Source organism: Hibiscus syriacus, unplaced genomic scaffold, assembly GCF_006381635.1.
Source record: "Hibiscus syriacus cultivar Baekdansim isolate YM2019G1 unplaced genomic scaffold, ASM638163v2 tig00110781_pilon, whole genome shotgun sequence".
Classification (NCBI taxonomy): domain Eukaryota; kingdom Viridiplantae; phylum Streptophyta; class Magnoliopsida; order Malvales; family Malvaceae; genus Hibiscus; species Hibiscus syriacus.
Genome location: NW_024062859.1, coordinates 25,650 through 97,738, shown reverse-complemented (window position 1 = coordinate 97,738; position 72,089 = coordinate 25,650). Strand labels below are relative to the sequence as shown.

General features: G+C 33.6%; 3 protein-coding genes and 3 pseudogenes across 4 annotated transcripts in view; 5 read left to right on the top strand and 1 right to left on the bottom strand.

Moving 5' to 3' along the window:
- LOC120140078 overlaps nucleotides 1–4,498 on the top strand; it is a 9,151-nt gene extending 4,653 nt beyond the window's left edge. The window contains exons 11-12 of one of the 2 annotated variants that reach the window (XM_039155129.1): nucleotides 3,721–3,810; nucleotides 4,316–4,498. In XM_039155129.1, coding sequence (XP_039011060.1) covers nucleotides 3,721–3,763 — 43 coding nt within the window. In that variant the 3' untranslated portion in view covers nucleotides 3,764–3,810; nucleotides 4,316–4,498. The remainder of the gene's footprint in view (nucleotides 1–3,720; nucleotides 3,811–4,315) is intronic. The other variant, XM_039155130.1, reaches the window with a different exon arrangement.
- Nucleotides 4,499–6,325: 1,827 nt separating this feature from the next.
- LOC120140084 lies at nucleotides 6,326–7,850 on the top strand (annotated as a pseudogene).
- A 33,914-nt stretch (nucleotides 7,851–41,764) lies between these two features.
- Nucleotides 41,765–53,544, top strand: LOC120140070 (annotated as a pseudogene).
- A 6,192-nt stretch (nucleotides 53,545–59,736) lies between these two features.
- Nucleotides 59,737–60,414, top strand: LOC120140082 (secreted RxLR effector protein 161-like). Its single transcript, XM_039155132.1, has one exon. It carries the CDS (start codon nucleotides 59,737–59,739, stop codon nucleotides 60,412–60,414), a length of 678 nt encoding a protein of 225 aa, XP_039011063.1.
- Nucleotides 60,415–62,504: 2,090 nt separating this feature from the next.
- LOC120140081 lies at nucleotides 62,505–64,029 on the top strand (annotated as a pseudogene).
- Nucleotides 64,030–67,551: 3,522 nt separating this feature from the next.
- LOC120140100 (UPF0426 protein At1g28150, chloroplastic-like) lies at nucleotides 67,552–70,726 on the bottom strand. The gene is made up of 3 exons (XM_039155140.1): nucleotides 70,621–70,726; nucleotides 70,409–70,531; nucleotides 67,552–67,750 (listed from the first exon to the last, which is right to left on the bottom strand). The coding sequence occupies exons 1-3, from the start codon at nucleotides 70,660–70,662 to the stop codon at nucleotides 67,571–67,573; spliced, it is 345 nt and encodes a 114-aa protein (XP_039011071.1). The 5' UTR covers nucleotides 70,663–70,726; the 3' UTR covers nucleotides 67,552–67,570.
- Between the last annotated feature and the right edge of the window lie 1,363 nt (nucleotides 70,727–72,089).

Genomic DNA, 72,089 nt, shown 5'->3' with positions numbered 1-72,089 from the left:
AAGGCATGCTTCTTTATTCAGAACAGTAAACTTCAGCTTAGATGTTTGGTCAATTCTTCTCAATGCAGCTTCTGTAATCCAAGTTCTCTCTACCAGCTTCTTTATCCAACCTCTTTTCCGGAAATCGCCTACTTTGGTTTCCTCTTCTATGCCTTAAAATTTAAGTGCATCTGATTAGAAGTTGGGAATCAACGAACTTGTTTAGAAAGTGCTCATTAATGACATCATCCTTATAGAGATCTGTTTAAATTTCTTCCCTAGAAACTCTCAGATCAAAGTATCTTGCAGACCATTTATAACAGTGTTACGGAAGTTTTTACTCCCAACTTTTGATACACAATCCTATGTAATCATGTTTGTTCAAATTCATTAAATGATAACTGAAGATACTCGTTTTTTTTCATTTGATTATTATTATTATTATTATTATTATTATTGTTATTATTATTACTAAATAATATTATTTACAAACAGGCTCAATCAAAACTAGACCGGCCCAGTTACAAACAAAACGGATTGGCCCAAACCTAACAGAAACCCTAAAACCCATTTAGGGTTTAATCTCAGCTCCAGCCGCCGCTCCTCTTCTCTGCCGTTGGATCTGGCTTGATCCAACGGCTCACAGCCTTCCAAATACAAACCCTAGGGTATCATACCCTAGGGCCACATCCCAGCCACCGCCTCTGTTGTCTCCATGCCAACGTTCCATCTGTTGCTGCCCAACCGAAGTCTTCAGAAGCTCTACGCCGGCCGTCCACGTCTCTGCTATATGGTGAGTCACCACAAAGTTTGGTGACTCACCAAAGCTTCCCCTATTGACCGGTCCGACAAAAGCCTCCTCGAGGCTATATGACTACACCTGCAAAAAGAAGAAAAAGAGGAGAGGGATAGAGACCAACGGAGAGCAACCTACAAAAACCATACCCAACAAAGCAGAACAAAGGGGAGACAGATAGCAACTACCCACAGCAACCAAATATCGAAAGAAAAGAGAGGAGAGAAACTTACGGAGGTAATAGCGATCATTAGAGCCTACTCGCGCCGTCGGAAAGCCAAAGGTCGAAGGTAAAAAGACTTAGATCTACGCGTTTTAGTAGAATTTTAGGTTAAAAAACCTCTGGATTTAGCTTTAGGGGAAACCAAGCTTTAATTTGGGGTGGGTTTTGTAATTTTCGGCCACCGGATGTGGTGGCCGGCGGCGGATTTGACGGTGGTCGGTCGGAGATCGTTTCCCTCCGGTGAGGGAAACTAAGAGAGAAGGAGAGAGTTCTTCTTCTCTCATTTTAGAGAGAGAAGAAGAAGAGAAGAAATGAGAGTGTTGACCCGTAGGGCCAGCCATTTGGGGATCATATACCCCATCCAAAACGGTGTTGTTTCAGGTGGGGGTATATGCGTAATTTGCAAACATGGACAAACCTTTTTCGCAGCCATCTGAACCTTGTAACTTTTCATTTTAGTCACTGAAATCTAATTCTGATTTTTTTATTTTGGTCTTTTAATTTTACTTATTTATAATTTAGTCCTTGACATCAATTACATAATTAGGGTAAATATGTGATTTAGCCCCTTAGGTTTTGATAATATTTATTTTAATCTCAATTAATTAATTAAGATTAAATTACATTATTAATACATATATTTTTAATAAATCGAATTAGGTCTGCGAATTTTAGTATTTTACATTTAATAACTGATGTTTTATATAAATTTAATTTAGTCACTAAATTAATTAATAGGTAAAATGGCATGTTTGGCCACTATAATTTTAAATAATTATTTATCAATTAGGTATCTAATTTTAAAATATTATAATTTAGTCCCTAAGTTTAATATTTTTATTTATTTTACAAGCTTTATTATTTTATTCATTTTAATACTATAGTTTTAATTTTATTTATTTTAAACATTGTTTAATTATATTTTACTTTTATATGTTTATGTTTATATATATTTAATTATCATTACTATTATTATTATTTAGTCATGTATATATATGTATATAAATAATATTTATTTAGTCATGTAAATATATATATAATATTTATTTTGTCATGTAAATATATATAAAATAATATTTATTTATTTTCCTATTTATAAATTAACATATTATTTTTAAATCATTTTAATCATATTTTAATATATTTATCAATATTAAGAAAGGGCAGTCTTAAAACAACTGGATGTCCATTTTCTGATATTTTTAAATAAATAAATATTTTACTTTTATAAATTATATATATTAATTTCTTTTTATTATTTTTTAGATAAATGTTTTAATATTTATTTATTTTTTAATATTAAGGAAAAATCTGTCTTAAAGCACCTATAAACTCTTTTCTGATATTTCTAAATAAATAAAATATTATATATTAATAGATTTTCTTAAATTATATTAATTTGAAGTACAGAATTATAAATTAAATATATCTTTGAATTTTAAATTTCTGATAATAGAGACCATTTATAATTAATAAATTACCGATTTTGGGCGTTTTAGGGGTGCTAATCCTTCTTTAAACGTAATCGACCACGAATCCTTTTTTACTAAAATTTTTTGTTATAAGCATATCAGTTTTATCTTTTAAATAATATTTTATTCAAAACTATTTTAAAAGATTATTTTAGGTATTTGACCTACCTAACCCAAAAGAGGTCAATGGCGACTCCCAAAATATTTTTTAAATTAAAATTATTTATTTTCCCGCCAAATAAAAAAAAATAGTACCCGAGCAAAAACCGGTTACGACAATCACAAGCTAGTCAGATGATCATGTAATGGAAGTATGGAACTAAAAGCATCATTGTTAACAGTAGAGTAAGCCTCAAAGAACATATCAAAATAATCAATTCAATAGAGTTCTAGGGTGCTTCAGCATTGGTAATGTCTGGTTCTGGTTCTAGTTCATGTCTTTCAATATAGTTCTAGTTCTTTTCTCTCAGCGGGCCACATTGAATGATAGAGTTAGTTGAATTTATGCTAATTAATGGGTAAAAGCATAGTTTGAGCACCTGATTGTCAATTATTTCCTTTAATTACAAAATCCACTAACTCATAGTTTTACTACCAAATGTATTCAATTGTGGCAATGTAAACAATAAGATGTGTCCAATTTTTCCCATGTGTTGCTGTACACAGGGCAATGATGCATTCAACGTCTAATATGATATTTCCTTTATTTGAGTTTGTGAAATAGGATATTCATCAAAATCAGACATTTAATACTGGTCAACATCACTTGTTTTAAATAGGGTTCTTGACTGTTCTGTAATAATCTTGTCTACTTTGGTTACACCTTTCCTCGGTACATTTGAATGATCAATTTTGTATCGAATTACGACAAGCTATCTTCATCTTAATCATTGTTTTCTCCCCAAAATTTTCCACCTGCATTGCTATTACCGGTATAACTCTGGCTTGTTTCGAATTACGACAAGCTATCTTCATCACTTGTTTTTAATAGTATATTCATCAAAATCAGACATTTAATACTGGTCAACATCACTTGTTTTAAATAGGGTTCTTGACTGTTCTGTAATAATCTTGTCTACTTTGGGTACACCTTTCCTCGGTACATTTGAATGATCAATTTTGTATCGAATTACGACAAGCTATCTTCATCTTAATCATTGTTTTCCCCAAAATTTTCCACCTGCATTGCTATTACCGGTATAACTCTGTGGCTTGCTCTTCTTCAATCGGTTGTATCTCATGTACTGTAGGTTTTGGGGACATTTATGGCTGATGTTGTCATTCAGATGCTAGGAACCGATTATGCTAGAATTTTGCGAGCTATTTATGGATTTGCACAGGTAATTGTTGTCAGTTTATTATATGCAGGCCTAAATGTCAAACAAGCAATGAAAGTTTATATTTTACATTAAATGGGATTTAAGATGGGTGTAAGACATGTGAGTTGCTGGAAATATAGTGATGAATCTGGATTTACATTGATTGTAAGACTAATGACTTACTGTCCTAGGGCATAGACAATGTTAAACAAGCAAAGCACAAATTTACTTTCTCTACAGATATTGGGCTGGATTTTTAGCAATAACAACACTGAAAACCTAGCAGTTTAAACATGAATCAGCTAATTACTGTTAGCAGCTTCAAAAACGAATAAATGCTAAAAGAAGATCACAAAGTTCCGCCAATGTCAACGCTCTGGAACTTGTGATCTGATATTTATAAGATAATAATTGTCTGCCAAGGCCACGAGTACAATGGTTGTCTTTGTTATGAGATCTATAAGATGATTATGTCATATGCAATGTTGAATTTTGAAGTTCTAACATGCCTATGTTCTTTGATCAGATCCGTATCACCCGAACATATCGATTGTAATGCAAAGATGAATTGAGTTCTTAGCTTTTCAGGTTGTTCATCTCAAACTTGTCTAGTAGTGGCACTGGCATCCTTTCTTTGGAACTGAAGCTGTAGTGATATTGTAGGTAAATTGTCTTGCAAAATATTATGCATCTGTTCATAGAGAGAATGCCAACTTTGCATTTCTAGTTATCTGTCCAAGCGTATATATCAAATATACAAGCGAATTACATGACTCCACTTGTTCCTCCCATGCCTCTTCTAACAGATGATCTAATTTCATTTAATGTTTCTGCAACCATCATTCATTCGGAGGATGGCTAGAGAGACATACGAGTACAATGACGAAGTCAAAATACTTTTGAGCATGTGTACATATGTATTTTATAAAATAAATTTGTATAGTGTAGACATAAATAATATTTCAAGGTGGACACCTTCAGTAAATGGATAACTAACACACAAAAAAAATCAGATTCAAGATGGATACTTGCATCAGTCAGTCGATGAGTATTATCTCTAATGTTTGAACAAATCATGGTAATGCAATGACACTGTGCAAGTGCAACTATTCTTCACCATTTTATGGTCCAACCAATCATTGTACAAAGAACATTATGCATTGCAGGAAGAGTCTTGAAATATATTTAACACAATACAATTGGAAAGCATTATATATCAACCTTATATGGGTATGCACAACAATTCATCAATTCGTCTTCTACAAATAACATGGTATTTAGTTACTTATAGTTCAGTTTGGAGGTTTTCGTTTTGGATGGGTAGCTTTTCGTGGTTACTTTTGAGACGGACGGAGCTATAATCAAATATTAGAAGGACAATGATCTATTAAGTATTTAAAATTATGAGGGACATTTGACTATATTGGTTGAGTTTTGGGTTTCATTGCCGGTGTCTTGTTCAACCAACCCTCGAAACGAACCGGAGCTTTGAACGCATGCCAACTCAAAATGATCGAATGTAAATGGTAAATATTTGATTCAAACTCGAATAATTCAAATGTGAAACTACTCAGAGTGGAATGTGCACAACTGCAACTTGACATTGACAATTGCAAATATCACCAAGACCAAGTAGACCAAGGGCTGAATAATTAACATGAACAAAATGGAACAAGTCAGCAGCCCCAATCGCACACCGGTATTGATATATATATAATAATATAATATAATAATAAAAAGATCCTCAATATTTGTTACTTTTTTCAATTACGTCCCTTCACCACTCCCACCTACCCACTAATTCAGAAAAGGAATTAATTCATCATAGTCCCTTTTGGTCGATCTTCCGTTGACCATGAATTTCTATTTTATATAAAAAAACCATGGCTTTCGGAAGAAAATGTGGCAGCCTTGCGGTTTCCTAATCGGACTCGGCAATGAAATCAAATGATAAATCGATCCAAAATGAATTGTACGGTTTAATTTAATTCGAGTTTTTCATTACATTCGGTTTCAATTGAATTTTGATATAAAATTTTATGATTTTTCCCGGTTTTTATATGAAATTTTTTTGATTTAAATCAGATCAAATTAAAATAAAATAATCTAAATCAATTTGTTTTAAATTTATTATAAGATATACTTAAATAATACACATAATATATTTTTTATGAATTAATATTTGTGTTTTTACACTTTATTTAAACTTAAAGTTTGTTTTTTTCGAGTTTGAAAAATGATGAACAGTTAAAAACTACAAAACTGAACCGATTTAAATTGATTCGAAAATATCAATTTTTATATCTTTTGATTTTAATTTTAAATTTCTAAAAAAATCGTATAATACAGTTTGATTAATCTTTTATTAAAAAATTAAATAGAACTGAATGAGGAGTGGAAGTAGATGGTTGTGGAGTGGTTGAGTTCCTAATAATGAAGGTCGTACCGTGTGGTTAGCTGACTATAAAATTAGAGAACAGGAGGAGTTCCAAAACCCAGATTTTCAGAATTAAGACAGCAGCAAAGCAAAGCAAAGATGTCAACTTTGAGCGTTCCACCTGTTCTTACCTAGAGAACGATGCTATTCAGCTTTACCGTGCTTTCAAGGGTACCTTTCCTTTTACCTTTCTTATTCTAAAATTTACTTGTTCACTGTTTGTTGTTGGCTGTGACATTACTTTTCTACAGGGCTGGGATGCGATACTGCAACGGTCGTCAACATTCTTTCCCACCGTGGTGCACCACACCGTTCTTTATCCAACATGAGTATAAAGCAATGTATTCCGAAGACCTTCTCAAACGACTGGTGTCCGAGCTTAGTGGAAAATTAGAGGTACCTCTTTCTTTTATTTCCTACGCCTCCGCTGTTTTATTTTGAGATAAAATTGTATTTGACAAGATCAAAACCATAATTGATTAACAGTAGCGAGAACGTTTCTCGGTGACGTAAGATTATTATGTTATCTCTTTTGACACATGTCATGTCATGTTTATCATTTTATTTACAAATTGAATACGTTATTATTTTTTAACACATAATGTCAAATCATCACTTTCGACCTGACATATATCATATTATTAGTTTCACGTCTCAACCAATTAATGAATTAATAATTTTATCTAATTGGGAATTTCTTATCTCAAGTACAAAGTTTGTGATAACTTTACAAACATTAGGGTGAATTAGAATTCAGTTGTGCGCCTGTTTCTATATAATAGAGTGCATGCTGAGTTTTTTATCATATAATCTCAGACGGCCGTGTTGCTATGGATGCATGATCCGCGAACGTGACGCCACAGTGATCAGGCAGGCATTGTGTCAAACGTAACAAATCTTGCTGGTGCAACCGAAGTTATATTTTCTCGCACCCCATCCCAGATTCAACTAATCAAACAAATTTACCATTCAAAGTTTGGGATTTTGCTCGGGAAGATGTTGCACTAACACACCTCTGGCGATCATCAAGCGGTATATTTCGCATAACTATGTTTTGATGTGTTCCTTTTCAAATTTTATCCCTGCTTAGGATTATAAAAGAGTGAGTCAAGTTCGAGTATTGTTGAGTTTAGCTCAATTTAAAAGTCTGAGTTTAAAATTGAAAAGTTTGCTTCAAATTCAAAATCAAAAATTGAAGTTCGACTTAACTCGGTTTAAGCAACTGATATTGTTATTTGTACAGCTCTTGCTTGCATATCTGAGTACCCACCGTTTCTGAAGGGGTTGAAGTTGACAGAGATAAGGCCATGAAAATGCAAAGGATCTATTCAAAGCAGGGGAGAAGAAGCTTGGAACTGATGAGAAAACTTTTATACGCATATTCAGTGAAAGAAGTAGGGCACAGTTGGCAGCTATTACATCTGCTTATCATGACATGTATGGAGGCTCCTTGAAAAAGGTTTTAACTTTCTCATCTTCTTCATTTGAAGTCTTGTTGTGATGATTAATTGACTTCTTTTCCTGGGATTTTTCTTCAGGCAGTGAAGAGTGAAACATCTGGGAAGTTGAGCATGGTCTCTTCACCATTTTGAATGCTCACACAATCCTGCAAAGTATTTGCTAAGGTATGCTTCTGTTTCCTATATTGTATTTGTTGGAAACATAAAAGTGCTTAAGTCGTTAGCATTGACTGGAAAGCAGATAATCGAAAAAATAGAAGTTGATCATGTCGTGAAGAATTAGTCTTAAAAATAAAACCATCATGATTAGTGTAATACTTGAAATGGACGTTATCCTGTTAACATAATTCTTAATTATTTTATACAAAAATTCTGAGGAGGAACCGACAATTTCTCAAAAACTTCGAGTAAAAAAAAAAGAGAATTGTAAAAAAACCAAAAAAGAGAGAGAAGAATGGTATAGACTTACATATTAACTATTCTTGCGGTTTTATTTTGGACACTCAACTATTTATTTTTAAAAAAATCACACCTAAAATTAGTCACTCGTCGCTAAAAAATAAATAAAGCTACTGTGTGATAATTTTTTATTTTTTAATAATGATACGATACTATATAATGATAACACATTAATATCACTATTAATTTTTTAACAACGTGTGATTAAAATGTAACTTTAGATATGATTTTGAAATAGAAAAAAAATTTAAATGATTAAAAACGGAACTACGGGAGTGAACAGTTGAATGACAATTCGTAGTTTACTTAAAAGGAAATTGTGATTTGGATCGATTGAAATGAGCACGGAATCACAAACTGGACTGGCCGCTGCGGGCGGCAGCACGCATGTACGAGAGATATGTCCACTAATGTTCAAAAAAAAAAAAGAGAGAGAGAAGATAGTATATGAACAATCACCGCTCTCTTTTACTTTTTTCATGTGAGATTTAATTTTGTTTTTTTTAACACTTCTAACCGCATTTTGGTTATATCGTTGGAATATTATCAACTTACTTCTGGGAATTGTAATGCTAGCATTTTATGTTTGATGTGCTTATCGTAATTTGCATCTTTGGAAGTCTCATCACCTTTGTGCAACTATGTGTGTAGGTACTGCATGATGCAAGGGAAGGTCTGGGAACCGATGACACTGCAGTTATAAGGGTAATCGTGACTAGAACCGAGATCGATATGCACTATAAAAAGCTGAGTATCTAAGGAATATAAGAAGACGTTGAACGATGTCGTTCACTCAGAAACATCGGGACACTACCGGACTTTTTCTTTCTCTTTTGGGACCCATTAGCGTAAAATGGTGCGAGTAATGACAAGCATATAGACTTTAATCGAAGTTGAGCTGTGCCTGTCACTAACGGAACCAAAACATCATATAGGTGAATGAATGCTGTTGTTTCAGTGTCTGATTGTATTTGTCTTCCTGTCTGTTAAGTGAATTCGTCGTCTCGCCATTAGGTCTTTGAAAGAAGTTGTCGAATGGGGCTCTGACCGATCAGCTACCATGATCTTATACTTGTTCCCCATGGTTGTCTGAATCTAGACATTGGGTTCCTTGTTTCAATTTTTCACATAATCTTTCAGTAATATATCATGCATGCGTTTGGTTCATATTGATTGATCATACATGTAAATTTTCTTTAGTGAAATCTTCTCTTGTTCAGCCCCCAGTCCCTCGGTCTATCCCTGCCTTTATTGGACCCAACACAAAAAATCTAATGAAATTCGAATCTATCTAATAGTTTGTATGAACTGATAAATCATTCACAGAGAACAGAATAACCTTATGTTGTTAGGGGGAAATGAGCAGATTGTTCATAAATTGTAGAGGTGCAAAATTATTCTGTAAACCTTAATACATAAGATACAAAATTGCTGCAAAACAAGTTAGCATCCAGAACATGAATATACATACAACGTTTCAACACTTGAAGCCTCGAGTGACGAAAACACAGTTACAACTCTAAACACAGACGATGGGCCATTCTGACTCGAAAAAGGATAGACATATCGCTCCGCAATGATAAGTTGCGACTCAATGCTTACATTAAATCCATAACCAATTTTATCAATGCTTACATTAAAGCCATAACAAAAATCTAATGTTAAAATTAAAACGTTTAAAGTTTAATATTAAAATCGATACAAACCTTAAACTTCAATGACATTTGAGTCAGTTCATGAATATTTTAATTTAAATTAAAAAATAGACGTGGATGATGATTAGGTCAAAAATGATATTTATATATTAAGTTTATGATTGTTGAAGGTTGACGCGATGAGAATGAGATGGGTGTATTTAAATAAAGAGGGAAATTTGGGAGCCATGATTTTGACACTCTGCATATCCACGTGATTTCAGGCACAAAGTGAGGGCAGTGAGTGTGCACCTCTAATTTTCCCCGTTCGCCCATACTCCTTCACGGGCCTACTCTCCTGCTTCCTCGCTTCTACTTTACTTTTCCACTTCTACTCACTTCACTCACGCTCTCTCTCTCTCTTTACTTCCCCAAATATACAGAACAAACTTTTTTAAGGTAAACTATTCCCCCACCTTATATTGAATCTCTCAATTATTAAAAATTATAAAATAATCCTTCAACTATATGGTGTTACTTTGTGAACTTCTCGACTATTAAAAGTTACAAAATAGTCATCCAATTATTTATATGTTTCAAACTCGTCTTTTTTCGTTAAAAAATTTGATAATTTTCTAAGCTGGACATTGATATATTAACTAAGATATAATACTCGTTTGAGATTATGTTATCAAATTTTCTCATAATATCCCAATTAGCAGGTTAACATCCAACTCAAACTGTCGTCAGTTTTAAACGGAAAAATACGAGTTTTGAACATATGAATAGTTAGGTGACCATTTTGAAACTTTTAATAATCGAGAGATTCAACAAAGTAACACTCTATTGTCAAAAGATCATTTATGTATTTTATCTTTTTTTTATTTAACTAATTATTTATCAAAATTGACACTCTTTAATAAGTCTTAAGGAAAACGCAGGAGATTGGACGTGCTTATACATACTTGGCACCCAAATTCAAAAAAAAATGCAATTGACTAGACGCTATAGACCAAATTGAAGAAAAGAAAAATAATTAAGATATTAAACGAATTTTATTAAAAAAACATATGTGATACTTAACATGAACCAGACGACATACGTGTGTTTGAACCGTGTTTTTAATCACTCAATGAGTGTATATATTAAAATACGATACAAGTCTATGAACCTTGTTTTTATTTAAGGAGTAAAAAATGCTACAACCAATGAAGGAAGATGCGCCACATAAGCACCGAGATCACCGAACGCCATTGAAAGACAAAAAAAGAACATAGAGCCTATAAAAGAAGGAAGAACTTGGTTAACGGGATCCTAAACAAGAGACACAGAAGACCACTCACCAAACCAAATCAATAAATAACTTTATTAGCAAATAAAAAGATCATCGGCTCTATTAACCCCATCATTCAGCCATCTCTTTTCCATCCAAATAATGCAGACCTTGGACCATTTAATACATAACACCTTATTAGCAAAATAATGTTCCACGACTTCCAAGGTAATGAAACAATATAATAAGTGATTCTATCACAAAACCACAACCTATAAAATTTCATAAGCTAACAGATATATTAAGGCAATTTTAATTGCTCTTTGCTCTGCTCCAAAGAATAAATGCTTCTATTGGAGAAAACAAGAAATCTAGAGATGAAAAAGTGTAAAGTTGCTCTAAGCTCTTTTGAGTTTCTGCTAGATTCATTGTTCAATTACAAGTTTCAAAGTCAAAATATAGTTTCAGAGAACACAAACAAAAAAAATCTAAGCAAATACTTCTCTCGTTTCCTTTTATTTTTGTTTTCACTTACCCATAGCTGTTTTTCAGAGAGGACCTCTCCATTCTATAAAGATAGCGAGCCTTTCCACAAATTTTACCATTATATTACTCAAGTACATCCGGACTTATACAAGGCTAAAAATTTACATATCACCCATTCTCTTTCTTCATGTAGGATACCATCAATTTTGTTAACAAGTTGCCTTTTATTTCCCACAATTATTTTCCTTTTCTTCCTCTAGGAATTCTTTCTTTCAGGTTTGCATTCAACTATAGTTAAGGAAGCTCATCGAAGATAGACAAAGTGCAAAAGAGAAAGAAAGAGAAGAAGCAGAACTACATTCCAATCACGTTTTAAGCGGGTTTTTTTCCAAAGGAGGGGGTTGTACAATTCCCATTTTGATTTTTGACCTATCAATGGTATGCTGTATGCAACTACCCAACTTTGACCCATCCAAAGTCAGGTTCTATGTATTTTGGAAAATAAAGAGGGTAGATGGAGCAGACTGAAATTACCTTATAGCAATATTTGAATTGAAAATAAGACGGAAGAGAGGAACAGTTGAGAGGAGAAAGACTTTGAGTTGGAAAAATCTGGTAAGTCGAACATGAATGCATTTATCAAAAAAAATATATGTATCATCAATGTCACGTGGTCTCTCCAACTTGTTTATAGGACCAGAGATCCTAGCATGAGGTCTCTCCCACTATTAGTAGCAATGAGCTAGAGTCATTATTTTCTTGTGGAATTCTGAACCCATGCCACCTGAGAAACCATCCTCATGATGTCAGTGTTGCAACCTCAACAAGGACTGGTAAGAAAACGTAAGGCTGGCTTGTTCTAGACTCTAAGCACTCCATTCTTGAATCATGGAACAACCTAAAGGTCTAACTTGAAGGATAGAATACCATAATTTTTTTTAAAACCTCATAATCTCAAACCCTCTTGAACTCGAGGCTAGTAGAGGGATTCCTTTCTCAATGGCTTTTCCATCTTCACTCGACCATTAAGAATATATCGCTGTACATCTTCTTTCTCGTTTTAGCTGGTTTTTGTGCAAAGCATTCAAGAGAATAGTCATTTCTTGTCAAACATGGTCCTCAAATTACATCTTCTATCAGAAAATTCTTGTATTTTTTAATGGAACTTATGCAAAATGTTACCTAAAGTCTTACTAGATAAAACATGAGGGGTAAAAAGGAAAAATTGAGATATCTGAGGATTTTTTAAACTAAAATATGACCAATCTTTACCTTTTCAATCTAGTGAAACTTATGTAAAATGACACTAGAGACAAAAGATATTTACAATGATATGTGGCGGCAGGGTACCTTAAGCCGAACTCCCTGAGAAACCGTTTTTAGGAGATTAACAGATTTTCTTGCAGTGGCATGCCACCAGCTATCTTGCAATGATTTTGACAACAAACTTTGCTCAATAACTAATTACCGGATAAAAGAATGTCATTCCTTAAGCCATACCTCCCAACATCGTGACATATATGAACTAGTTTTGAAGAATGAGTACATGGATGATAAGGCCCAATAATTCCATATCCTATAAGGCCAACTGAATTGTTCTGGTTAAGTTAGACAAGCCCACTGTCACAGTTTTGTAGTATTGAAAAAATCTACGACATAGGTGTACAACACCAAGACTCCTCTTTCACCAGACCAGACATCATGGCAAAAAACAAATAAATAAACAGCAGAATTCTACAAGAAAGTAAAATTGCCTTCTGTGATCATTTAAAGCATAAACCATGTATATCTTCATATATAGTTTCCAAGTATAGGATCATCTGGTTTCAGAGGAACAACGAAAATGCATCTCTAAGTAGTACTAAATTGTTACAAGTTATGCAACTTTACTGACCTGGCAACTAGTCTCCCATACGCATCAATCTCTATCAGTATCAGAAGAGTCACTCAAATCAGAATCGAATTCTTCTTGATCCACAGCATCATCTAGAGGCTGTTTCCAGTCACCGCAAATCTCTCTCATCAATTCATCATCACTCTCATCATGCTTCCCTGTCAACTTCCGCTTCAGAATCCCTTCGAAGATTGAAGGTATAGCATCGTCATCTCCATCGAAGAACTTTTGTATTCGCATCTTTAGCTCTGCAAGAACGCCGTTTAGAAACTATTACTCTTCTAACATACTCTGTGAATGAAACAGAAGCTTAAGTTTGAACATTCGGTTACCTTCCTTACTAACGTCGTCGCCGTCGCCGCCGCCATTGGTGGAGTAGAACCTGGGTTGAGAGCGAATCAAAGCGGCGAGGGAGAAGTACGAGGGCTGCTTGGGAAGTGGTTTAAATACTTACATTTTGTATAAAAAAGTTTAAATATAATTTAAAAACAATAAATCCAAAAAATATTATATTTAAACTTAAATCAAAATAATTAAAATAAATATAAAATTTTAATAATATATAAAATAATTTATATGATATAAAATTAAATATGTATAATATAATATTAAAAATAATATTTAATTTATTTAAAAAATTAATATTAAAATTAATATCTATAATATAATATTAAAAAACAATATTTAATTTTAAAAAAAATTAATATTAAAATTAAAATCAAATATAATATAAAATAAAATTAAATATAAAACCTCTTTTGAAGAGGTTAGAAGATGTCTGCAGACATAAGATCAGGTCTGCGTCGCGCAGACCACGCGCAGACGTTAGAAGAACTTCTGTCTTCTAAAAATCAAACGGTCTGTGAAACTCAATGTTTGTACGTGGTCTGCGCGGCGCAGACATAAGAGCTTTGCAGACTCTACACAATTAAAACAAACACCACCTATATGTTCAGTGATGTAATAACCGAACCGATGATTAAACCGGTTAAGTCACTCATTTCTGGTGTAATGAATTCGACCGGTAACCACACAATAAGATAAAATAACTTCAGTAACCGAAAATTGCTTATAATATACGATTTTAATCAATTTTTTTTTTTGAATTTGCAAAAATAACCAACAAATTCGTAACGCGAACTCCTATTTCGCAACACAGTTTCCAAATTCGCAACTCGAACATAGAAATTTTCGCAACGTGAATTTCGTTTTCGCAACGCTAATTACCGATATAGGTAAACACAACTATTCACAACGCGAATTTCGCTAATCGAATTCGTCAATTTAGCAACTAAATTACCGATATAGGTAAAAACGTTAGAAAAAAATCTGGTAAAAAATTCGAATTCGCCAATTTGAAAACTGAGTTGCGAAATGTAAAATCTCGCCTCTTAAAGAAAAAATCATTTCGACAGTTTGTTTGTTTGGTTAAAGTTAAACGAACAAACGAACATGAACATACCTCGTTCATGTTTGTTCAATTCATTTACAGGCGTAGATTTAATTGAGTGATTCATACGTGGACTTAACAACCGGGATGTCCCAGGTTGAAAACCACTCTAGTGCATTTTATGTCCTTTAATTTTTTTCTTTAAGAGGCAAGATTTTACATTTCGCAACATGAATTTTCCAAATTTGCAACTCAGTTTTCAAATTGTCGAATTCGGATTTTTATCAGATTTTTTCTACCGTTTTTACATATATCGGTAATTTAGTTGCGAAATTGATGAATTTGATTTGCGAAATTCGTGTTGCGAAAACGAAATTCGCGTTGCGAATAGTTTTGTTTACCTATATCGGTAATTAGCGTTGTGAAAATTTCCATATTCGAGTTGCGAATTTGGAAACTGTGTTGCGAAATAGGAGTTCGCGTTGCGAATTTGTTGGTTATTTTTACAAATCTAAACAAAGTTGATTAAAATCATATATTAAAAGGCATTTTCGGTCACTGAAGTTATTTTTTCATTTAATAATAATGAGAAATTAGGTTTGATACAAAAATAAATGTCTAAAAAATATTTTAGTGTTTAAAGAATTTTTCGTTAAAAATAGGTGTCTAACGTTTTCTTCGTTATCATTTTAGATGTTCGGACGTTAATTGTCATTAAAAATCTCTGTTAAGTGACAAGTGTCACTTTTGGTAATTTTGATAATTTTTTATTTAAAATAAAAATAAAGAAATATAATTTAAAAAACTAAAAAAATTCAAATCTTAAAAAAAATAAAAAAATTTAAAACCTTAATTTTAATCCCTTTGCCACCGCCGGCCACCACCAACGCCGTTAATCAGTCGAACACCCAACGACGTGCGACTGACCAACCAACCATGACGAAAACCCCCATACTTCAACAACCGATCGAACACCAAATCCCCCCTAAATCTATAAATTCCTAAATATAAACCCTTCAAAACCCTAAAATGAAATCTTTTATTTATACCATTTTTTGGGTGTTCGATCGATCACGAAAGTATGGGGTTTTGGTCGTGTGTGGTTGGCCGGTCATACGTCATTGGGTGTTTGGTCAATTAACGGTGTTGGTGGCGGTCGACGGTGGCAACATGATTAAAATTAAAGTTTTAAAAGTTTTGGGTTTTTTAAGATTTGAAAAAAATAAGGTTTTTTAAATATATTTTTATTTTAAATAAAATTTATCAAGATGTGGCACGTGTAGTTTAACATAGATTTTTAACGGCGGTTAACGTCCGGGCACCTAAAATGATAACGGAGAAAACGTTAGACACATGTTTTTAACAAAAAATTCTTTAGACACTAAAACGTTTTTTAAGACAGAGTTTAGACACTTATTTTTGTATCAAGCCAATAAATTAATAAGAATATAAATTTGGACTAAACATAATCTAAATGCAACTTAAAAAGATAATACAAATATAGATTTCATACTGCTAGAACTATTAAATCTACTAGTTTTTGCAAGAGTATTCGAACTCACGATTTTTAAAGAGAATATCTATTATATTATCCACAGTATGTAATCCTTAAGAGTTATTATTTCATGCACTGTCAGTAAAAAATAATAATTTTTAGTATCATTTTGCATATTTAACCATCTCAAATTCTAAAATCTAATCTTTAAATCTTAAATTTAAACCATAAACACTGTAATCTGTAACCTTAAGCCTTAAATAGGACACATAGCATGGCACCATTAGTAGCTCGCTTGTGAAATAATCTTTCATATATATATAAAAGCACTTATTTTCCTAAACTCTCTCCAAATTTCAAATAATGTCGTATCATTTTTCATTGGAAGATGATGAATTTATCTTAAAACTTTGAGGATGGAAATTATAAATCTTATATTTTTTAGTTGGAATTGGGGGTTAAGATGACTAAAAATTTATTTATGGACAATTAAACTCAATTTTCTCCAGATTAGTCCCATACATTACATAACAGATCTAATCATGTCCTCACATTGGTCTGTAAACATTTCAAGACAATTCGCATATATTGACTTGTAAATTCAAATCATTACATAAAAATCTTCAGGCTAACGTATTCCAACCTCATGAACCCAAAGCTATCATTAAATTCTCTTAAAACTTACACAAACAGTGTAGATCTATCAAAAACCCTTCTACCTTTTCGGAGTTTGATCTTAGTCGTCCACTGTTAAACGGTGATACATTTAAAATATGTCATTGAAAATGATAAATTAGGACTCTAGTTGTAAGGGATTACCCTAAAATTAGGGACTCTCTTCTCCTGTTCATTTATTAAGGTCCATTTTTATAGTTCCCAACAAATCATTATAGGAAGAACAAAAATCTGAATCTTGTGTACAATATTGAATGTTCACAAAATAATAATATAATATGATATTTAATTAATTTATTAAATCAAATCAAATAATAATAAAATATATTTGTACTTAAATTTTATTCTTAATTCTAGTTTTTTTTTCTCAAAAATGTTTCTTTACTTTTTTTTCTTTTAAAGTGTCGTCTTAGGGGACAACTTAATGTCGTCATATCTTTTTTCACATATTTAACTAAGTATTGGTTATAAAATAATATCATATTCAATAATATGTTTCTTGTGTTCTAATAGTTGTGTTTATAGACAGAGATGAGTTTGACACATATGAATAATCAAGTGACCACTTTTAAACTTTTAATAATTAACGCACTAAATTAAGCAATGTCTTATAGGCATGTGATCATTTTGTAATTTTTAATAATCGAGAGACTTAATAAAGTAACTTCTTATGCCATTTGTTATTTAGCCTTTATTATTATTATTATTATTATTATTATTATTATTGTTGTTGTTGTTGTTGTTGTTGTTGTTGTCGTCGTCGTCGTTGTTGTTGTTATATACATGTCTTGTAGCTTGGGGTTTGATCGAGTTGAGTAAAAAATATCGAGTTATTCGAGTTGACGAGTCCTATTTTATAACTTAAAGTTCACTTGAATTTTTTTCTAGTCGAGTTGAATTTTTCGAGTTTCTTTTTAAATTTAATTTTAAAAAATTATAATGTTATGATATTATTTGATCCTAATTTAAATGGTTGTTACAACCATATACAATACATATATATTTTTTTCATATGTAATATACATATATCATATAAAGTTGAGGGACTCGATTCAAATTTAAAAATTAATCTACTAATTACTAAAAAAAATTGAGTTATTCTAGTTGTATTTTACAACTCAATTTGTACTTGAATTTTTTCGAGTAATATTTATGAAATTACAATTTAAAATTAATTTGATTTGAACTTTTCAAGTCGATTTTTTTTTTCAAGTGAATTCAAAATTTTACTCACCCTTACGTGTAGCTCTTCAATGAACATCAAATTATTGCCGTTGATGCCCTCTTTTATCCATTGCATTTTCTTCAATCTCCTTTGTGTGGTGTAGCCTTGTATTATTGGGGTTTTTCATCAATTGAGTGTTATTTTGATAAATTGAGATGACATTAAATTTAATTTTAAGAAAAATAAATGAAAAGAACGACAAAAAAAGAATGTGTTATAAAATCAAAAAATCTGTCAGATGATAGAAAAATTTGTCATAAAAGTAATGAAAATTAGGGTAGTTCTGCGGTGCGGCGCCTAAAAAACGGCTAATATACGGCGTGACCGGTTAAACAAGTGACCGGTTAAAATTTAGACCGGTTATGTTATATTATTTAACCGGAAATATTATAAAGTACAATAACATACTAGGTAGCGCTTATATAATGTAATAGGTAGCGCTTATATTTACCTATTTTATATGTAAACCGGTATATTTATACCGATAGCATTGCAAATTTACCTATTACATTATATTATATTGAAAGTGTCCATACTTTTTATAAAAAGGATCGATATTTCTTTTAAAGTTATGTAATTTATGTTTCAATTTTTTTTAATAGTGTTTCATGTTTTCCACCTACAATATTAATTTAATAATTTCATTTGTACAAAAAATTATTTGATTGTTTTGATATTTTATAAAATATTATTTAGAATTTTTAATTTAATAATAATATATATCGTAACGTAAAAATAAATCATTAGACGCCTATAATTACTAAATTAATATCTTAAAACTCACTCAAAAGATAACCTTAAATTAATGTTTTCCACAGTGAGCATTGCAAATTTACCTATTACATTATATTATATTGAAAGTGTCCATACTTTTTATAAAAAGGATCGATACTTCTTTTAAAGTTATGTAATTTATGTTTCAATTTTTTTAATAGTGTTTCATGTTTTCCACCTACAATATAATTTAATAATTTCATTTGCACAAAAATTATTTGATTGTTTTGATATTTTATAAAATAATATTAGAATTTTTAATTTAATAATAATATATATCGTAACGAAAAAAATAAATCATTAGACGCCTATAATTACTAAATTAATATCTTAAAACTCACTCAAAAGATAACCTTAAATTAATGTTTTTCACAGTGAAAAAGTATGGACACTTTTATAAAAAGGATAAACACTTTACAATATAACCACTACCTATTACATTATATAAACGATACCTATTACATTATATAAGCGCTACCTATTACATCATATGTTTACCTATTATATTGAAAGTGTCCATACTTTTTATAAAAATGATCGATACTTTTTTTTAAAAGTTATGTAATTTATGTTTCAATTTTTTTAACAGTGTTTCATGTTTTCCACCTACAATATTAATTTAATAATTTCATTTACACAAAAAATTATTTGATTGTTTTGATATTTTATAAAATATTATTTAGAATTTTTAATTTAATAATAAATATATTGTAACGTAAAAAATAAATCATTAGACGCCTATAATTACTAAATTAATATCTTAAAACTCACTCAAAGGATAACCTTAAGAACACTTGAAGAAGCAAGAGAACAACTATCCAAGCAATCAAAACGAGAAAATCCCAACATGATAACAACTGAACATATCATATCAATGTTCAAACTCAAGTTGTAGATTTTGATTTCCTTTTGCTTGGCATCATATGAGATTTGGATTTTGATTTCCTTTTGCTTGGCACCATATGAGCTTTGGATTTTGATGAGCATCGGAAGTATTTCAGACTTATGATTTGGGTGGTACTCAACTTATGATTTTAGTTGCTATTTGTTACATTTCTTGTATACCACCCAGATCATACGCCCGAAACGTTTCTGACGCTTTAAAGTTGACCAAAAAATAAAATGGTCGGGATTTCCCTCGCGTTTATACGTTGGAAAAAAACAATGGAAATTAGGAATAATCAATGATAACATGCATATTGGCTTGGGCTAATATTTATAGTGGAGCCGAAATATATATTGAAATTCAAACTCAAATTGAAATTTAAATTCAAACTCCAATTACATATGAAATGAATTTGAAATGCAGTGTTAAATTGAACATGAAAATTGCATAATTGATTCATACTGTTCAAGTAACATGCTTTATGAACCATCAAGCTAAAAGACAATATTGATTGAGTTCAAAGCTGAGTTGTGAGTTGATGGAGTTGTCACACTTGTCACATGGTTGGAATAAAGTACTCACATGCGAGATAGATTGTTTTGTTATACATAACCCTCTCAACTGAATGAAATATACATACAATATAATCAAACCAAAACATACTTACACAACAAATTTATATATAACAATGTTCAAATAATGTACCCACAAAAACGAAATTAATCCAATGAAAAAGAGTTATTTCTAACAAAGTCCGGAACATTATTTTCCAAATAATGTACCCATAACAATGTTCAATTAATGTACCCACAACAATGTTTAATTGATTTGTTGTTTAATTTTCAATTTGAATTTAATAATAATATATCGTAACGTAAAAAATAAATCATTAGACACCTATAATTACTAAATTAATATCTTAAAACTCACTCAAAAGATAACCTTAATTAATGTTTTCCACAGTGAAAAAGTATGGACACTTTTATAAAAAGGATAGACACTTTACAATATAACCACTACCTATTACATTATATAAACGATACCTATTACATTATATAAGGGCTACCTATTACATCATATGTTTACCTATTATATTGAAAGTGTCCATACTTTTTATAAAAAGGATCGATACTTTTTTAAAAGTTATGTAATTTATGTTTCAATTTTTTTAACAGTGTTTCATGTTTTCCACCTACAATATTAATTTAATAATTTCATTTACACAAAAAATTATTTGATTGTTTTGATATTTTATAAAATATTATTTAGAATTTTTAATTTAATAATATATATCGTAACGTAAAAAAAAATCATTAGACGCCTATAATTACTAAATTAATATCTTAAAACTCACTCAAAAGATGTATACCTAAATATGTAGTTAACAAACATACCTAATATGTAGTTATTGTACATACCTAATTTAATGATAATATACTTGTAGTTATTGTACATACCTAAATATGTACTGCGAATTTAATGTTGTACCCACCCTTTAACTACCACTACCAATGCCACATCCTATTGAAAGCAGCACGACAGAAACATGTTCAAAATGAACCTTTGTTTACATCTCCATCAACTCCTGGAGCACTGAACTTGCACAACAAAATTTTTGCCATGGATAATACTGATGTAGACAATGTTAAGCCAACCGAGGAATGCCATGAAGTACATAATGTTGATGAATCTGACAGATTGGTTGGTCAGCTCTTCTGTTCACGTGATCAAGCTTGGCACTTTTACAAGGGATTCGCACGGGAACATGGGTTTAGTGCACGTAAGGGAACAACACGGCTTGACGTGGAAGGGAATGTGAAGACACAAGAATTTTGTTGTTCCAAAGAAGGGTTTCGAGTATCAAAAGTCAATAATGTTGATCGTCAACGTGCTCATACGCCAGTCACAAGAACAGGATGTAAGGCTAGAGTCGTAGTTACAGCAACAAATACAAACGATCAGTGGGTTATAAGTAAGTCTGATCAGAAACATAATCATGCATTGTGCACATCTGCTATGACACCATTTATGCGTTCTAATAGAGCTGTAAGTAAGGCTGATATCGATGAGGCAACAACATTGAAAGAGGTCGGTGTTGGCACGTCACAAGTAATGAACTATTTAACGCAGCAGGCAGGGGGCTATCATAATGTTGGATTTACACATAAAGACCTCTACAATGCACTTCAAAGAGGTAAAGCAAAGGAAATCGTCGATGGGGATGTGAATGCGCTTATTGCCTACTTTGATTATAAGACACATGCTTCGGTGATGTAATTGCGTTCGACACAACGTACAAAGATAATTTGTATGGTCGACCAATTATGCCTATTGTTGGTGTCAATCATCACCATAACACAATTGTGTTTGCCACTGCCATAATCGCAAACAATGTTCGTGACCCTCAACGAAAACAACGCAAGCGAAAAGAAGTGCCGAAGAACAAGGTCGAGAAGAAAATTAGGCGATGTGGGTACTGCAACGGTGAGGGGCATAACAAACTAACATGTCCTCAAGTCAAGCTTAGTTTGAGTACAAGCACACAACCTACATCAACTGATTTTTTCGAAGACGGAATGGAATGACAACGATCTCCATATAATATATCGTAAGTATCAACATGACTCCTATTCTATGTACATATAAATATTTTGAATGAAGGAAGAAAAACCGCGTTACTTAAAATGACCGACACTTTTTTAAATGGTATCGACACATTTTTCTTCCAATATGGACATAAAGTACCGACACAATATTATCTATTCGCGCATAAAACCGGTTTATTTATACCGGTTATATTACAAAATTATCTATTACATTATAAATCTGGGTTCCGATGTGTAAATGTCGATACTTTTTTAAATCGTATCGACACATTTTTCTTCCAATATGGACATAAAGTACCGACACAATATTAAAAAGTGTCGATATAGGTTGTAGACCTATTCGCGCATAAAACCGGTATATTTATACCGGTTATATTATAAAATTATCTATTACATTATAATTATGGGTTCCGATGTGTAAATGTCGACACTTTTTTAAATCGTATCGACACATTTTTCTTCCAATATGGACATAAAGTACCGACACAATATTAAAAAGTGTCGATATAGGTTGTAGACCTATTCGCGCATAAAACCGGTATATTTATACCGGTTATATTACAAAATTATCTATTACATTATAATTATGGGTTCCGATGTGTAAATGTCGACACTTTTTTAAATCGTATCGACACATTTTTCTTCCAATATGGACATAAAATACCGACACAATATTAAAAAGTGTCGATATAGGTTGTAGACCTATTCGCGCATAAAACCGGTATATTTATACCGGTTATATTACAAATTATCTATTACATTATAATTATGGGTTCCGATGTGTAAATGTCGACACTTTTTTAAATCGTATCGACACATTTTTCTTCCAATATGGACATAAAGTACCGACACAATATTAAAAAGTGTCGATATAGGTTGTAGACCTATTCGCGCATAAAACCGGTATATTTATACCGGTTATATTGCAAATTTACCTATTTTATTATAATATGTTGAAAGTGTCCATACTTTTTATAAAAAGGATCGATACTTTTTTTAAATATATGTAATTTATGTTTCAATTTTTTTAACAGTGTTTCATGTTTTCCACCTACAATATTAATTTAATAATTTCATTTGCAAAAAAATTAGTTGATTGTTTGATATTTTATAAAATAATATTAAGAATTTTTAATTTAATAATAATATATACCGTAACGTAAAATAAATCATTAGACGCCTATAATTACTAAATTAATATCTTAAAACTCACTCAAAAGATAACCTTAAATTAATGTTTTCCACAGTGGAAAAAGTATAGACACTTTTATAAAAAGGATAGATACTTTACAATATATTAAAAAAGTATAGACACTCAAATGTATATACACAATATAATCACACCAAAATATAAATACACAAGAATGTTCAAATAATGTACCGACAAACAAAATTAATCCGATGAAAAAGGGTTGTTTCTAACGAAGTCCGGAACATTAGAGGCCTTCAACAATTTTCCAAATACTCTCGTATGTTTCCGCCTTTTTCTGAGGACATACATAAATAATTTCAATTATCAAACTAATGAGGTGCAATTTTACTAACAATAAATTAAATTCGCATAAGCATGAATAAATTTGTGTCATACCTAGAGCTTTGTCGTTCGAATGGGAAGCATCGTCAAAGGTATGTGGACATATGTAATTGTATTTCTATATAAACACATAAGTTGTTAAAATAATCAATGTCTGAACACCTGTTCAACTGGAAAAACATATTGCATAAATGCAACTTACCGGATTATAAATCATTTTTTCCGCTGAATCATCGACCAAAAGTGTATTTAGCTCGTTAAAATCTGGACACGCGTTCCAAACATCATTGAGATCTTTACAGTAGGTAACATAATTGTATGTTTTGCATTTTTTTTGATCCTGTTCACAAACAGTCGAACATAAATATGTAGGAATCATAGACAACGAAAAGTCAGCAAACTGTAATGACATTCATCTTACCCACACGAATAGAAAATGCTCGGAAAATACATGTAGTTTCTCAAGTACACGGTCGACGTTATGCCTGAGATTGTAATCAAGTTTGAATGTTAACATTCAAATGTATATTAACGATTTTGACTACAGTAATTCAATTGCCTCAAACATGTTCTAACCTCATCTTTGAAGACCAAAGGGCAACAACAAAATTGTCGACACAAAATTGCATAAATTCAAATAATCCTCTTCTGAGGACAACATCTACAACATGAAGAAAATGAGATTAAAGTTCTACGCTTATATGTTAAAATAATGGATAAAAGAATAGAATTAAAACCTGCCGGCAGTCTTGGGATGTAGGCAAGGACACCATTGAGATCAAAAATTAAAAGTTTTCTTGAAGGCGGCGTTGCAGACACGATATACTTGTTTGGATCATCATCTTCATCATCATCATCATCATCGTCATCATCATCGTTATCTTCATCGTCAGCTTCATCTTCTGCGACCGCTTGGTTGTCCACATCTGTTAAAAGAAAATAAAATAAAGTTCAGAACGTGTAAATGTTAAGAAACATAGATAATGAATTACCTAACTCGTTTGATGTCGTTGACGTAATTCGTTACGCAACATGGAGACTTCACGTTGCAATGATGAAATATCGGATCGCATTCCACTCACAAGGGAATCAATATGCTCCCGAAAATTGACCATGTATTCCATCACGGTCTTAATTGTGACATCCTCTGCAACTGGAGCTTCTTCCATCATTGCGTCTCCACTTGGTTGCTCTTCTTCATGGCCAACGGGGTCCATTTCCTCCCTCTCTTGATCTAATCCGACCTCCTTGACACGCTTCCAACCGAGTTTTTCAACAAAATCATATCCCGCTTTTTTAATAAATACCATGTCAATCTTGCGGGTTAATCGAACAGGGGCGTCATGCGAAAAATCAACTTCCTTCTTCTTCAACAGATGGGTGATGACACATCCATATGGTAGTGTAGTTGAAATTGTTGCTCCCTTTGTGACCATATATACAATTGTATTAAATATGAGTTTTGCAATGTTTGGAGCCGTTTTGGATTTATACTTTGCTATCCACCAATAATCGCTGTCTCGAAGCGTTGAATGTTTTCCCCCACTAGGCCGGATATACTATGTGAGCATTTTGTGAAACACTCTCGACTCTACATCGAGGTGAATTGGGCTATTTCTAGTAACCCGTTTAATTGTAGACCAATCTACACCATTTTCATCTGAATCCCCTGTATTCGCTACACCTAAACCCTCCGCAATAGTTTCTGGAGATATATACATATCCTTCCCCATGACATGTGTATTAATTCCTATTATATTAGTCTTATTAGGCTCGTGCTGTAAGGAAGCATTGTTGTAGAAGACTCTAACTAGGTTGGGATAATATCTTGGTTCTACACCAAGGAATTCAAGCCAACCCCAAGATGTAAATGTGGATTTAAAACTAAATGCATATTTATCATCAAACAAGAAACCCATGTCAATGACACGTTCGGGACGAATCTTCCTTACTTTAAAACTCGTCTGCCATCTTTGTTTCTCCATGTCGGATCTAAAGTTCAGAGTTTCGAAGGACCTGATTTCCTCAGAAGAATCGTTTGTTACAGAAGGAGGTGGTTGAGAAGAACTGGGTTGAGAAGAGCTTTGAGAAAGACCTTGCTTCTGACGCTGACGTTTTGGAGCCATTTTGGTTGGATGCTACCCCTATTACAATGGAACACAAACACATTCAGGATAAAAACTCCAATATAGAAATCAATCAAACCCATAAAATATCGATAAATTTACCTGAATATCTGATCGTCACTTATGATAACGGTAGAAGAAAGAGGAAGATCTGCCTGCTTGCCTTTATGTTTAGGGTTTCTCGATTAAGAGTACTATATATCGTAAACGGTGGAAACACTTGAAATTTAAATTAGTATCGACACAAATATTAGTGTCGACACATTTTTTAGACATATCTCTCATAAAACCAATATATTGTACCGGTTAGATTGAAAAATTACATATTACTTATACTTTTGGGTTCGATGATTTTGGGATCACTTTTTATATATGGATCGACACTTTATGGGTGCACCCTGTTTTCCATTCATTCTGGAAAACAAATATCGACACAAACTATATTAGTGTCGACACATTATTTAGACATATTCTCTCATAAAATAAGTATAATTGTACCGGTTAGATTGAAAAATTACATATTACATTATACTTTTGGGTTCGATGATTTTGGGATCGACACTTTTTATATATGGATCGACACTTTATGGGTGCACCCTGTTTTCCATTCATTCTGGAAAAAATATCGACACAAACTATATTAGTGTCGACACATTATTTAGACATATTCTCTCATAAAATAAGTAATTGTACCGGTTAGATTGAAAAATTACATATTACATTATACTTTTGGGTTTGATGATTTTGGGATCGACACTTTTTATATATGGATCGACACTTTATGGGTGCACCCTGTTTTCCATTCATTCTGGAAAACAATATCGACACAAACTATTAGTGTCGACACATTATTTAGACATATTCTCTCATAAAACCGGTATAATTGTACCGGTTAGATTGAAAAATTACATATTACATTATACTTTTGGGTTCGATGATTTTGGGATCGACACTTTTTATATATGGATCGACACTTTATGGGTGCACCCTGTTTTCCATTCATTCTGGAAAACAAATATCGACACAAACTATATTAGTGTCGACACATTATTTATACATATTCTCTCATAAAACCGGTATAATTGTACCGGTTAGATTGAAAAATTACATAATACATTATACTTTTGGGATCGACACTTTTTTATATATGGATCGACACTTTATGGGTGCACCCTGTTGGCCATTCATTCTGGAAAAACAATATCGACACAAACTATATTAGTGTCGACACATTATTTAGACATATTCTCTCATAAAATCGGTATAATTGTACCGGTTAGATTGAAAAATTACATATTACATTATACTTTTGGGTTCGATGATTTTGGGATCGACACTTTTTTATATATGGATCGACACTTTATGGGTGCACCCTGTTGGCCATTCGTTCTGGAAAAAAAAATATCGACACAAACTATATTAGTGTCGACACATTATTTAGACATATTCTCTCATAAAACCGGTATAATTGTACCGGTTAGATTGAAAAATTACATATTACATTATACTTTTGGGTTCGATGATTTTGGGATCGACACTTTGTTATATATGGATCGACACTTTATGGGTGCACCCTGTTGGCCATATTGTAAATTTGCCTTTTACTTCCAAGTATCAACATGACCCTTCATGTGTATAAGAAACATGTACAACAACATACTGCTAACTTTTCTCATCTCATTCATAATTATATTCACATACAAAAATATAAATCGTATACAAAATTATAAATCTTATACAAAATTAACCCTACATTTACATCATTGCATCATTTTGTTATTCTTATGTAATATTGCAGCTTTTGTTATCTCCTGTCTTCGTCATTTTGATTGTGGCTTACGAGATCGTTTAATACTCGCGATCGATCCCAGTCTCCAACAACCTATATTCAAATTGTCAGAACGTTAAGTATTGTCAACTACAGCATTCAATCTACGACTTTTAACAATTTTACCACAAACGATTTTTTCTATCCACTTACAAAATCACCAGTTGCCCCTGTAGAACCGATCGATTCCATCCACATCATCACATACATGCCGCAATCATATCTGTTACAAATTTGAAAACCACACATGTCAATTATGATGAATACTGCATAAATTAAGCTTTCTATTTGTGATAACATCTCATACCCATTCAATTGCTTATTCTTCTTATGCTCCACAAATTTGAAATTTTTCAAGAGATACTTTCCTAGAGATCCACAGGACTCAACCCAAATGCGTTTCTTATTATAAGAATCTAATATTTTAATCTGCATTAAAATAGAAGAAGTTATGCACCAAAAAAATTATGCATTATAATTTACATAACGTCCTTTCATAACAAACTAACATACATACCAATCTCTTAGCATCCTTCACTCTCTGTTTAGCTGCTTCAGTTGTAAACATACTATCATATATTGTTACAACATGATCTACCATATCCAACACCAACAGATACCAATGTGAATTATGGTAGTTTATTGTGATCATGATCTGCAACAAATTTCACACCCAATTTGACAAAATTCAACATTCTATATCCGAAAACATCATTTGCAATTGGTATGGTGTCTTACCTTCTCACAGTCGGTGAATTTCACATAGTTATCCAATATGACACCCCAGAAGGTAGAAATACTCTCAACACTTTCTTTGTTGTTGGCTTCCAACGCCTGTTTGTAACACCCCCAACCCGTATCCGACCCGGATACGAGTCCGAAGTGTCACATTGACTTTTCAAACCTTGACTCTTAAGAAAAATCCCGGAAAATTTAAAACTTTATTTAAAACAAAATACAGACTTTATCAGAGTGCTCATACTTAATGACTTATTACATGCCAACACTTTATACATAACCAAAAACATACTTTATCAAATATTTCTGATCTGATCTTTTGGTAAGGAAAACTGACCTGTCTTGCTCCGCATCACTCCTTACTCTTCTCGAAACCTACGTGTGAAACAATCACACGCTAAGTCGAAGACTTAGTGAGGCATAACAACTTATAATGCACTTTAAAACCTATATTGATACATGCATGTTTTGTTCTATCATGTTACAGCAAGTTCATGCATTTTTCATATCGTATAAAATCATATCAGCTTAATTGCAGTAAATACATGCATACACATAATTCATCATTAACGGTTTATCATATAATCACATACTATTTCAATCAAACACTATACACACACAACATCATATCATTTCCATAGCATTTATCATACCACTAACTTATATTTGTTCATATCTCTGGATTAGCCCATGTACATATGTGAGAACTATCGATATGTGAGTCTATAGAGGTTGTGCACTATGCTGTCACCACAGCTCGTATAAATGCACCGAAGTGCCCGTAGAATTGCACCGAAGTGCCCGTAGAATTGCACCGAAGTGCCCGTAGAATTGTCCATAAGGACCACGTAGAATTCCTTAAGAATCATATACATATACTATGGATCAAGTATGTGTCTTTCAAGACTTCACACAGGTTCCAAAGGATATACATATGTCCTAAAGAACCGAATAAACCCTCGACTCTTGGCATGCCAACTATACCCCTAGCTCTCATGACACATAACATGGGCGTTATCTTTTATTTCATTTCAAATATACACATAAACTTGTAATTCACTTTCACATATCACGTATCACATAGCTTCTTTTCATATGATCACATAGTCACATAGTTCACTTACCCGTAGATCATTTCCATATAATTCACATGTCACATATGTCATGTTTTCATATAAATTCTATCATTTCTCACCCAATCACCTTTATTCATATAAACATACTTATCATATCTTGTTCACATAAGATCATATACTTCATATAATATATTGAAACACCTAGAACACTTTCACGTAGCTTATAGTCATAAGTTTTGTCTCGTAACATATACTTGTTTTCACATCTATTTCCTATCAATTCTTATACCATCACATAATTCCTTTAACATACATAACATCATATAACATTATAATAGAAATACTTATAAGTCATATCACTTAAAGCACATATACTTATAGTCACATTGCTTATATCTTAATCGTATGCCTTCTCTTAAACATATATATTCACATGTTCAGGTAATTCACCATTTCATCACATAAATGGGGTATTCATATAACTCATTTCATTTCATTTCATATCTATCTATATATATATATATCCTCAAGATTATCCTAATATAAATCATATAGCACTCTTATATTTCGTATTCATCTAGGGCAGACTTATAAACATATCTCACTTCTATTATTTCTATATATAATCTAATCTGTTACTTAATTCAATTTCATATAGCTCTTATAATCTTCTCATATAACTTCACAAATTTCTATCATTCAACCCATGTGTTATAGTTTTATTTAAACCTATGAATCCTTCCCATCTAGCTTATCTTATACGTTCATCTTATCATTTATGTTCAAATCCCCTAGTTGGTGTACTATTTTCACTTCATCCTATAGATCAATATTATCCAGTTTATTTCACCTATCATGTAAAAAATATAATTATATTTTACTATGATCACATAGTTTATATCTCATACTTTGCTTTCTCATATTCACCTATATTATGTCATATGGCTCATATCTTTCTCATGCAGTCACATAGTTCAGTTTCACATATGTATATATATATATACCTTATATAGCACATACTTCTCATAACATTACATTCAAAAGCATATCAACACATATATTCATGCATACATACAATTCATGTCATTCATATACGTATAATCATATTCATGCATTCTAACATAGGAAATAGACTTGTCGCAAGTCTTATTTCCATTTAGCACCATCAACTAACTAATATGCACTCACCTGGCCTCACTAGCCAATTCCAATCTCTTATCTTTCCCTTGATCGATCTTACTTGCCAAACGTTCCGGAATTGCTTTATGCGTAGAATCTACATAAACGTACATTTCGAGACCATCATTAGATACCTACACCTTGTAATTGGATACTAGCAACTTAAACTAACTAATTAAACCCATATTCCCAATTTTCCTTTAGGGGGAATCGGTTCCCCCCCCATGGGGGTATCGGTTCCCCTATGACATACTGGAAATTCTTGTTCGTTTGAAGGGGTATCGGTTCCCCTTGAATGGGTACCGATTCCCCTTGCCCAGAAATCATATTTTGAGCTCGAAAATCCTTCATTTTCAGTTCAACACATCATACTTCATTCCCTTTAATATTCCTAACTTTCATACACATACTTAAACTCATTTCTACTCCATAATCACTTCTTTAAACTCAAAATTCTATCTTCCATATAAGATTCAAAAATCATACCAAATTTTCAATGTGTTCTAATTCCAATTCTAACACTTCCTACTTCTTAATTAGATTGATGACAAGTCAAATTCATCCATAAAACCTCAACAACCATACCATATCAAAATTTCATCTTAAAACTCATATGAAATTTCCTTCATAATTCCTTTATCTTATTGTTTAAATCCCATATAAGCTTTCCTTAAGCTTATTTAATACCCAAAGAATCAAAACTAAGCTTAAAACTTAAGAATTATCCAACTGAAATTAACTTACCTTTTGTAGCTAGCCCCACGTGAAGAAGAGAAAGCAAGAAGAAGAAGCTTCCAGATAGCTCTCTTCCCACGTTTTTCATTCTTATAAAAGGGGGAAGAATATCTTTTAAAGGAAAAGACCATAATACCCTTAATTTCCTTCAATAATTACCAAATAACCTTCCCTATATAAATTCAAATAATTATTGAATTATTTCATTCTTCTACTTTAGTCACCAAATTCTAAAACTTTACAATTTGGTCACTAACCCGGTATTGCGGATGTTACAAATCTCCCCTCCTTTTAAGAAAATTCGTCCTCGATTTTTTTTTTTTTTCACTGAACAACTTAGTAAGAACATATCTTCTAATGTTCTTATGTTGCTTCCCTGACTTAATCTTCTTTCTCTTAGTTCTTCAACTACCTTTTTCCTTTATACATCCTATCATGTTACTTATCATATAACCAATAGCATCAGTTCTTATCACTCAAAATCCTTAATCAATCAAATTCTTTATCAACCTTTAATTACCTTATAACCATACCAAACTTGTATTTCGTCATCATTTGACCAAAACACAACTTTAAATCTTCTTCAATGTGATTAAATCATACTTTAAGGAGTCAAACATATTTTCACATCACTTTGTACACTTGTCTTATTTCTATATCAAAATTGTCCTCGGTACTTCCATAGTCATCGTATCTGATCCTTTAAATCAATCCCTTTCATTTCTTTATTCCTTATTCCTTATACATAAATCATATATTTCCTTTCATGTTCACATACTCTTGTCTATACTTATACTCATCTTTATGTACCAATCTTCATTGCATCCTCATTACTTTAATAACCCTTTTCTTATACATAACTTCTTCTATCATTCTTATACTTGTATTTTTTTCCTGAAGATTCCATGCAATACTTATCTCAGTTTCTACATCATAGCTATCTGCTCAGAATATACAATCATATTCAAATTCACATCATATCAATTACTCAACTTACCTTTTTCCTTCCATCTTATTATTCTATCACTTTTACTCTAACCGCTAGTCATAATATATGTTCAATCTAGGGTACAGACCCTAATCCACCAAACACATACATCCGTCAAATCGAAATTATCTTAAAAATTCACTTACTCAACTTTCAATTTCACCTCTATTCTCATATATCCTGAAATTTCTTTTGCTCAAACTCAACATTCTGACTTTCTGTGTCTTATCATCTGATCATCGATATACATATTCTCAAACTCTTCTTATCAATCCTCAGCTTTATTTAAATATACAAATTCTTACTTCCTTTTCCTTTACTATACCACATTACTATGATCCAAATATGCAACTGTATCCAGATCCATTACAGATCTGGTTATCATATCCTGATATCTTATAATCTTATAATTCCCGTACATTTTATCACATACTCTAGTTAGCCAATGCTAACTCTTTCCATCTTAACCGCAAACCCTTATCATAAACATACTCTTGTTTATGCGCAATATTATCACTTCGTTCCAAACTCATAAGCTCTGACATATACACTTATACGCTTGTCACTGATGCACTTATCCTTGAGTTCTTCTATATGTAATCCTCACGTCATTAGATCTTTTTAACATTCTTATGGTGACACCCGTTCACCATATTCTATCTTATTCACATAATAGCAAAACTACTCTACATCGTTTTTCCGATTCCAAACGATGAAAATTTTCTATCATTATTCAGATATGATTTCAGCTTTCTGAAATCAACTTTTGATCCTAAGGCATTTCCTGAGGTGTCCGCTCTTCATCCTGCCTGGCCAGGGCAAGTGAATAGCTATCACAATCAGGAATATCACCTTTCACTTACTTCGAAATTATCACGATCGGATTTCTACTGTGTTAAACTATTCTTATTTTATTAGCAAGACAACGTATTCCTTACACTATCAGATCAGAAATTTTTCAATCTATGTTTGGCATGTACCCTTTTATGACCTTTTGGACTTCGGTTTATGCCGAGAATCGGCTAAACCATGGCTCTGATACCATTAAAGTAACACCCCAACCCGTATCCGACCCGATACGAGTCCGAAGTGTCACATTGACTTTTCAAACCTTGACTCTTAAGAAAAATCCCGGAAAATTTAAAACTTTATTTAAAACAAAATACAGACTTTATCAGAGTGCTCGTACTTAATGACTTATTACATGCCAACACTTTATACATAACCAAAACATACTTTATCAAATTTTCTGATCTGGTCTTTTGGTAAGGAAAACTGACCTGTCTTGCTCCGCATCACTCCTTACTCTTCTCGAAACCTACGTGTGAACAATCACACGCTAAGTCGAAGACTTAGTGAGGCATAACAACTTATAATGCACTTTAAAACTATATTGATCATGATGTTTGTTCTATCATGTTACATCAAGTTCATGCATTTTTCATATCGTATAAAATCATCAGCTTAATTGCAGTAATACATGCATACATAATTCATCATTAACGGTTTATCATATAATCCATACTATTTCAATCAAACACTATACACACCAACATCATATCATTTCCATAGCATTTATCAACACTAACTTATATTTGTTCATATCTCTGGATTAGCCCATGTACATATGTGAGAACTATCGATATGTGAGTCTATAGAGGTTGTGCACTATGCTGTCACCCACAGCTCGTATAAATGCCCCGAAGTGCCCGTAGAATTGCACCGAAGTGCCCGTAGAATTGCACCGAAGTGCCCGTAGAATTGTCCATAAGGACCACGTAGAATTCCTTAAGAATCATATACATATACTAATGGATCAGTATGTGTCTTTCAGACTTCACAGGTTCCAAAGGATATACATATGTCCTAAAGAACCGAATAACCCTCGACTCTTGGCATGCCAACTATACCCTAGCTCTCATGACACATAACATGGGCGTTATCTTTATTTCATTTCAAATATACACATAAACTTGTAATTCACTTTCACATATCACGTATCACATAGCTTCTTTTCATGATCACATAGTCACATAGTTCACTTACCCGTAGATCATTTCCATATAATTCACATGTCACATATGTCATGTTTTCATATAAATTCTATCATTTCTCACCCAATCACCTTTATTCATATACCATACTTATCATATCTTGTTCACATAAGATCATATACTTCATATAATATATTGAACACCTAGAACACTTTCACGTAGCTTATAGTCATAAGTTTGTCTCGTAACATATACTTGTTTTTCACATATCTATTTCCTATCAATTCTTATACCATCACATAATTCCTTTAACATACATAACATATCATATAACATTATAGAAATACTTATAAGTCATATCACTTAAAGCACATATACTTAGTCACATGCTTATATCTTAATCGTATGCCTTCTCTTAAACATATATATCACATGTTCAGGTAATTCACCATTTCATCACATAAATGGGGTATTCATATAACTCATTCATTCATTTCATATCTACTATATATATATATCCTCAAGATTATCCTAATATAAATCATATAGCACTCTTATATTCGTATTCATCTAGGGCAGACTTATAAACATATCTCACTTCTATTATTTCTATATATAATCTAATCTGTTACTTAATTCAATTTCATATAGCTCTTATAATCTTCTCATAACTTCACAAATTTCTATCATTCAACCCATGTGTTTAGTTTTATTTAAACCTATGAATCCTTCCCATCTAGCTTATCTTATACGTTCATCTTATCATTTATGTTCAAATCCCCTAGTTGGTGTACTATTTCACTTCATCCTATAGATCAATATTATCCAGTTTATTTCACCTATCATGTAAAAATATAATTATTTTTACTATGATCACATAGTTTATATCTCATACTTGCTTTCTCATATTCACCTATATTATGTCATATGGTCATATCTTTCTCATGCAGTCACATAGTTCAGTTTCACATATGTATATATATATACCTTATATAGCACATACTCATAACATTACATTCAAAAGCATATCAACACATATATTCATGCATACATACAATTCATGTCATTCATATACGTATAATCATATTCATGCATTCTAACATAGGAAATAGACTTGTCGCAATTCTTTTTCCATTTAGCACCATCAACTAACTAATATGCACTCACCTGGCCTCACTAGCCAATTCCAATCTCTTATTTTCCCTTGATCGATCTTACTTGCCAAACGTTCCGGAATTGCTTTGCGTAGAATCTACATAAACGTACATTTCGAGACCATCATTAGATACCTACACCTTGTAATTGGATACTAGCAACTTAAACTAACTAATTAAACCCATATTCCCAATTTTCCTTTAGGGAATCGGTTCCCCCCCATGGGGGTATCGGTTCCCCTATGACATACTGGAAATTCTTGTTCGTTTGAAGGTATCGGTTCCCCTTGAATGGGTACCGATTCCCCTTGCCCAGAAATCATATTTTGAGCTCGAAAATCCTTCATTTTCAGTTCAACACATCATACTTCATTCCCTTTAATTCCTAACTTTCATACACATACTTAACTCATTTCTACCCATAATCACTTCTTTAAAAAAAATTCTATCTTCCATATAAGATTCAAAATCATACCAAATTTTCAATGTGTTCTAATTCCAATTCTAACACTTCCTACTTCTTAATTAGATTGACAATCAAATTCATCCATAAACCTCAACAACCATACATATCAAATTTCATCTTAAAACTATTGAAATTTCCTTCATAATTCCTTTATCTTATTGTTTAAATCCATATAAGCTTTCCTTAAGCTTATTTAATACCCAAAGAATCAAAACTAAGCTTAAAACTTAAGAATTATCCAACTGAAATTAACTTACCTTTTAGCTAGCCCCACGTGAAGAGAGAAAGAGAAAAGAAGAAGCTTCCAGATAGCTCTCTCCCACGTTTTTCATTCTTAAAAAGGGGGAAGAATATCTTTTAAAGGAAAAGACCATATACCCTTAATTTCCTTCAATAATTACCAAATAACCTTCCCTATATAAATTCAAATAATTATTGAATTATTTCATTCTTCTACTTTAGTCACCAAATTCTAAAACTTTACAATTTGGTCACTAACCCGGTATTGCGGATGTTACACTGTTGCTGTAATTACGCAACAAACATTATTAATTTACCGTCTATAACACTACTTTTCAATATTTATTAACTCACCACTAAGAGGTAGGAAGGTAGCCAATCCTCCGGAGTGACTTTTGAGAATCGTAGCATATGGTCCAGGCGAGCAAATCGATAACCTAACAAAATTAATTACACAATCAGAACATATTCAATAGTTTTAACATTTTCTACTTTCTACTTACCACACCGCCAACCCATTCCGTAGGCTTCAACGTTGCAACGTCGTATACAGTAGCGAATTGATTTCCCATTGAGATTACAGAATATCTGTATGAATCATTAGGATTAATATGTTGTCATGAAATATTTAAATATCACTCACAAAACAATATTTCACTTACCCCGATTCTAACTCACTATTCCATAAATAATCACAAATTGCAGCTTCGATGTCATCAATTCCGCTTGGAATATCCGCTTTTTCAACCTACAATTTTGCATACAAATTTTTGTCACAACAACATAATAAAAATCAAATTAAGTATTCTTTTATTAAACTTACCTTCTGCTTCTTCTTCTGGGGTGCAGGACATTCCGAATCCAAAACTGCTGCTATAACACTCTCCGTGTATAATGACATCGACTTCCTTCCTCCTCATTTCTTCCATCTCTTCTTCTTCCTCCTCCCTCTTTTCTTCTTCATATTTTTTCAGTTCATCGTACTTTTTTTCTACATAGCTCTTCATCTCTTTATTTCACCTTCAATTGAGCTCCTTCATCCGAGTATTTATCAACCACCCCTTCACCCCCGTGAGTTCACTCCTCAAATCCACAACCTCCTTCACCACTCCCTCAAATTTTTCTCCCGTCACCATCTTAATATCACCCCTTAACACCCAACTTCTTTCACCACTTCACCCCTCGACACCTCTACTTCATTCACCACTCCATCTATTTTTTCCTTCCACTACCCCTTATGCCTCTCGAGTGTATCTTCGACTCTCTCGAGTTTCTCTACGACTGATCAAGTTTCTCTTCGACTCTTGATTGTCTTGCATGATTTCAAATTGGATTTTTTTGATATCAGCAATTCAGACATCAAAATGCGAAGTTACTCTGTTTTGCTTCACCGTCGTCCCACTCACCGTCATCCCCCAATACAACCATCCCTCCTTTCTTCTCCTCTGCCTCCACTGCCTCCTCTACATCCTTGCCAATAACCTTCAAAATTAAATTACAATATTAAGACATTGATTATATCTAATATATTTAATTCATTTATTACCATTTCTTGCTTCTTCCCTCTATCCAACTTCAACTTCACCATCACTCAACCACCTCTTCATTCCCCATGCACGGATGCGTGCCACTCCGGTTCTTTCATAAGCCGGCACTGCCTCACAGCCCGACCAAAAATCGAACAGTGCAACCTGCATTTATAATAAAATTTATATTTTTATGTAAAAACACAAAAAAGTGATCAACTCATTTACCTCTAAGATTGCTATGCACCCTTTGAGGTATCTCTGGCTGCCCTTTTTAAGGTGATTATTGATTCAATCAATCTCGAATGGATATATTCAGCCCAATTGAATTCACCCTTCAAGCCTTCATCGCAAATGAGCTTCATATATTCCTTGTTCGTTGACGTATCACCCGTTGGACAAAGAAATATCCCGACAAGGTACAATAGAACTCGGGCCTTCAGCTCATCCCCCAGTAAGATCCACTTTTGATATCCTCTTCAACTTCAGCATATGTCACCTTATGATTCAAACCATATTTGGAGGCAAGTGCTTTCCAGTTCTTACTCCTACAGACTTCTATAACACTTTTGCCTTTGTTTTGTACCCCCAATACGGCTGCAGCTCGATACCCCCAGAGGGAATGAATAATCACCATATTTAGCCATACATTGACTGACGTCAAATTGTGCCTCAAGGATCGACACAATCCCTCCGAATAGGTCGATCCCTTACTCCGATCAACGATCCAAAACCTATTTCTCCCAGCACATTCAACTGATCCTTCTCCTTAAGGTGTTTAATAATAAATTCACCCTTTAATGCTGCATCTTGTCGACACTTCCTACATTTTTTAACAATATAATGTTTAGTTCTTATATATTTGTATCAACGTATTTACAAGTTTAATGAATACCTTATTTTCTAGTGCTTTCCTCCGTTCTTTGTACTCTTTACTATCATTCATTGACTGTGTGATGTAAGGTTCCTTTTCAGCATCACTCATTGATTCCATTTGGACCTCACTCTTTTTTCACCTAATATTAAACATAAACGTTTCTTAATCAATTAACACTAAATACTATACTACTCAATGTCATTTCATTTTACATACCGAACCGCTCTGTGTGCCATCTCCCTTCATCCTTTTGCATTCGGCCATACTGTTAACATTTAAAATTTGTAATCAATTTAAAGTTTATCGATACTTTAATCCAATTACCATTTCAACAATAATAACAAAAGGACATTGATACTTACTAGAAGTACATATATCCACCCTTTGGTTGCTTCGAGTCTCGGCCTCAATTTCAAAGTCATCTGCTCCACCAACAATTTTCCAACCCTTGACTCCATTTTTCCTTCATATATCAGTTTACGCAAATCAAATATTTCGTTACATACACTTTATTCAATATACAAATATAGATACTACTATTGTGGTAAAACGGTTTCCTTCAAAAGAATTTGAATGGCCACACCAAAATGTCGGCACATTTATACAACCTATAATATCATTTTCTACCTAATATTTAATAAAAGTATCGACATTTATTTCCTTGAATATATATTTTTACCTGCAATCAGTCCCAAATGCTTCCTTACTCCAAAACCCCAACAACACATAAAAACCCTATCGCGATTACTGTAATAATAAAAATTAGGGTTTCGACAACATACTTTTCGATTCGACTGCAGCAACAAACAAACAAACTTCGCTTTAGAAACGCCTTCTGAAATGCAGCAACAATTACTCTTCGATTTCAAAAACTCGTCCGTTCTATCTTTTTTCAGAGGATATTTAGCTATGGCCTTTATATTTTCATCGGATATGTTATTTTGATACCGGTTTTATCATATTTTTACCTATTATATCGTTGTGGATCGATATTTTTTTTTAAAGTATCGACACATTATAGGCGCTATAACTGCTTCTCTTTTAAATTCCAAAGTGTCGATCCTATATAACGTATCGACACTTTTAAATTTACCGGTTTTATCATTTTGTTACCGGTTTTATCATATTTTTACCTGGTATATCGTTTTGGATCGATATATTTTTTAAAAGTATCGACACTTTTTAGGATTTAAAACTGCTTTTAAAGTTATGTAATTTATGTTTCAATTTATTTAATAGTGTTTCATGTTTTCCACCTACAATATTAATTTAATAATTTAATTTACACAAAATTTTATTTGATTGTTTTGATATTTTATAAAATATTATTTAGATTTTAAATTTAACAATATTAACTAAAGATAATAATAAATATATTTTCACAGTGAAATAAGTATGTACACTTTTATAAAAAGGATAGATAATTTACAATATAACAGGTAAAAATATGACAAAACCAGATTCATTATGACAAAACCGGTAAAATTTACTTGATATGTTAAAAGTATGGACACTTTTATAAAAAGGATAGATACTTACCGATAACCAAAGTTTACCGGTTACCAAATTTTTTAATAGTTTTTCATATTTTCTACCTAAAACATTATTAGTTGTCAACATAATAGGTACCGCTAAACCGAATTTATAAATACATTTTAATGTATCCGGTAATGATGTATATTAGCCGTATATTAACCCGCCTTTCCTGAGACTGAAAATTATACCATAAATGTAAAATTATTAGAAACAAAAGAAAAGTAAAGATGTGAGATAATAAAATTTAAAAAAAATAAAGAAATATTAGCGGCAACAACTAAGGCGAAGACTTGTGTCATCGTCTAACAACTAAAATTGAAAAAGAAAGGAGCAAGTTGCTTAAAAGAACGATATTATAAACCGGTCATTAAATTTAATCATTAAAATTTTAAATGTTACAAAACAATATTATAAAATGATAATTAATTTTATCGAATAGTTATAAAATAATAATTAAATTTATTTAATTTAATTATTATAATATCAAAATGATAATTTAACAATAATTTAATAAATCTAATAATTATTTTATCACTTTTAAAAGTTAAACGATGAAACTGACAGTTTAATAATTGTTTAAAAATCTATGATGTACTTCACTCTAAAAAAATATTTATTAATAAAACCAAAGTTAATTATATAAGAGATATCTAAATTATGATTTTTTTTTCTAAATTGCTCCTTAAATTTTAAAACTCTACATTAGTTTCCAAACTATAATCCTAATTTTAAATTGATCTTTGAACTTTAAAATAAGCCATATTTTATATAGTTCCTTAAATTTAAAACTCTATAGTAATTCCCAAAATATAATCTTAATTTTAAATTAGTATCTAAACTTTAAAAATATTATGTATTAATCTTCCAACTATTAATATTATTTTATTTGGATCATGTCATTAACGTTTAATTAACTCTATCATTAAAAAATATATTTTTGAAGGTTTTAAAAAGTTTAGAAGGTCAAGAGTTTAATTCCTAAGACATTAAAAAAAGTTAATTTTTTAATCAGTAGAGTTAATGATACACTGATGAAATGATTAAAATAGAATGATACTGATAGTTAAAGAACTGATAAAGAACTTTAAAATTTAGAGAAGATTAGATTTATAGTTTGAAAACTAATATAAATATTTGAAATTTAAAGATCATTTAAAATGATAGTTATAGTTTGGGGACATATTTCTGTACCATTATCTTAAAATTATCTCATAAATCAAAATATAAAATTATGAAATATAAAATATTATTATAATAATAGAAGATCAGATATGAGATCATCAGATCAGATGCAAAAAAACTCTATAATAGAATAGTTGCCAAAACCTCCGAAATAAACCAGAAAGTTTTTTCCATACTGGTTTAAGTTTGAGATCCAGATAGAAAATATACAAGGGAATTAACTGAGTTAATATGGCGGTCGTAGTCCCGAGTCGACAGCTATTCATCGATGGCGAGTGGAGAGAGCCCGTTCTCAAGAAGCGAATCCCAATTATCAACCCTTCCACTGAACAGATCATAGGTCACTCTTTATCTTTTATTTGTTTTTTTTGTGTTGGAACGATCTTTTAGGTTTAGTAATTCGTAGTTTACTCAGGTTATTCGGCGATGTTTAGCGGAAAAGGTTTTTGAAATGTTTGAAGATTTTGAGGTTTTGTATTTCCAGGTGATATTCCAGCTGCTACATCTGAGGACGTGGACCTTGCGGTTGCCGCTGCTCGGAGAGCCCTTTCCAGAAACAAAGGCAAGGACTGGGCTTCAGCTTCTGGCGCTGTTCGTGCCAAGTATTTACGTGCCATCGCTGCTAAGGTAAATTTATTTACCTTTCATTCTTTTTAAGATTTAATCATTTTACTTTGCAATTTGCAATTGCTGAGAATATGGTCCCTTAATCGGAGGGCTTAGGTGCAATATTATCAATAATTCCATATTGTGAACCCACGAAGTGAGAAAACACTTTAGTTATGTTCAACTTGCAAAATAGAAGCTACAACGAAGTTTGAAGATAATGCAAATCTAGCATCATTTAGACCCAAGCATGACATGACTCCTTGTTAACATAGTTCCCTGCTATATCTTGATACCTATGAACGGAATCTAATTGTGGATACAATAGAACATAAAATAACTAAGACTGAATTGAATGTTCTTCCATTGCTTCGATTGTTCCTTTCCTTCCTTCAGTAATAGATGTAAGTGATCCATGCTAAAAATAGAATAACTGAAATGACAGTTTTCCTCCAAGTCTTGTCTGTGCTCACTGCAACTCCCTGCAACAACATTTTATGTAGTAAAAGCTGACTGCAATACTCCCATGGTAACCTAGAATACACATATGAAACAGATATGGTATAAGGTTTCATCTACCTCATAGAAGAATAGGCAATTCACTGATTCCAAGTGTTATGTGCTGAGTCTACTTCTTTTAGGTGGCCTGTTGAACGTAGACATCCATGCCGTTGAGGCATGTCTTGTTATATGGAACTAAAACAAGAGAAACCTGTCAATCTGATTTCTGTTGCTCGTCTTTTTTCCTCCAATCCATAGGTGTCCTTGTAATGATTCCTTGGTGCTCTCTTAATTCTTGTAATGATTATATTAAATTGGTTGTATTGTTTTAATGTTTTTGAGTTTATTTGGTGGTCCAGATAACAGAGAGAAAATGAATTGGGTAAGCTTGAAGTAATGGATTGTGGGAAACCACTTGATGAAGCAGTGTGGGACATGGTATGCTCTTCACACTGATGAAGGATTTATGATTCAGCATTGGTGTATTTCTTACGAGTTTATTCATTTTATTTAGGAGGATGTTGCTGGATGTTTTGAGTACTATGCAGACCTTGCTGAAGGGTTAGATGCAAAGCAAAAGGCTCCTGTCTCTCTGCCTATGGAGACATTTAAGAGTTATGTGCTTAAGGAACCAATTGGGGTTGTTGGATTAATTACTCCATGGTACTATCTTCTTATTTTATCGTGCTTTTTGTAATTGGAGTATCTATTTCTAAATATTATCATACTGCTCTGCTCAGTGACATCAATAAAAGTATAGACTATAGTTCTTATCATTCGCCTTGCCCTTCTTGTCCAATATATCAAAGCTAATATGTATGCATTGCACTATTCTTTTTCTTTGGTGCACTGTACATATGCACGAGCATTACATCAAACCAGGCCTCTTTATTAATTTACCTTTTGAAGAAATTGCATGATGGTTTTCCTAGTTGCAACTTAAATTAGATACATTCACAGGCTTGATTGTCACATTTGATGTTATAAGGCTTCTTATCATTCATTGTACTCGTACATTGGTGGTGACTTGAAGACAATAATGGCTTTCTTCATATTGTTGTTTTATGCTGTTTTGAAGGAATTACCCACTATTGATGGCTACATGGAAGGTAGCTCCTGCCTTGCTGCAGGTTGTGCTGCAATACTGAAGCCTTCAGAGTTAGCCTCTATGTATGTTCTCGACTTAGTTGTGGTATTTTGTCAGTTTTTATGACAATTTGAGAAAATGATTTATATTTTGCATTTGGAACCAACAATGCTGCTCATTATGCATGCATTTTTATTTTTTTTACTTCCAGCACCTGTTTGGAGCTGGCTGAAGTGTGTAGGGAGATTGGTCTTCCTCCTGGTGTCTGAACATTCTGACTGGACTGGGACCTGAAGCCGGTGCTCCTTTGGCATCTCATCCCGATGTCGACAAGGTTCAGTTGTCATCATTCCATTGGAGCTTTTCTATGACTTGCTGATTTCATTTATTGACTATTGTAAATAAACATAAACAGTGACATAAATTCTAATATTTAGTTTTAAACAGATTGCCTTTACTGGAAGCACTACAACAGGGAGCAAGATAATGACAGTAGCAGCTCAAATGGTGAAGGTATGTTAAAGCTTTACAAACAAAAAGAAGTTTTTCCGCTTCTCCCATTCTTTTGTCATTACCAGTTTTGTTCTGTGCATAAAATAACTTATGTGCTTTCTTTGCCAGCCTGTTTCTTTAGAGCTTGGTGGGAAAAGCCCAATAATTGTGTTTGAGGATGTTGACCTTGACAAAGGTTGGTGTTATCTGGACTACAACTTAAGCATATATTTCCATACAGTTGGACTTGCTTTTAGAAAACAAATTGTCGAGAAATATGAGGTTTCTGAAACCTATCGTGTTAGAAAACCATACTGCTTGTTGTTATTTCCCCCCCTAACTCCATGTTTATGAAGTTTAATAAATTCTTGGTGATTTTAATAGCTGCTGAATGGACTGCATTTGGTTGCTTCTGGACAAATGGACAGATTTGCAGTGCAACATCCCGCCTTATTGTACATGTAAGTTGCTTGATGATATTGTTTCTCCTTCTTTATACATTTCTGATGTGTGTTTATAATTCCATATTTACTTTGGTTCAATACTTGGAAGAGGAGTATTTGACTATTTGTAGTAACCTGAAACGAGGTTATTATACACCATGCAGCTTAGAAGGGCTTAGGGAATCTTCTTGTGGAAATTAGATAACCATGCCAATTAACTTCCATCGAATCCCAATCTAAAATGTCAAAAACCTAATGTGTGGTCAGCGACTAGACTGGACAGGCTATTTGGGAATGTAATTGACAAATAGAAAGCATTGGCAGCAATCCATCCAGAACTATCATCCATCTAGTTATTAATTCAGAATGATTAGTAAGATCTGTCATCACAACCTTATGACCTTTCACCTCCCAACACGTTTCACTATTTATTTGCTTAAGCAAACAGTGGCCATCTGAACATACCACTTTATTGCCCACCTGCTTGGCTGTAAATTTGGTTCTGTGGGCTGAAATTTTTTCTGGTCTTTTTGTATTTCTTTTTGGAAGACATGATTTCTCATTCTTGGTGTAGTGAGCAAGAGTTGTAAGTGTAACTCTTTTGTGTTCTACAATAGAAAAAGCTAGCTTATTTTAATTGTCTTGCCAGCTGACATCTCATATAACAGATCTATTATGGTATTTTATTTTTTTTGATAGGAAAAGTAGGTCTCATAAAAACCTCCTTCTAAGTAGCCCTTACCATGAGGTCAGAACCTACTAGGGGAAGGAGGAATAGAGAACCTTAATATATTGATAATGTAAAAATTACATAAAACTAGAACCACTCCTTTAAGATACATAAAACTTAAGCACACTCTTATAACGCCTTGATTAAAAACCTCCGAACTCAGTACTAAAAAAGTGACCCACTACCCAATCCCCTCCTTTGCAAGCAAATCTGCCTCGCAATTACATCTTCTCGGAATCCACCTCACAATGACCTCATACTCAGAAACCGCATCCGCAATATCCTTGACAAAATTTAAAAGAAAAGGAGGAACTGACTCCTGATATTTCAACCACTCCACAGCTAGCTTGCAATCAGATTCAATAATAAGCCTTCCCTTCAATACCCATTCTGATGACACAAAGATGTCTATTCCTCTTTTGATAGCTTTTAACTCTGCTAAAATAATAGGAGTAGGCCCTATTTTTTCTGAAAACGACATCAATTTAATCCGATTCCAATCTCTAAGAATGCCCCCAATTCCTGCTAACAACCCAACCCTACTAACTGCTCCATCCACGTTAAACTTAAAAAAATCGACTGGAGGAGGACTCCAGTAAACCACAGGCCTGTTCGAATCAAGAGAAGCTGAAATATTATCAGCCAATGAAGGATCACCAATTAGAGAGTCCACTTGAATAGAGGATAAGGATACTTAGCTAGGAACCATTTCGCAAGCCTTAACCTGACTGTGAAAAACAATGAGGATGTGTCCAGCTTGCCTCTTTCAAAAACAATTTCGTTTCTCATCTTCCAAATCGACCATAAAACAGCCCCGGAATAAACTTCCACATATTAGAAAATGGCCTAAGAACAGACCATGAAATTATAATTGATGAAGGATCAGTAGGTAAGGCTAACTTGATACCCCAGTAGGCTATGATTCTGTTCCATAGTACCCAGGAAAACTGGCAGTAAATAAACAGATGCTGAACTGATTCCTCTGCTTGATTGCAAAAGGGGCATAGAGAGTCCTCCCCTAAGTGAACCCCCCTTTTCTTCAATTCCCCTCTAACCGCTACTTTATTAAGTGATAGTTGCCAAAGGAAAACCTCTACTCTAGGAGGAACCAGACCTTGCCAAACACATTTGTTCCACCTAAAGTTATCCTCATCCACTGAGTAGAAAGATTTCGTGCAAGCTTTAACGGAATACAAACCCTCGCCCGCACCAACCCAAAGCATGCAATCCTCCAAAGATTCATTTAATTTGATAACATTGAGCTTGTCCAATAGATCAACCAGCTGAGCCACTTCCCAATCGCATAGATTCCTCCTAGTCTTAATATTCCACTCCCAACCATTCAAATCAAAACTACCAAATTCAGCAACCTTACCCCCTTGATTTGTTGACAGAGCAAAAATCCTAGGAAAAAGAACTTTCAATGGAAAATCCCCAACATGTATCTTTCCAAAAGAAAATCGAATTGCCATTCCCAACTTGTAACCTCGCATGAGATCTAATGCATCCTCCAAAGAAATCATCCTTCATGTAGCTATTCACAATACCTCTCCAAATCCAAGAGTCCTTATGGGAGGAGACTTTATTGACATCCATAGAAAGACAACTAACACTATGTTTAGAACATAAGAACTTTTTCCACAAAGATTCTTTTTCGTTGGCAAACTTCCACACCCACTTTCCCAATAGTGCTCTATTAATAAGCTTCAAATCAACAACTCCTAGACCACCTCCACACTTCGGTTTACAAATTTTATTCCAACTCACCCAATGCATTTTCTTCTTTTCTTCTCCTCCACCCCATAAAAAATTCGCCATCAAAGAGTTTAATTTTTGACAGATTTTAGCTGGAATCTTGAAAATAGCGAGATAAAGATAGGTAAAGAGGATAAAACCGACTTAATAAGCACCAATCTACCGGCCATAGACAAAGAAGAAGCTTTCCATCCCGCCAATTTCTTATCAAAGTTAGCTAGGACTGGCTCCCCAGTTTCTCACAGTTTTTTTAGCCCCTAGCGGAAGGCCTAAATAGACTGTCGGAAATGAACCAATAGAGCAGCCAATGTCCCTAGCCCAAATTCTCAGTGTGTCCTCCTCCACATTAATACCATACAATTTACTCTTAACTAAATTAAGATGAAGCCCCGTCATAAAACTAAAAATCATCACACTCGTCTAACGTTTTTAATTTGAGTGATGGAGGCTCGACAAAAAATAATTAGGTCATCCGCAAACTGAAGATGGGTCAAATTGAAATGTTTTGCACATTTCCAAAAGAAAACCCTTGAAATAATCCTAATTCCACTTTATTTAACATCATATGAAGGAGTTCACCAACCACATTAAACAAAGAGGAGAAAGACTACATCCTTGTCGCAAACCTTTAGCAATATGAAACTCTTTTGTAGGAGACCCATTCAGTAGAATAGATATAGAAGCTGTAGAATACACTTATTTATCCAAGAACACCACCTTTCTCCGAAGCCCATCTCCTTCATAAGCCTTAACAGAATCTGCCAATCCACGGTGTCATAAGCTCTGCTAAATCCACTTTGAAAACAACCCCTGCAGCCCTTGTTTCCTCCAATAATCTATGCCTTCATTTGCTAAACAGGCGCAATCCAACAATTGCCTCCCCGGAATAAACGCAAACTGTGTAGGGCTAACAATATCTTTAACACAAGAAGAAAGTCTTTTCGAAAGAACCTTAGAGAGAATCTTATACAAGCTGCCCACAGACTAATAGGTCTATAATCTTCAATACTCTCAGGATTACCTTTCTTTGGAATCAAGGTAATAAAAGCATGATTCACTCCATGAACCCACCGCTTTCCATTGTAGAAATCTGAAAAAAACTCCATAATCTTCACCTTCAACAAATTCCAATACTTCTTGTAAAAACCCATTGTGAAACCATCCGGCCCTGGTGCTTTTGCACTATCCGAAGATGAAATTGCTTGCCACACTTCTTGCTCTGTAAACACCTCTTCTAGAGAATCACTTTGAACTTGAGACAACTGTTTAAAATCAAAATTCAAGCCCTCAACTTCCAGTGTAGTTTTTTCATTATATGCATTCTTGAAAAACTTAAACACACTGTCTTTTATCTTTTCTGGATCCGAAATAACTTTGCCTTTAAATTGATCGAATGAATAGTGTTGAATCTATTCCTTTTCAATGCACTAAGATGAAAAACCTTGTATTCCTGTCTCCATCTTTAATCCATCTGTTTCTAGATTTTTGAAACCAAATTCTCTCCTCAATCCTTAACAGTCTCCATAATTCCTTTTTAGACTCAATCAATTGTGCCCAATCCCCTGCAGACTGCTTTCCACCTTGACACTTTAAATCCAGACTGTTAATTTTAATTTCCAGCAACGAAATTGACTCTGACAGCCCTAAATGTCCACTTCCAGACCAGTTTCTGATTTCATTTTTTGCACCCTGCAGTATTCTGAAAATTCCACCACTATTGTTCTTCTTCTCTTCTACTTCCAGTGAGTCTGCAACTAAATCATCAAAACCTTGTTCTTCTAATAGAAAATTAAAGAACCTAAAAGGTTTTGGACCCCAATTTGTAGATTTATCCTCCAGCAAGACTGGATTATGGTCTGAAATAGATTTCGGTAAAATCGACTGCACAATGTTAGGGAAATCTTAAGGAATCTTGCGCAGATAAGGAACCTATCCAATTTCACCCATGTTGAAGATTCTCTATTACTGCACCAAGTGAAAGAACCTCCTGACATAGGCAAGTTAATGAGATTGGCTTTTTGTACGAATGACCTGAAAATATCCATAGTATGCCAATTTTGTGATTTGCCTATCTTTTCTTCTGAATCAAGATACGCGTGAAGTCTCCCCCTAGACACACTGGTAAATTTAGAGCTCTAACATACTTCAGCAACTCCCCATAAAAAACCTCCTTCTCAGCTTCGACTGGAGGCCCATAACATTAATAGCTACAAACTCCATAGAACCATGCTTAGATTTTCCTACTAACGCCAGAAACCTACTATGCACAAACTGATCAATGACTTGAACCACGTTCTCATTCCACAATGTAATCAATCCCCCCGATGACCCCTGTGCTGGAGAAACCAACACCCCCTTTAACAAGTTACCTCCAATCCTTCTAAAAATCGCCCCATGGCATCTTTCCAACTTAGATTCTTGAATGAAAAGAAAAACTGGTTTCGTCTTCTTGACTAACCTTGCTGCAGCTACACACTTCTCCCTCCTCCCAAGACCCTAATGTTCCACGAAATAATCTAAAATTATTCATAAAAAAGAATTACTCCCCTACACTCAGCTAAAACTGAGCAGCCTTCATCCACCCCTAACTGCATCTGTCTCTTGACCAAGACATAATAATTATCAATAAAAGCCTCCTTCCCTTCCTTAAATGAAATACCTAACATCCACACACTTCCCAAGTATCCACTGCTTCCTTCAGTAATTCCACAAAAGAGGAAGAAGAGCAGTCGAAATATTAACCAAGTCAATAGCTTCAGAAATTAAGGCTCTCCTCTTCCTTCTCTTCCTTCTCTTTTCATTTCCTTTCCCTGAAGCATTCACAGAAATAGCTTCCACCCTTTCAACACCATCATTACAAATGGTAGGGACCGTAGATGTATTCTGAAAATCGGCAGAACCATTGAAGTCCTTATCTTGTCCCTTTCCAATACTATTCGTAGGAAACTGCTGTATACTTCTAGGAACAGAATTGTTCTGCTTAAGCTTCGGAGAAGCCATGGGACAGAAGACATCATCTTCAATAGCTGGACACAACCATATTCTTCTATCTCTTGACCTTTTATAAACTCGGGCATAGCGTCCTCTTCCCCTTCTGCCAACAGGAGCACTCCTAATTGACAAACCTATCATAATATCTTCATCTTCCATATCCCCATTTTTCCTTCTTCTATTGATACACTTCTTTCTTCTGCAAAAAATTCAGACAGATTCTGCTCCTTATTCTTGTTTGCTAGCCTAGCCCAATTCAACTTCACAGCGGCCAGCTGGAATAATTTAGTAACAGGAGAATAAGCCTCCCAATTAGACTCCGAATGGGCTGAACTCTGGGCTGCAACCTCTCTCAGCCCAAGGCCTGCAAACTCCCCCCTGGTATTTAATTCAAATTCAAACTTGTCTGACACCCCATTACTATTGGGCAAGTGTCTGACTTATTTTCCAAATCCTGATCTCCACCTTCTTCTAACGTCCTCCTTTCTTGACTTTTCTGAAGCCACGTGTCAACTTTTGACCAGAAACCTTCCGCAGAGTCTCCCTGTTGTCTCCTACCTTATCTTTGTTTCTACCATCTTCCTCCTTTGACACTTCGTCATTGCAGTTGCCAAATGACACAGTCTGCCTCACGTCTCCATAAGCTTCAGAGAAAGCATTAGAGCTGGATCCCACATTAACTTTAACTTTAAACGATCTGCCATAAGACCTACAATAACAGATTCTTGTACATCGAACGGACTTGCCACCCTTAGCAGCATTCTAGCCGAAGAGAGGTCATCTCTGTTTCTTGTTCCCTCCGGGATACAAACAACCTTTCCCCACTTTCCTCCAAGCTTCTCTAGAAAAGGAATACTCCAACTAAGAAGCGGTAACCCAACCAACTCGACCAAGCAATAAGCCAAAGGGACTCCATCTTCACTCAACAATGGATCTACCCAATCAAACCAGCAGTAAAGTTTCTCTCTAAGACTCGACCACGCCTTCAGGAACTCTTCATTTGTATTGAAGATAATAATGCATGCGTTCCTAACATATCCCACTTTACTATCTTGACCTGGAACCCCTCTTTTGCCAAAGCTCGCACCACCATAACAGGCTGAATGTATCTTTAAAAATCCCTGTTAAGGAATTTTTCACCCAGCAAAAATCTTCTGAAGGGATGTGCATATCCCAGACATTTCTTACTCCTTTTGCTTTCTTCTGACCTTCCCTGTTCACCCTTCTTTGTTGATCCACACTCCTACTGTTATCCACATTCACAACCTCCTTATACGTTCTGCCATCTCTCAAACTTCTCGGTGACTCCAAGTCAACCTGCTGTCTGCCATTAGCTTCTCTACATGGCTTAATTCCTTCCAGCTGAGATCTTTTAACCTCTGCATCTCTCTTCCGGCCCCTCTTATACTTAGCCACCCCCACAGTGACTCTCTTCCCATCAATCAACGTTCCATTTACATTCATAACTGCTCTTCTGCAACCTTCCTCCACCGCATATTGCACAAAAGCAAACGTTGATGACTTATAATTCGTTTTAACCATAAAACTTGGGATAAAGACCCTCACTATTCTACCATAATGGTTGAAAATCTCTCTTAACTCACTTCTGGTAACTCTCTTACTAAGATTTCCAACAAAAACAGTCCATTCCTCACCGGAGAATGAATGACCAAACGCACCCGCTCTCTTTCTCTCTCTACTTTTCTCACTCATGGTCATACCCCACTGTACTTATTATGGTATTTTATTTGATCAGAAGTCTATCCTAGTCAATCTCCCCTGTCTTTTTGGTTCCCTCTTCTCATTGTGAAAATGCATGTTTAAATGTCTCAGGAAAACATTGCAAAAGAATTTCTGGACAGGCTTGTGAAATGGACTGAAAACATTAAAATTTCTGATCCGCTTGAAGAAGGATGCAGGCTTGGCCCCGTTGTTAGTGGTGGACAGGTAAGGGTTTTGTTTGAGCATTATGTATCATTTTCCCTTCTTCCTTTTCCTTCTATCGGAATGGGAAACAGGGCCGGTCAGAGATGTTAAATTCCTCCACCCTTCTTCTTTTTGTCTGATTAATGGTTTTTGTTAAATCCACCTTGGTATTTTTCGTTCTTCAGTGTCTTTATGGTTCTCTTGATTTGGCAGACAATGTTACTAAAAGAGTGGATTGTTAGGCATGCTAATACCTATATTTTTAGAATCTTTAGTTGCTTAATTTTTTTCTTCATTTGCTGCAGTATGAGAAAGTATTGAAATTCATTTCAACCGCCAAGAGTGAAGGTGCTACTATTTTGAGTGGTGGAGTTCGTCCCGAGGTATTTGCCGCTTCTCATTATTAGATCTACTTCTGTCAAAATCCCACTTCTCATATTCGAGAAATATTTGGCAGCATTTAAAGAAGGGATTTTTTGTTGAACCAACTATAATAACGGATGTGACAACTTCCATGCAAATCTGGAGAGAGGAGGTTTTCGGACCTGTTCTTTGTGTTAAAACATTTAGTACCGAAGATGAAGCCCTTGAACTGGCAAATGACACGCAGTAAGTTGCCGAATTCTCTTGTTGAAGTGCAGTAAATTGCTATTTTGTTTGGTTAATCCTATGAAATATCTCTGCTTTCTTTTGGGGTGTTTTATGGTTTCTTCTCTTCCCTTCTTGTCTGGTCCAGTTATGGTTTGGGTGCTGCTGTGATATCAAATGACCTGGAAAGGTGTGATCGTGTAAGCAAGGTGAGCGCTACTCGGTCAGTAGTTGAAATTTTCTGCTAGGTATGCACCACCTTAAGGGTGTATAAATTGGTTTATTTCCCCTCCCTGTTTTGCAGCAACTCCAAGCCGGCATTGTGTGGATCAATTGTTCACAGCCATGCTTCTGTCAAGCCCCATGGGGTGGCACAAACGCAGCGGCTTCGGGCGTGAACTCGGTGAATGGTACGCACCCGATCCTCCAAATAATATTAGTAGTTGTTTGTTCCTGGCACTAAAGAAACAGGGTTTATTGGGGTTTTTTGACAGGGGACTGGAAAATTACTTGAGTGTGAAGCAGGTTACGCAGTATATCTCGAATGAACCATGGGGGTGGTATAGCTCTCCATCGAAGCTGTGAGAAGTCTCTGTGCTATTCCAATAACACCATTGAAGGTAGAAAAAGGTGGAAGTGGTATTTTGTGATGTGCATGAAATAATAATGAAGGGAAGGATGGTTGACGGAACTATAAAATCAGACAAACTTCGATCTACTAGCTTCTACGATATTATTAGAATATGAATCAATACTTTCTCCATTCTAGAAAATATTTTTAAGAACGTCCCTCTGCTATCATTGGTATGCTTTATTTACAGGTTTTGATAAGATCATAACTAGGATGGTTATTTGACTCGAATTCTACCAAGTTTAATTCCATCCAATTTGATAGGATATTTTTTCATAAATTAGATTCGAGTTGAATCGAGTTTTGTAGTCTGGGTTGGATTTAGGGTGAAATATCTCCAACTTGACTCGGGATGCTGGTATAATTTTAATTTTCCTCTATATATTTTGGGATAATTATTATAAGACACCTCTCTCTATAATTTTTCAATTAAATCATTATTTTCACGAATAAAAATAATTTTTTTTATATTTGTGTTGGATCGAATCAAATGTGAGTTTTTTTGAATATTCGAATTCTTATTAACAAAAAAACAGTGATCTGCTATAATATAACAAAAAACTACAACAACAATCAACAAAAAAAACACAGCCCTAAAAAACCAATACGAACCACCCCCTATGCAGCACAGGAATCAATCTATACAACGATTAATATTAATTCCTTCGTCGGGTCGGATTGTCTGAAAATTTAACTCAACCCATCTTCATTTCTAATTATAGCAAATTTCAAGTCCAGCTCAGTGGTGTAGTGCATGATCTCAATTCAAGAGGTCCCTGCTTTGATTCTCTTCTCTTCTGAATTTATTTTCTTTAGTTTATTTGGACCTATTAGGTACTGATAAATTAGTTGAATTATTTTTGAATGGTGATTAAATTGATAGATATTTAAATAATAAGACTAAATATGACATTATACAAATTTAAAAATATTAATCAATTAATGATCGATGACTTGATTGATCAAATTATGAAATGTTAGTGCTTTAATTGACAAATATTTTTATTTAGTGATCAAATGAAACTGATGTCATACCTTAATGGCTAAATTGATATTTTCCTTTAATTAATAATAAAGTGCAAGACTAGGCATGCCACGTAATTCCAACACGTGCACATGAAAGCATGACTTTTTTTTTCCTTAGAGAAAATACTTTTCTTTTGTTTTTGTTCTTTGTTTACATCTTCTGTTTGTTTCTCAGGAAAACTCTATTGATCAGACGATCGATTATCATTTAACCGAACCTTTTCCTCAATTTTTTTTTTAAATCTCATACCCTTTGCTAAAACTTAAGACCCTCTGGTTTCATTTTCTGGGTTTTCTTCTCCGTTATTCCTTCAAGTGATCGAAATCATATCATTTTGCTGGTCGTTTGTTTGTTGGGTACCCATTTGCCTATGGATCTTAGATTAATTGCGTTTTTAGGATTTTAAGAATATAACACGATTGAAATTCGACGCATTTGGTTGTATGTTTTCTTTCTAATGCTTAATTTTCCTCTCTTTCCTTGTATTTGGTTTCAATGCATTAAGAAACAACCATTGATAAGGTGGTTTCATTTCATATTTTTCTTTATAAAGTTATAGAAATGATTCCTTTTTTAGTGTTCCAATGCAATCTGTGAAGTAAGGGTTAATGCTTAATTTTTTTTTCAAGTGAAATATTGTACAAGTTGAACCATTTTTATCACTTTTATGCTAATATCCGTATTTGTTATGTTAATTATTATTCATTGTTGGATTGTATATTGTTTATGAATCAATGTTAGAAGAATGATAGAGTTATTGATGCTTGAGACGGATGTTATCTGCTTTATGTTTGTAACCGTTTGGGTTGGTCTTACGCAGCAGGCAGTGGTTTGAAGTTTTTGCCTTTAATTTGTCAGTGCTAATGTTGAGAATTTTATGATCTATATATGCATCAGTGTTACTATCTATGGAGTTATTAGGGGTTGAATTATAGGCTTGAATCTTCTATTTAGATAATTTTCTTTTTTTCTTTTTTTTCCCGGAGTGCTCATATTTTCGGTGAGCAATCTTGCTGCCTTCGGCTATGTTCGTAGGATTGCTCATTGAAGATTCCAGCATGTGACATGTGCATGAATAGACTAGTCTAAATTTCTGAACCTTACACTTTGGTTCAGGGTTAAATGTCAATCAAAGTAACTGAAGAGCTTTGAAGTTGTGGTTCTAATTAGGAGCATTCGCTAACAACTTTAGATTCTTTTGGTTTTATATATCATGAAGTGAGAACTTGCATATTTTAATGGTAATCTAGGTGGGAATTTTCTTGTTAAGAGAGCGTGCTAAGACAAATATTCATCTTTTGGGAATTTGAAATTAATTTGAAACGTTGTCATAGACTTTTCTTCCATTTTTCTATGTTCTTTATGAGAAATATACTATATTACTTGGTCTTATTGACTTCCATTCGTTACTGTTGGAAATTTGGTCATTGAGAGCATTGATTTAGTCATAATCTATGAGATATTCTAGGATTTGTTTTCTATGTAATATAGAAAGTAAAAGATGTAATCAAGAAAAAGTAAAAAAGTAAAAAAGTAGAAGCTGTCAAATATTGGTTCTAATTAGTTTCCGTTTTTGTTGTAATTTCCCTCTGTATAAAAGGAGCCTTGTACTCATTCAAGAAATAAGACATATTATTTCTTCATTCTTTTCTAATTTGGTATTAGAGTCATAATCGTGTCTTAACCCTAAAACACAACAGTTCCAAAATCACTGTAGCCATGTCTGAAGTTGCGTCGGAAATCACCTCAACCCTTGCTGCGGCCACTCCGTAGCACCACTCCAATTCTCATTCTGTCCAAATCACCACCATCCACTTAAATGGTGACAACTTCCTCCGATGGTCACAATCAGTCCGGATGTATATTCGTGGGCAAGGAAAAATCGGTTACATCACTGGTGACAAGAAGACTCCTGCTGTTGATGATCCGCTATACGCTACTTGGGATGCTGAAAACTCCATGGTTATGACATGGCTGGTCAATTCCATGGAGGAGGACATAAGCTCCAATTACATGTGCTATCCTACTGCAAAAAAATTGTGGGATAATGTTAGTCAGATGTATTCTGACCTAGGCAACCAATCTCAGGTTTTTGAGTTGACTTAAAAATTGGAGGAGATTTGTCAAGGAGATAATTCTGTCACCACATATTTTCATTCGTTGAAAAGGCTGTGGCAGGATCTTGATCTCTTCAACACATACGAATGGAAAGTATTGACGACTGTAATCACCATAAGAAAACTGTAGAAGATAGTCGTATTTACAAGTTTCTTGCCGGCCTCAATTGAGTTTGATGAAGTACGAGGAAGGATTATGGCAGACCTCTTCTTCTTCCATCCATTGGCGAAGTATTTGCCGAAGTTAGAAGAGAAGAAGCCGAAGGAATGTCATGCTCAAAAAGAAGAGTACTGGTGAGTTAATTGAAAATTCTGCCTTATTGAGTGATGTTGTAGCCTACAAGGCAGCAAACTACCAGCGCAAGTCTGATGATAAACCACGGGTCTGGTGCGATTTTTGCAACAAACCCCGCCATACACGTGAGGCATGTTGGAAAATTCATGGCAAACCTGCTAACTGGAAAAGCAACAAGCAAAGAGAGAAGAATCGTGGAATTCCTACTACAAGTGAAGCTGACTCAGGTCCCTTCAACAAAGAGCAGATTGATCAACCCTTGAAACTGATAAAATCCAATTTCTCATCCGGTATTCCTAGTGTTTCTTTGGCACAAACAGGTAGTAATCCTAAAGCCCTTTCTTGTCCAAATTCCTCTCCGTGGATAATAGATTCTGGAGCCTCAGATCACATGCCTAGTTATTCTCATTTATTTAATACCTATTCACCTAGCCCTGGAAATGAAAAAATTAGAATTGTTGATGGTAGTTTTTTACCTATTGCAGGAAAATGACTCATTAAACTGACAGAAAATTAATCTCAATAATGTTCTTCATGTCCCTAAATTAGCATGCAATCTTTTGTCTGTCAGTAAACTATCTAGAGATTCTAATTGTTGCATTACCTTCTTTGAATTACATTGTGAATTTCAGGACCGGAACTCGGGGATGATGATTGGACGTGCTAGGATGATTGAAGGTCTTTATTACTTTGATGAAGTATCTATCAGTAATAAAAAAGTTCAGAGCTTTAGTGGTACTAGTTCAATTTCTGTTCGAGAAAAAATAATGTTGTGGCACTATAGACTAGGACATCCTAGTTTTCTTTATTTGAAACACTTACTTCCAAAATTATTTAAAGGGATTGATTGTTCTTCTTTTCATTGTGAAAATTGCATTTTTTCAAAAAACCGTCGTTCCCCTTATTTACCAAAAGATTATCAGGTCTCCAAACCTTTTTATCTGATTCATAGTGATGTTTGGGGCCCTTCTAAAGTTACTACTATTTCTGGTAAAAGGTGATTTGTTACTTTTATTGATGACCACACACAGTTATGTTGAATTTATCTAATGAATAAAAAGTCTGACGTGAAAGATTTATTCAAAAATTTTTACACTCTGATTGAAAACCAATTTTAAACCAATATTAGTATTTTACATTCTGACAATGGAACATAATATTTTAATGAGCACTTAGGTGATTTTTTGAAAGAGAAAGGGATTTTTCATCACTCTACATGCCGGGATACCCCTCAACAAAATGGCATTGCAGAACGAAAAAATAAACATTTACTTGAAGTAGCACGTGCCATAATGCTTTACATGCATGTTCCCAAATACTTATGGGGTGAAGCAGTTTTAACAGTCGCTTACTTGATAAATAAGATGCCTATTAAGGTGTTAACATACAAAACACCACTCGATTGCCTAAAATCATCTTTTCCTGGAACAAGGTTGTTTTCTGAGTTACCTGTCAAAGTTTTTGGATGTACTGTCTATGTTCATGTTCCATGCCAATTTCGTTCAAAACTTGACCCACGTGCTATTAAATGCATTTTTTTTTGGTACTCTTCAAATAAAAAAGGGTATAAGTGTTTTGATCCTCAAACAAAAAAAATTCATGTGAGTATGGATGTGTCGTTTTTGGAAACAAAACCTTATTTCACAAAAAATTCTCTTCAAGGGGAGACAAGTGATGTAGAAGACAATTTTTGGGACATTTCTATCCCACTACCCAATGTCATTTATCCTACACAAAAACCACGCATTTCTGAGAGTGGTCGCTTTGAAAATCCAAATTCAAGTGTTTCTAAAAACGATTGCCTAGGAGAACCAGGTTATGAAGGAGATTCTCGTTCAGGGGGAGAAGTACTACAAACTAATCAACGTGATTTGAATTATGAGCTTCAGTTTTATACTAGGAAGAGATTTCATTTGAGAAATAAAGACTCAAATATCAACCATGCACGAAACTAATATGAAGATCTAAGTTCTGGTGTCGAAACTTCAGGTAATCCTATCCCTACTACACCTTTGATTTCCTCCACTTTGTCCATCAATTCACCTAGTATTCCTGATCTTGATGTCCCTATAGCACTTAGGAAAGGTGTCCGAAATTGCACTCAACATCTCATTGCAAAATATATTTCCTATCACAGACTATCAAAAAACCATAAAGCTTTCACATCTAGGATTTCACATTTGTTTGTTCCAAGGAATATACAGGAAGCATTGGATGATCCGAATTGGAAATTAGCAGTCATGGAGAAGATGAATGCTCTAAGTAGAGGTACATGGGAGATTGTCGATCTACCCAAAGGAAATAAAATAGTCGGGTGTAAATGGGTGTTTACAATAAAAAGTAAAGCTGATGGAAGCGTTGAGAGATACAAGGCGAGATTGGTGGCTAAAGGCTTTACTCAGACATATGGGATTGACTACCAAGAGACTTTTGCTCCTGTTGCTAAAATAAATTCTATTAGAGTGTTGTTATCTATTGCAGTGAACTCCGATTGGCCTCTACATCAACTTGACGTTAAAAATGCATTTCTCAATGGTGATCTGGAAGAGGAGGTGTATATGAGCCTACCGCCAGGATTTGAGAAGAAACTTGGCAGTAACAAAGTATGCAGATTACATAAGTCACTATATGGACTCAAACAGTCACCAAGAGCTTGGTTTGACCGCTTTGGAAAGACAGTTATCAGTTATGGCTTCTTGCAGAGTCAAGCTGATCACACAGTATTTTATAAACATTCAAAAGATGGTAAAGTTGCAATTTTGATTGTTTATGTTGATGATATTATTCTCACTGGTGATGATGAAACATAATTAACTATTCTAAAGAAAAGACTAGCAAAGGAGTTCCAAATTAAGGACCTGGGAGCTCTTAAGTATTTCCTTGGAATGGAATTTGCAAGATCTAAGGAAGGCATATTTGTCAATCAGAGAAAATATGTTCTTGATCTCCTTGGAGAAACAGGTCTACTTGGTTGTAAGATGGTTGAAACTCCGGTTGAGCCAAACTTGAAGTTACAAGCTGCTAAGGTTGAAGAAGTAAAGGACAGTGAACAATATCAGAGATTTGTAGGGAAGTTGATTTACTTGTCTCATACACGGCCTGATATTGCTTTTGCAGTTAGCAGGGTAAGTCAATTCATGCACTCACCAGGGGCGGAGCATTTCGAGGCCGTCTATAGGATCTTAAGATATTTGAAAGGAACTCCAGGAAGAGGCTTATTGTTCAAGAAACATGGACATCTTCAAGTTGAAGTCTACACAGACGCAGATTGGGCAGGAAGTGTTACAGACAGAAGATCAACGTCTGGATACTGTTCCTTTGTTGGAGGAAGCCTAGTTACATGGCGGAGTAAAAAACAAAATGTGGTAGCTAGAAGTAGTGCTGAAGCAGAATTCAGAGCCGTTTCCCATGGAATCTGCGAGGCGATGTGGATAAAAAGGATTCTTGAAGAATTGAAGTTTTCTTACTCGACTCCAATGAAGGTCTATTGTGACAACAAAGCTGCTATTGCTATTGCTCATAATCCAGTTCTTCATGATCACACGAACAACAGAAGTGGATAAAAATTTCATCAAGAGCCAACTCAATGCGATGAATAGCTGACTACAACATAGGCAATTTGGTAATCTGACTAGCAAGCTGGCTATGGAAGATATCTTAAACCAGCTTGAGGGGGAGTGTTGGAAATTGGTCATTGAAAGCCTTGATTTAGTCATAATCTGTGAGATATTCTAGGATTTGTTTTCTATGTAAATATAGAAAGTAAAGATGTAAATCAAGAAAAAGTAGGAAAGTAGAAGCTGTCAATATGTTCTAATTTTCCGTTTTGTTGTAATTTCCCTCTGTATAAAGGAGCCTTGTATTCAATAAGATACATATTATTTCTTCATTCTTTTCTAATTGTTACTATTAATGTTTGCATGGCATTGAATTAAGTGCTTGCTCCTGAAGTTTTTGCCCATATTCAAAGTAAAGCTCTTCATGTTCATGGCAAGCTGTGAGCTTTTATATTGATTTAAGATGTTTTGGGTACTTATTTCTGAAATAGAAGTAGGAGGATTAGAATAATTGAATTAATGAGTCATATTCTGGAGGTTGAGATCCTGCTTATTTAGAAATGGCCAAATCAACATATGCATCGAGCAAAGAAAATATCTGGGTCGTTTCTTTCTCTAATTTCTGTTTAAGGCATTAGTTGGTCTTCCTAGGCATTTCTATTTAAGTGAAGAATCAATTTACTTTTATGGATTTATGGAATCTTTCAGTTATGTGGAATACTTCAAACATCCAAATGACTTTCCAACATTCAACCACTAAGAAAGTTAACTTTGATTTGTAGTCTGCACTAACAATGATTGATCTATTTGGTTGATTTATTTCTATAAATATTACACTCTCTTTTATGCACATCAACAATGTTTTTGGTTGCATTACATAAAATCTGAGGTTTATTACAATTCAGCTTTTTCATTCATATCAAATAGGTTTGTCCTGAAACAGTTTTACATATAAGAGATTCTAGAAATAGAAGTGTTAAAATTTGAAGTTCATTTCTTAAATTTTTGGAAAATAGAAAAATAAATAATTGTACCGTGGTCGTTTTGGCAGGTACTTTGGAATTCAATTAAATTGGATAAAATGTCTTCCCCTAGCAAAAGGCGGGAAATGGATGTAATGAAGTTGTAAGTTTTTCTTCCATGTTACACTCTGTATCCAGTGCCGTCTTTGGTTCAAATGACTTGATTTCCATATCTTTTATGTTTTTGAGGACAGTCTGCTATTGTTTTTCCTCAATGAAGTAATGGAGTTTGTCAAGGTGGTTTTGGGCACCGTTCTTAGAATTACGTTAGGAGGGCTAAGATTTAGTGTTGCTGAGGAACCAAACCAGTTGACTTAATCAAACAAGTGATTTGAGTTGTTTCGATCATATGGCTAACACGGTAGCGCCATGAATAGATTGAGGCGAAGACTGTAAACCAATTGAATTTTTGAAACATTTATTATCTGATGAATGGTCTGTGTGTGGACTAGGTTAATAAATAGATTGTCATACTGCACAATGCTGTAATTGGTGTAGATTCATTTTAACGGTCTTAAGAACTCATTCATCTTTTTGGTTTTAAGTTGTGGACATGAGGGGCTATAACCTAAACAGGGTTTTATCTTAATGGATATTATTCATTAATACACATGTTATTCTATTGTGTCATGGTCATTAATGACATAGAGAGATATGTTTCTGTTTCTGTTTCTATTTACTTAGAAGATGTTGCTACTTTACCCTTTTCATTTTGTAAAAGTTCTATTGAATATGGCAATTGTTTCTGAATTTTGGATTTTTAGTCCAAGTGCTAATACCACATTCAGTCCAATTGGCCTAAGGCTTCTCTATAGAATAGACTCTTCCCACTGCTAACTGCTAAGCTAATTCTACTGCCGAGCTAAAGGCTCTAGAAAGAAGGCCTTCTCACTCGGGTCACTAAAGACCGAGGCACGAGCCAGCTTAACCCATTCCCAAGCCCGGATAAGCAACATCTGAAAAGGAAGTCAGCTAAGTCCCGCCCCAATCCTGCATCTTCATCTGCTTACCCTCTTTCGGATGAGTTCTCTATCTCTTTGCCATTTCTCTCTAATTTATCCAGGATGATGATACTATGTGGAAACAATAAATGATGGACTCAACGAGTTCAATGTCGAATTTCATGGTCCCAAAGAAAGTATGCTTATACTAATCTATTCAATATAGGTTCTACAGTTATATTTCATATGACTGACAATATTTTATATGTTCATGTAATTGCTACCTGGCACCACTAGTCGCAACGTAGTCAGTTGACTTGTAGGGACTGTTCTATAGCATTATATGCTTATCAATTTGGGAACAGATGGTTAGATTGATTAAACTGTTATACAATAAGAGCCAAGCCTCTTTAGCACACCTATACAGGTTTGCTCTCTTCCCTCACTCATTTCCTTCTACATGGAATGAATTGATTTCGAAAACTTTTTGTGCTTGCAGAGTTTTCTTTTATCGTCAGGTCTAGCCTGTACCCATTTTTTCCTTCAGAAGCCAGATTAGTTGGACTTGCGTCCAAGTGACAGATATGGCATGTGTCTGATGCAGGACATTCGCTTTTCCATGTATTGGAGGGTCCTTGAAAGACCATATCCCCATATTCATGTCTAGATACGCATGTGTCATGGTTGTCAAACATGGGCACTTTAAGAAAATGAGAAGTTTTGAGTAACACATTTGGGGAAGTCCTTGTTTCTTTCTTTAATCTTTAACCTCTTCAATTGCAATGCTTATAGGTCTGTATGAAGGTGGAGTTTGGAAAATCCGGGTTGAGCTCCAGATGCTTATCCATACAAGTCTCCTTCTATTAAATTCGTGAATAAGATATTTCACCCAAATGGTTGATGAAACGTGAGCCATTTTTTATTTCTAACTTGATTCTTATGGATTGCAATATGTCATGCAAATGGTGAAACTACTTAAGATCCTCATGTATTATTTCAGGTCTGGTTCTGTATGCTTGGATGTTATTAACCAATCCTGGAGTCCAATGTTTGGTGAGCATCAGCTGACTTCTATTGGTTCTTCTTGATTGATGAATCCCCTTATGTGGTTTTCGTCCTGTTGCAGATCTTTTAAAACATTTTCGAAGTTTTTCTTCCGCAGCTCTTGCTTTATCCAAACCCTTCAGACCCCCTAAATGGGGACGCAGCATCATTGATGATGAAGGATCGAAAACAAATGATCAAAAAGTAAAAGGTAAATTTAAAACTTTTGATATGGTGGTAAACTTTATGGTTATGCTTCCTTAGCACAAGACATTTGTTCCGGTAAGAAGAGAGGGCGGTTGCGCAATGAATATTAATTTCTCCGGCTAAGTGATGTTATCTTTAACAGAATTCTGTGAGCGTTTTGCGAAGAAAGAAAATATCACGAAAGCAAAGCTATGAGGAGACCGATGACGATGAAAATGTAACAGATGAAGAAACCGGGTCCAGTGATGATGAAATTGCTGGACATGCTGATCCATAAAATACCTTTGGAGGTCATTGTTTCTATGAATTAAAGTCGGGATGAAAGCCATTCATCTCTCTCCTCAGCGTAGAAAATTAGAAGTGATAAGTGAATTTTCAGAATACTAGGGCCTACAATTGATACATTACATCACTTTGATTTTTTCAACATAATATATATAATATATATATATAATATATATATATTGATAATTTTGGATGGGGTGCCTCACTAAGTCTCTTGCTGGAGTGGGTTATGGGATGTCTACTTTAGTTAGTTATTTGATGTCCTGCATAGTTTGTATTGTATTTCCCGGTAGATCAGTACTCGAAGATATGAGAAATTATCTCATGAAATGTAAGCAATGCAACAGTTCCCCCTTGTTCTTTCTGTTTGTTCTACCATCAATACGTGATGAAGTACACCTCTTTTTTTCTTTTCTTCTTAAGCAAGCAAACCAGATTAACCTGTCCATTTGCCCTTTGCTTGTTCATCAAGAAGAAGCATTTCGATCCGAATACTACCAGTTTTGTTCTTTTTTATTCCATGTCTTGAGTTGGGATGATTAACAAGTGAAGCCATCACTTGTGCATTCATGGACAAACTTGCAGCTGGAAATGTAGAGAGATCAAATTTGGGGTTGGAACATGAGTTCAGCCCCTGCAAAGACAAATGGAGCATTACAAGTAAAGAGTTCAAGAGAAGAATGGAGAGGCTGGACCAGGCGAGGCATCCAAATGTATTGCCATCGGTTGCACTTTTATAGTAAAGGGACAAATTCGCTTATAATCTATAGTACAGGACCTCAAAGTAATTTCAACCTTTTTGTGCTTTTAATATATTAATATAAAAATCAATATTTGATTGTTGATTCAGAATGGTGAACTGGGAAAGCAGATTAAATGTAGCAGCCACTGTTGAGTGGGCATTAGCATTTATGCTTGAGGAGCTTAGTGGCATGGAATCGCTCATGGTAACCTCCAATCCACAAACAAACTCTTCGACCAAGACATGGATCCCTGTATCAGTGAATTGGGAAAATGGTGTTCCAACTCCAACACTTCAGCAACCATGCCTAAGGGAACTTCAAAGCTGACATCTACAGTTTCGGAGATTCGCTCGAACTTCTAACAGGGAGCTGGTCCAGGCTAAAGGGATGACTCGGCACGACGGTACACTCGGTTTTAACCAACTTATGTTCTCCCCCCTCTCTCGAAAATTACAATTAAAGGGTATTAAGTTTGTTGAGTTGTTTTGAAGACATTTAAAGGTGCCCTCTGCTTGCCCAGATATCCAAAGAAAAAAGAGAGGCAAATTTTCAAGAAACAGCAATTGCAAAGCATTTTATGCATTGATTAAAACCTGTACTTGTTTGTTCACAAACAAAAGCACTTTTCCACCGCACTTTTAAGAAACAATGCTAAACTAAATCAGAAGTAAATGATGCCCTCAGTCAAGATACCTATGACAATGCATCTAACCTGAGAAGCATCGACTCAGCATCCGAAAATACTTAAATCAACCAACAGCCCACCTATCAAACTGCGCTGGTCACCTACATTCATTCTGTTCCCATTTCTGTATAATTGTGTCCGGCCATAAGCCCCCATGATTCTGTCTTTAAATGAATCCAGTGCAATCCAAAGCAAAACAAATCATCATGTTTCAAGCACAACTTTCGAACAAAACTTCAATTTCCAGAGGAACAGGGAGAGATGATATAACTGTGTCGTTTGTGGTGGTTGTTGGTGTTATTGAAAACTTTGGTCTTTGAGCTAGACGTTAACTTGTTAACTGATATATGATAAAATCTAATCTCATAATCATTTGAGGTGTATTTTGTGGATCAAGTATCTATTTACATTATGATGCCGAACCAATGCTTAAAAGTAACTTTGGTGTTAATATACCATCATTAAAATATAATCTTGTCATATCTCAATCAGTAAGTTAACGTCTAGTTCAAAAGACCATCAACATTTTAATAGAAAATGACGAGTTTGAAATATATGAATAGTCGGAACTCTCCAAAGCAATGCCTTATTGTAAGAGGCCATTTGTGTACTTTAACCTATAATTAGGCATGGCATATTCACAAAAAGTCCTCAACATTGGCTTTTTTCATTCAATTGAGTCCCTTATGTTTATTTGAACCTTCATGTTTCAATTTTCAAAGAATGTATTTTTATTTCAATGATGGTTAATATTTATGATGTGACAATATTTTTTATTCAATCATATTTTTTCAATCTTTTAAGTTTATATTATTTCTTTAGATTTAAGTTGAATGTAGTATATGTGTCCTTTTTTATTTTGTTTGTATTAACTTGTATCGCCGTAAATACATATTTTTTTAATCGAACGTTGAGATAACATGTAAATTTGGGGGAAAAACATACATCAATGTAATTAAGTTATATATTCTATTAAATAATATCGACTAAACTATTATACTATTTAAAAAATGATAATATAATCTTCTAGACATGTAATCTAATTTATATTTGATTTAGTTACTAAATATGTCGTCGTTGAAAATGATTCAATTTTTTGACATTATTAATTTTAAATCAATTGGATGATACACACGACATTATGTTATGTATACACTTCCACATGACATACTAAGTTAATATAGGAGTTGTTAATCGATTAATAACTTTCCTCTTAAAAAATTATTTGATCTATAATAATAAAACGTTGAGAACTAAATATTTAAAAAAAAAAAATACTATTCAGTAAACATCAATGATGATTTTGACATTATACCATCAATTACCCATATTGAAATAAGAAAAAAAAGTGTAATAAGAATATTTTATATTTAAAAGACAACATTATAATTGGTAATCTAAAAACATTCACAATATTTTTTAGTGGAGCATATACTTATATAAGAATTATCATGTCATCTAATTTCTAGAGTGGCCAGTTAAAAATCATATTAAGAGTAAAAAGTTAAAATTCTTCCCCTTCCCTAAGTAGCAAAAGGGAAAAAATCCTTGTTAAAAATTAACATTTTCATTTTTTTAAACTTTCCATTTTTACTTTTGAAAATATTAATTTTCCTTCCTTAGAAGCTTCCCATTTCTCACCATTTTAGGAATTATTTTCATTTATTATTTTTTTGTCTGCAAAACCACCAAGAAAACCTACCTTACACCTACTTGATCAAATATGGTAAGCCCCAAAAGGCTCGACCTTGTAGGGTTACTTTCAAAGTACTAACTTTCAGATAATTACATTTAGTACTTAAATATTATTTATTATGTTTTGATATCTAAATTTTATTTCTTTTAAATCATATATAATTTTTAATTTAATAATCAATTTGATACCCACAATTAAAATTAATAAAATTGTTGATATGATATCTTTTTAATAATGACATAACATTATCCTTGGTAACACATCAACATCACAATAAGTTTAGTTTTGATACATGATACCTAAATGAAATCAAAACTAATGTTGAATATGATTTAAAAAAAATAAAATTTATGTATCAAAACCAATAAAAATAATAGTTTAGGTGCAAAACATGTAGTTTAGCCTTAATTTTACTAATAAACTTCACACCCATCTTTCCCATGGGTTCTTTAAAGTGTTCCATCCACCAATAAGTAAACGTGAAACCGAAACAAGGAATATTACAACTGTCATAAAAGAAGAAACATGGGATTTAGGTTTCATTCAATCTGGATCTGTTGAGGGGCGTCTTCTTCCTCTTGGGACCCTTCAGCAGAAATCTCATCCTCACTGATATTAGAGGCTTCCACAGTTCTAACCACCCATTCCTTCAATGGATCTTCATTCAAATCAAGCCTTAAAATCCCAGCAAACACCCCACCCATGAAGGCTACTGGCTCCTAAACACCGAAAAGACGGCATTAACACTGTATGTTTGGAAGATACAACCAATTTAACATCTTCAAATGAAAGATGTCAGAGATAGCAAAGCAGAAACCTAGCTGATTGCAGATTTAACCAACCAATAACCATTCTCAGTAAATCTTTTAGGGCATGACTTTATCTTACATCCATCCTGGCTAACCTATCTTACTCAGATTTGTATGCAATTGTTGTATGAGCACATGTATCTAATATGGGTATCTTCAAAAATTTCTAAGTTTTCCATGCATTTGAAGAAAGTCAGGTGAGCAAAACTCAACTCGACTGCCAAAAACTGATTTTTTCGACTTCACGCTAAAAAATTCGATTCAACTCGACTCGACTCATAATTTTATAAACTCAACTTGACTGGAAAAGATTTCAAATTCGAGTCGAGTTATAAAATAGAACTCGAATAACTCAAAACTTTTAGTAATTGGATTGATTTTTAATTTCGAGTCGAGTCCTCAACTCTACATGTTATATATATATATATGGTTATAGAAAGTCGTTTAAATTGGAATCAAATAGTACCATAACATTATAAATATTTACAATTAAATTTAAATAGAAACTCAAAAAACTCGGCTCGACTTAAAAAAAATGTCAAATAAAGTTGAGTTATAAAAACAAGACTTGCCAACTCGATTAACTATAAATTTTTTGACTCGACTAGACTGAATACTCACCCTTAGCCATACCCCCATATTTATGTCTGAAAATTCAACTTTGGGATGGTTGGACTATCTTTTCAACACTTGGATCCTGTGGGAAACAGTTTGATAACTTTCCCTAAACTTTTGGCTAACTGCACCAGGATACAGAAATTACTAACAATATCTTTGGTCCTCAAGTCTTACTAACTCTATTCCTATACTGGCTTTTACCACATCTACATTCGACAAAGTTTTAAACAGACAAAATTGGTGTTGAGCTCTCTTTTGTTCTCATGCACCTGTTGTATATATTATTAACAAGAGGAATAGCATATACCAGGGGTACAATATCCAGGCTGTGCCAGCCAAGGTCATCCATTACTACAGTAAGACTATAAAGCATAAAGCTGATTTGGGGTGTTATGCTCTATCATTTCTCCATGGGCCAGACACAAGTGGCTACTCCAGTGCAACTGTTCTTTACAGCCTAAATTAATAGACAAAACCTCTTTTCTCCTTTAAATAACCCTTCTAAGAATTTCTTTAAGAATCTTCACAATAAGTTTTCCAAATTATAACCATGCTCGGATGTTAATACTCTCTCCATATCTAGGAGTACTAGACTACATGGTATAATTGCTTCCTGTTAATTTTCGCCTCAAAGTCGGAACAAATGTATTTAGGTTGTTTGTTCTACAGTTGAAACTTATTTTGAATTACATAGAGTTGATTGCAAGCTGAACTCATATCTTTAGATCACATTGGTATAGCTCGGAAGATGAAAAGAAGTTAATGCATCCTTAAATATATACATATAAGAATCCACAGAAACAGAAACCATAAGTGTAACAGAATTTAATAATTAAAGGTAATGTATGAACACATTCTCAATCAGTTCCAAACAGATATTTTGGTACACAGCATCCCTCAAATTGTGAGATTCCACAGAAAGAGAAACCAAAAGTGTAAATTGAGTAAATGTAAGCTAATCTATGAAAATTTCCAATTCTCTTCCAAAAATAGAATTTGTGCTTTACTTTTTATCATCTAATGAAGTAGAGTTAAACAATGTAGTCAAAACTAATGAGTCATTTACAACAAAAGTAAATGATATCAAAGCACGATTACAATCACCACAATGCATCTTGGCTGTTCCAAATCAAAGTTTGAAAGTCAGCTTCTGTTTAATGAAGCTTAAGTACCCTTGATTACATTGCCTTAAAAAGCTGACCATCTGTTCAAAGGTTAAACATGATTCACACTCATTTTTGTAAAACACAATGGTATAAGTAAAAAGTCAAAGAAAAAAGCCAAGTTTTTTTGGTAGGAAGCAAATAGGAGGTTTGTGGCACGAATTTCAATTCTACGTTAATTGGAAGCAAAGTAGAAGGCAAATGTGACCTCTACTGAGATTTATAGACAAGGTTTTACAATGGACTGATAAACACATGCCTAACAAACTGCAAATAATCAAACAGTCTATTTTAAATCAGAACTAGCTCTTCCTACAACCTGACCCTTAAAATCACCTAAACAGAACTAATTATGTTTTAGTTCTCAAATAATTGCTCTATAAGACTGGCATAGTAACAGGATGGACCGAGGAGGGTGCTGGGATGCGGTCTCACCCTTAAAAATTTCAAATCCTCATATAGTTTAGGTATTTTTTCTTCTAGTTTCTATTGATGATATAATTTCACATCTCTAAATTTCTAATTTAACTTCCTAAGTTTGAATCTTTGACATAAATTCATGCATGGTAAGATATCCCTCCGAAGCCAATCGACCAAAGGAAAACAGAAAACTGAGTTGGTTCTTTAGGAGATTCAAAACCTCAAAATCCATTCTAATATATCTTGGTGTAGATTTAGAATCCAAAATCAGGTCAAAATTCAAACATGGAGAAAGGACAAAAACGCATCAGACGGACGAAAGAAATAATTGGGTAACAAAAAACGCAAAAAAGAAAGTTGAGCGGACCTTAACAGCTTGATTGAGGATGGGCACTTGATTGGGATCGAAGAAGAAGGCCTTCACAACCCTCCGCTTGGAGAAATTTGTATTGCGATTCGAATAAAAGCAGGAACGTTTCTTCCAAGTCCACTGCCAGAAACAAAATATATGATTATAGCATACCGAAAGAGAAAGGAAGTGAGAATGGAACCGAAGGTAATGAAGAGAGGTTGGAGTACCAGAGAAGACGAACAAGAGTTGGTCGCGCACACCACTCCCATTTTCTTTATCTCGTATGTTCTGTGTGCTTCTCGCGTTATCTTTTTTTTTTTTATAAATATAAATACTTTTTGTAATTATTTATGACAGAAATGTTCATATTATGGGTGGTTCTGTCGAGCTGACTATTTAAGGTTATGTAAAGGTGTAATTGAAAATTTTTTTTTTAAATATTTTTGATTGAGTATAAATTAAAATATTATTTGTGTAATTTAAAATATTATTTTTTAGTATTTGTAGTTGAATTAGAAATATTATAAAAATATATATTTTTTTGTCAATCTTATTTTTGATTGCGTCATTGATAGTCTTGTCATTCTTTATACATTCTCTTAGATTAGATAGTTTTATTATAAGGTGGCCTAATTTAAAACAATGAAAATACGCAATTTAGAATGTTAATTTTTTTAAGATACAATTAATAAAAAATTTGTCAATATATTATGCAAGATGTTTTATTTTCTTAACTAGAATATGATATTTATAATGTTTGGAAAAAATGATTAGATTATAGGATGACTTTAAGAAAAACACGTAAACAACAATTGAGTGGAGACTATAAAGATATGATGTTGTTCGTGTCTTTCTTAAAATCGTCCTATAATTTTGAAAAAATTATTAGATTGTTTGATGATTTTAAGAAAAATACGAAAATAACAATTGGGTGGAGACTAGAAAGATATCATATTATTAACGTGTCTTTTTTAAAATCGTCATGTAATTTTGAAAAAATTATTAGATTGTATGATGATTTTAAGAAAAAACACGTAAATAATTGGGTGGAGACTAGAAAGATATCATATTGTTGGCGTGTCTTTCTTAAATTTGTAAATATTACATTTTAGAATATAAAATATCTTGGGCGATATACGGGGAAATTCATTTTTCCAATGCATTATTTGGATAGTTTTATCATATATATTTGATTCATTAATTAATTTAAATCAAATAAGTAAATTAATAATCAAATCATTGACGGGTTTACACTTTTATCATGATGGACAAGTGCCGCTCCTAGAATCTGAATTTACTACCTATAATTATTTATTTTATTAATCATATCTATTTTGTACTCACTCCCGTACAAAAGAAATATTGTATTGTTTTTAAAATATCAAGTGTATAAATTAGTCTCATAAAACTTTAAAGGGTAAACTACAAATTTCATCATTAAACTTTACTCTCTCTCCTATTTTGTTTACTAAACTTTAAAAGTTTCCAATTTTCTCATTGAACTTAATATATTGGATTTTTTTGTCACCCGCCGCTAAATAGTTGATGGCGTTAAAACGATGCCGTTTTCACGAAATAAAAATTTCATCAAAACAACATCGTTTTGTATTTATATAACTATCCATTTATAATGTCGTTAGTGAGAAAATGATTGACTGAACAAAAAACTCTATGTAATAAGTTCAGTGAGAAAATT

Coding starts and splice junctions, on each gene's coding strand:
- LOC120140082 (XM_039155132.1), top strand. CDS start 59,737: ATGGAATTTGCAAGATCTAAGGAAGGCATATTTGTCAATCAGAGAAAA.
- LOC120140100 (XM_039155140.1), bottom strand. CDS start 70,662: ATGGGAGTGGTGTGCGCGACCAACTCTTGTTCGTCTTCTCTG. Junction 70,532..70,620: donor ACTCTTGTTCGTCTTCTCTG/GTACTCCAACCT, acceptor TGTTTCTGGCAG/TGGACTTGGAAGAAACGTTC. Junction 67,751..70,408: donor TCCTCAATCAAGCTGTTAAG/GTCCGCTCAACT, acceptor TTCGGTGTTTAG/GAGCCAGTAGCCTTCATGGG.